Raw genomic sequence first — 60948 nt, forward strand, 5'->3', positions numbered from 1 at the left:
AATTATGAGCATTGCCACTTTCACCCCACCAGAGAAAAGCAGAACTTGACGTGGTACGATTAAGCTTGTTACATGGTGGAAATAAATTATTGCCAGCAAACATCATAAGCACTGCCATCAGATGTTAGTTTTTTATTTTAACCACAGTTATTGACATATTAACTGAAGTTATTGATATATTAGCTATTTACTTTATCTTTACTATGCATGTGAAGGTCTGGAGGTGTATAAACCAGACAATCCAAAATCTTAGCCTTAAAATATACATATCCTATTGTACTTTGAATGCATGTGAGCAGAGACTGAGACGGGGGTCAGAGCAGCAGCTGTGAGAGAACTGTATGCCGTAAGCTACAAAGTAAGGCCTGTTTATGTGGGAATTAGATGCTGTCCGGACAAAGCCTACTACTGCTGCTCATAGCCCAGACTCCCACTCTTCGGGACCGCTGCCTTTAGATCAAGCGGCTAGTACAAGCAGCAATAACATTATACTTCCCTTGCCCACGTCCCAACACAGCCCACAAAGTATGTCCACTGAGCCTTGTCTCGATCTGAATGATAAGGCACCATCTCAACCAATACTGAAGGCTTATCCTAAACGAATGTTCAGTCAGACATTTCGTTCATTTAAACCGTGCTGGTACCGATCACGGCCGTGGTTGGAATATTCAGTAAAACTGGATGCATGTTTTTGTTTCCCCTGTCGTCAGTTTGCTGGCGTGACTGACAGAGATGTGGTCTTCACCAGGACCGGCTATACTAATTGGAAAACGGCACTAGAAAAGGACAGGGGATTCCAAAAGCATGCGGCTAGCCACTGCCATTTAAATGTAGCAAAAAGATAGATTGAGATGAAACATAGAGAAGAAACAGGTGAAACAATTTCATCTTTGTTGGGACAAACGCAGGTCGAGAAAAATCGATACTATGTGAAAAGCGTATGGGAGGTAGTACAGTTTCTCTGTGTGAATGAGCTTGGTTTCTGTGGGAGCAATGAAAGCACTTGGTCTCGCACAAGTACTGAGGATGATATTTCTGCTGGTCTGTTCCTCAATCTGTTTGAGTATACTTTGTCCAAGGATCCCAAACTTGCTGATATAGCAAAAACTATTCCCCACAATGCAATGTACACATCAAAAAACATACAGAATTAAATCATTGACACTCTTGCCAGTCTAGTGTTGCATGAAGTGAGAAGGAGATATGAAAATGCAGATCATCTTGGCTTCTGCATAAAAAGTGATGGGACTAGAGACAGGTGTAAAATTGAGAATCTTTCTGTAGTGATAAGGTTTGTCTGCAACTCTGTTCCTGAGGAACATTTAATTGGCTTGCTGGACTTGTCTCAGCTGGATGTAGAATACATTACATCAGAAATAATCAGACATCTATCCACTGAGGGTTACAGTCCTGATAATATTATCAGTCAGTGGTATGATGGGGCCTCAGTCATGAGTGGCATCAGGGGTGGGGTGCAGGCACTGTTGCAGCAGAAGCTTGGTAGGCACATTCCATATGGCTATTTGCACAGAGGCAGCAGGGCTTCTGGTACAGTTGCAAAAGCACCACTTTTTTTGAGGTTGGACAATTCCTTGACAAAAATTCTGTTGCAAGGACAGTCTGTAGTCTTATGTCAGGCTAGGGGGGTCATCAGTGCTTGTCTGGAAGCACTGAAAGACATTCAGACATCATACTGATCGGCCTACTGATGCCTCAGACAGTAGTCTGCAACATAAAATTGCACTGGCAAAAGCCATGTTGCTAAAGAAATTCTCCTCAGACGGTGTGAACCTTTCAACTGTGTGCAAACATTAGCAGTTGTATAAGGAAGTATTTCCTAAGCTTCATGCAATGTATGTAACTGCACTGGTGATGGGTGTATCCTCAGCTGCATGTTCTTTCTCCACTCTGTCATGTGTTCTGACTCCTTTCCGTCGCACCATGCTACATGACAGGAAAAAGAATTTGGTGATTTTGGCACATGAAAAATCATTATTCCACAGAAACTGCCCAATTTTCCATTACAGAGGCTCTTCAAACAGCCAGAGCTTCCTCCTACTCCTCATTCTTGATTCTTCTGGACCTTTCTGCAGTGTTTGATACAGTGGACCACACTCTACTTTTATCTACCCTGGCTACATTGGGGATTGCTGACACCAATCTCCTTTGGGTTAAATCCTACCTCTCTACATGCTCCTTCAGGGTGTCCTGGAAAGGTGGGTTGTCTAGACCCCAGAGCTTGTCTACAGGTGTCCCTCAAGGCTCTGTACTCAGCTCCCTCATTTTCTCTCTTTACTTGCAATCCCTTGGCTCTGTCATCTCCTCCCGTGGCTTTTCATACTACTTCTGTGCTGATGACACACAGCTTTTCCTGTCTTTTCCGTCGTGTGACTGTAGCAAAGGGGTGACTGCTCTTGCCCTTCGCTACAGTGACACACAGGTTTCTTCACGCACCTCAGCTTGCCTGCAAGACATTTCACAGTGGATAATGGACCACCACCTAAAACTTAATCTGGCTTAGACTGAGATGCTTTTTATCCCACCCAGGTCCTCCCCATTTCAAGACCTTTCCTTCAGCCTAGACTCTACAAGGCAAGATCACTACACTCTGCAACCATGGGGCACCTGACTGTCCCATCCAGATGGGGTTGCTCCTCTCAGACACGCTCCCTGTCTGTGCTGGTCCCTCAGCAGTGGAATGAACTCCCCACGGTGGTCAGGACAGCAGAATCACTGGCCATCTTCCAATGCACACTGAAGACCCACCTTGTAGTGTCCCTTGGCTTGATAAAAGATTATGCAAAGAGTTCAACGGGTGCTTTAATTTTATTTATTGCCTTGACGACCGTGAGCACCTTGAAAACTACAACTAGAACATACACTCATAAAAACATACACTCATAAACACAAATAAAATTGATAATTGAAACTAACATAAAGATCACTATCATTGCTAGCGTGGGAGTGATTGTAATTGCAAAAGTTCAGTAAACAAAATGATACATATAATGCTGAAAATACAGTTCCAATGTATATACACTGCTGGCACAGAGCCAAGTTTGCCTACCTTGCTCCGCACTCTAAGGGCGCAATTTAGTTATTAACAGATGTTCACCTTATCCTCCTTAACCCCAAAACATTTGTGAACAGAACTGGTACAAGAAACAATTAAACAGTCCACAGCAGAAAGCCACAAGACATGCAGCATTAAAAAACAAAAGGAAAGGAAAATTTTGACACAAAGGGAGTGGGGTATGATTTTGGTGTGTTGTTTCTTCAGCCCATTTCTGGGTCTATGTAATTACAATGCACCAATCGCAAATCACAACATTACTAAAGAACTAAAATTGTGTTAGCGGTCATTTACACATCTCTTCAGATTACATTGTGGTTCCACCTCAGTCCCTGCCCTGTAACACCTGCTGCTTCTAGTACGTGCTGCTATGTGATATAATTTGGATTCTGTGACTGATGTATGGTAGTATACTTGGTTTCAGTTGCCTTGTCAGATCAACAGAAGTTAACTTGTACTAGGGCTTGAACAGTTTTATGCTCATAACCACTGGTTTGGGAGTGTTGTTAGCCTGGTCTGATACTGTAAGGGCTCAGGCAAGGACTCAGTCGCAGACCAAGAGAGCTTCAGGTTCCAGGCGGGTTTATTAATGACGGCAGGCAAGTTGCGCAACAAAAGCAGGCAGGGTCGAAAACTGGAAGGCAGTCCGTGGACAAAAGCAGGGTCGGTAACAGAAGCAGGCAGGGTCAGGAACCGGGCAGGCAAACGATCAGGCAACGGGACGAAACGGCAGGCAGAAAACGAAGACGAAGGGCAGGCAGAGTCAAACACTGAGAAATCAGACATCCAAAAAACTGCGGGAACGAAACAGGTACGAAACACACTGCAACGAACTGGCAAACAAGACAGGAACAAGCAGGGTAGAAATAGGGCTGGGCTGATGAGGAAATGGGATGCAGGTGAGCAGGCAGGCAGGTGAAGGTAATGGGGCAATCAGGTGGGCGGGGACCAGGCGGGGAGCGGGGCGGGGCTGGAACACAAGGAAAAACAAAAAGCACATGGACAGGGAAAAACAAAAACACCACAGCTAGGGGGGCAGAGCCCTGACAGATACTGTTACACATTCAACTTGAATGGATACATTTAAGTTATATTATGCTAGAAATTGCTCTGGATAAGAGTGTCTGCTAAATAATTGTAATATAATGTAATATAATATAATGACCCAGTTATAAACCACGATTGTCATTGCATCATACCTAGATGACAGGGTGTGTGTAAGATGATGGTCCTTCTTTATCTGGATCCTTGATTTTACAAACTGTACACCTCTGTGTAGATTCCAAGGCCAACAGCATGTTTTGTGATTCAAGCCATCTTTCACCTTCTTCATCAGCACCGTTATTGATCTGACACAGAGCGAACTCCCCCATTTATTCCCCCCTGGTGGCAGGTGGAAATGGTAATTATCCTTCGCTTCATTTCTGCTGTAATTCATGTGCCCACATGCCATTGGAGTGCACGTGGTTCCTCCAATCTCCCTGTGGCAGACACTGGGAAGATTTAAGACGTATGCTAAATGCAGGCAGCAATGATAAGACTCAGGATTTTTCAAGGTCATTTCTCCTAGCACAAAATGCAGATTAATAATATGATTGGGTTGGTGAATTCTGTTGTTAATTAACGTTAACTCCACTTTAGGTGTGTTTTCAGTTTCTGTATTGTAATGTTCAATTAGAGGCATAGCTTCTTGAGGAGGCTACCTCTCTGATATGAGTTTGGCAGAGAAATAATCACAGTATTCATGTACTTCATTTGGACAGAAAGGGTTCAGTGCTGTGAAAAAACTGTGGTGCTGTGCAGAGGAATTCAAGTTCTTCAGGTATGATATCATTGTTGAATTTATGAAAACAGGCTTAAGAAAAAATCTGTGAACAAATTCAAGGATATATTTGACTTATATTGTATATAGTTGACTGAAGTGATGTTGGGGTGTGGCCTATGCCTGTGGAGGACATACTATGTTGTTTGTGAGGTTGGCTGGCTTGTTTTTATGGTGCATTTTAGGGCAGGAGAGATGACAGGGGATGTGTGTCTGTCTATATTGTCATATTGATTTGTTGGTTTTCCAGGAATAAACCCTTTGGACTTGCAGTGATCACTAACTATGCTCTGTTTTTTTTTTTCAGCAATCTAATCAGTCTCCATAGGGTTCATCTTCCATGAGCCCTAGCTGTCTCTGACAAGAAACCATGGGCCTCAGAACATTTCCCATAATACATTATTATGTATAATTACATTACAGGAATTTAGTATATGCTCTTATCCAGAGCTACTTACATAGGTTACAATATTATATGCTATCCATTTATACAGTTGGATATATAAGGAGGCAATTGTGGGTTAAGTACCTTGCCCAAGGGTACAGCAGCAGTGCCCCAGCAGGGACCTGAACCAGCAACCTATCCCTGCTCCTTACCACTATGCTACACTACTACACTTCACTTCTTACCAACAAAAAAATGCTGTCGTGACTTTTTTCACAGGGCTTCGATCCCCGCGCAACCCATACAGTTTTTTTTAAGCCGCTGTAATTTGAAGACACCTTAATGGATGCCTGGCTCAATGCCGAAAAGCATCATTTTGGAATATTGTGCTTTTACCGCACAGAAAAAATGTGTGTCTGCATGTTTGAAAAGCTCATTACCTTAAGCAGTGATTATTATTCAGTCATTATTTTCCAGATTGAAGACATTTAATTGCATTTCAGGTAAATGCGTAATAACACAGCAGAAATGTTCTGACTGACCTTTTCAAGCACATTAACACGCACAGCTGATTCAACGCAGATACCCTGTGAGAAGCTTTGTCCATTGTAAAGCTCATCCTTTGCGAATGGGTGCTATTGTTGAGCAGATAACACCTCGTCTTGGATTTACAGACGGGGATGTTATCTCTTGGCTCGCCTGATGATGGTTTTATCAGGATGGCATGGCTCGCCTTGGCCGCGCTTCATTGTCTCTCAAAATTATTGCCCTATCTGTAGCTCTACACGTGACATGCTGATTCCGCAGTAAAGAGAATGACGATGCTCTGATCCACTCCGGTCTTCAGATGGCCACCTTGAAGAACCACGGAACACTCCTAACCTTGTGCTGTGTCTAAGGACATAACTGTAATCGTCCTCCACAAATATAAAAAGCACCCTGCCCTGTGTTTGGATTGGGCTCATGAATGGGATTGCAGGTTCACTTCCCCGATGGGCCTCTAATGTTTTGCCCTTGGCTAAGGGGTTTTTAATCAGAATTTCTTCTACAAAAAAATCAGTCTGTAAAAGGACACAAGGCACAGTGTAAGACACCCTGCATTAGGGTGTCAGAAGGATAATATGCAATAGAATACAGATCACAGCCTGATCGAGGGCAGGAAAGAATCTTGGTTGATGCATGGAGATTGTTTTCAGTTCTGTTCTCCATCTTAAGAAAGGATCATGCAGAAGATCTTTGGATACAATCGATTTATTCTTTTACATACAGCACTGGAAAATCATCAGTCACCATTTTGTTTATGTCACTTAAAACCAGAATGTATTTCATATGATACATGCGCACAAAAAAACGTGGTTGTAAACCATATAATATGGGAACATATAATTCTAGCAAATTATATCTTACAACTTAATAATATAAAAAATATAACAGATGAGATTATAACAGAGATTATAATGAATTCAAATTCCACACATCTCCAACCAAGACAGTTAGGAGCTTCATCTGTTGTGAAAAGGAGTAAAGCACTTACAGGCAGACACAGATGTCCACAGGAGAAACGGTTTTAGAACAGGTAGAAAAGGCCGGCTCTGGTTTCTGTGAAAGCTTTTACAAGGCAAGAGCTCGATCTGGTACTCTACATAATCACATTTTACCACAAAGCTCCAGTTTGTACCTTTAACCTTTTCTGTGGAAATCTTGTTACCTGCCCTCCAACAATTTGTCTTCCCAAATGGGAATGTTGAAAGAAGAGACATTTCGGCAAAGTGGCATCGATAATGCATTTCCATAAAACACAACCTGATGAAAGCAGCGCTTAGAGTGGATGCAGCAACGCTGCAAATATTGTTTCGATATTTGAAATGGAGTGCAAAATGCATCAAAGCCTGTCACCATGGGATGCTCATGATTTTCCTACTCTGTCTTGGTAATTCCTCACTCTCAGGAGGGCAGATATCATACACAAAGCTCCAGAACAGAAGCAAGTCGGAATATAAACAGGATGCTGCTGGTCAGCTCCCACATGAAGCACCCAGGTTCAGACTGCTTCAATAAATACCCAGGTGCATAAATGGATTATATATAAAATGTGAGCTTTGTAATTAGTCCTGTAGAAGGGTACTCACTAAGTAGATGAATAATACATCTGCTCTCGACAAAGTGGCATCTGTGAAAATTAAAAAGAAAAACAGACTAAAGTAATGCCTTGGAAAAATGGGCGAATACGTCTGCTCAAGAGGGAGTGCCGTAGAGCCGAGTGAATGTGGAGAAAAAACAAACTAACAATCCACCGTGAGATCTTTACAAAATCCCTATATGTTTATAACAAAGCCTTACGCTGTGAGAGGCAGGCATACTTCTCTAAGATTATCAGCAAAAGCAGGAACAACCCTAGAATCCTATTCTCTACCATCGATCGCCTTTTAAATCCCTCCCAACTTAGTGAGCAAATATGTTGTGCCTCACAGCCAAAATGTGAGGAGTTTGCATCATATTTTGATAATAAGATCATTAATATCAGAGCTAGTATTGCGAAAAATGTTGACAATCAAAACAATCTGACCGTTAGTGGCTCTCTGGGAAATCTGAGTTCTTTTTGTAAAATTAGTATAGAGAAACTCCGTAAAATTATTTTGCAGTTGAACTCATCCACTTGCTCCCTGGATGCAATTCCCACGACTTTCTTTAAGGAGGTCTTAGATTTCCAACCTGCCTTTTCTGAGTAAGATATTAGGCAGTGTTTAAACAGTTGGATGCGTTCTTACATGTCAATAAGATTCATGAAAAATTTCAGTCTGGTTTGAGAAGGGGACACAGTACTGAAACAGCGCTTGTAAAAGTAATCAATGATCTTAGAGTGAGCGCAGATAATAACAAAGTTTCCATTCTTGTACTTCTTGATCTGAGTGCTGCCTTTGACACTGTCGACCATCGGATACTTCTGAACTGATTGGAAAATTGGATTGGTGTCTCAGGCGCAGCCCTGAACTGGTTTAATACTTACCTCACTGGCAGAAGATATTTTGTTAGTCTCAGTGACCATGTTTCAGACAAGTATGACATTCTTTCTGGTATTCCACAGGGTTCTATCCTTGGTCCTTTACTGTTTTGCCTATATATGCAGCCACTTGGAAAAATTATTTAATAAAATTAAATTATTATTATATTACTCAGTTATATTTATCTGTAGCGCCAGATGATACTGCTGCCCTAAATTGCCTATCCAGCATTGTACAGAGGATGACTAAAAATTTCCTCAAACTTAATGAAGATAAAACAGAAATTCTTATAATTGGTACAATTGCACAGAGAGAAAAGAATTTTTTTATTTTTTTTATTTTTGAAAATATATATTTTTGCATGGATACTGCAAATGCTAGACAAATCAAAGAGTTAAATTATTAAATCCTTTCCATAATTACAGTGGTAAATACCCATTGGGGCTATTTTGCCTGGAGGCAATCTATTTTTTTTTTTTTTTTTTTTTTTTTTTTAATTAAGATTCAGCTCAAGGCCATTTAACATCACAGCCATCAGCTTGTAACAAATACCATAGAAACAGAGTTGTGAAACAAAGACCTGACATAGTTATCATTCTGAAAGTTGCATTTTGCATCTTAATAATGTCAGATAAAGCTTCTATCTAGTGTACACAGCTAATTCTTTACTCTCATTTTCTTTTTTTTTTTTTTTTTTTTCTGTGGCTTACGCATTTTTTTATTCGTGTTTGCATTTACAATTATTATTATTTTTTTTTTTTTTTTTTTTTTTTTTATGTTCATTGGTTTACAAACAGCTCACGTGAGAAAATGGTATAGCAAAGGCTTTTTTTTTTTTTTTGTAGTGATAGTAATGAAGCAGGAAGATAACATTTAGATACCATTAAAGGAAAAGGGGAGAAGAAGGAAGAAGGGGGAGAGAGAGGAAGAAAGAAAAAAAAAAAAAAGAGAGAAAAAAAAAAAAAAAAAAGAAAAAAAAAAGGGGGGGGGGGGTCAATTTGTTGGAAAGTTCAGAGCTACAAGGATGGGTTCCCAGGTGTTACTGAATAATTTGGTCTGTTTATTGTTTTTAGCTGTGATTCGTTCCATTGAGAGGTAGTCTGTTAACAGATTAAGCCATTGTGATATTGAAAGTTTGTGCCTGTATTTCCAGTTTAGGAGTATTGTTTTTTTGGCTATTGTTAAGGTGACAAGTATGATCTTGTGGTATTTGTGAATATGACTGATGGGTGTGAGATCTCCTAGAAGGCAAAGGGACGGGGACAGTGGAATGCTGTGACCCAGAAATTTGGAGAGTTCAAATATTATGGCTTGCCAGAAATTTTTGGTTGGTGTGCATTGCCAGAAAGAGTGATAATAACAATCTATTGTGTTGAGGGTGCATTGTGGACAGATATCTGTATTGGTGAAGCCCATGAGGCGCATTCTACGGGTGGTGATGTGTGTTCTGTGCATGACCTTATACTGGATTAGCTGTAGTTGGGAGTTGTTTGTCATGGAGAAGATGTTGCTACATATTTGTTTCCAGAAACTGAGATCAGTCTTAATTTTTAAATCTTTTTCCCAGTTTGTTATTGGTATAGGTAGTGCTTCTTCTTTTGGTGATGATATGTGTTTGTATATTTTAGATAAAGGTTTCTCAGATGTTGAAATGGATGCTATCTTTTCTATTAATGGTGGTGGTTGTAAATCAATGTTGGAAAGTTGTATTTTATTTTTTAGTGCATTTTTAAGCTGGAGGTACTGTAAAAAGTTTGGTTGGGTCATGTTATATTTCTGTGTTAGTTCATGGATGGTTAAGAATTTATCATTTGCAAACAGGTGTTGTAAGTGGGTGATTCCCTTACTTTTCCAGGTATTAAATGTGAAGGCGGTCTTATTGATTAAGAAATCGGGGTTGTTCCAAATTGGTGTGAGTTTACATGGTTTAAGTGGGTGATTTGTGATCTTATTGGTTTTCCACCAAGCTTCCAGGGTTGTTGAAATGGTGATGACCTTATAGCAGTTATGTTTTTTGATTGATTGGGGTAAGAATGGCAAGTCTTTAAAAGAGAATTCTTCACAAGCTGACTGTTCAGTTTCAAGCCAAGGATCTTGTTGCATGTCTGAATATGTCCATTTCATTATGTACTGTAACTGATGAGCTAAGAAGTAATGAAGAAAGTTTGGGGCATTTAAGCCACCAAGCTGTTTGCTTTCCTGGAGTGTTGAGAGTTTAATTCTTGGTTGTTTATTTTTCCAGTAAAATTTTGTGATTATTGAGTTTAGAGTAGAAAACCAGTTGGGTGTTGGGAAGACGGGAGTCATTGAAAAGAGATAGTTGATTCTTGGTAGGATTGACATTTTCACTGCAGCTATGCGGCCAGCAAGTGAGAGTGGTAAGTTATTCCAACAACTTAAACACTTTTCAGTGGTTTTAAGAATTGGTGTGAAGTTCAATTCAAACAAATCTGAAAGGTTGGAGGAAATATCAATGCCAAGATATCGAATGTTACCTGTAGGGATGTTTAGTGAGAGCCTGGGTGTCACAGCATTCCACTGGTCCTGGTTAACTGGGAGAATAATGGATTTTGACCAGTTGATTGAATATTCTGAGATGGCAGAAAATGTCCCAATCAGATTGAAAATGGCTGGGAGTGATGCAAGAGGGTTTTGTGCATATAGTAATAGGTCATCTGCATATAGACTGACTTTGTGGGTTGTGTTCAGAGTGGTGATACCAGTGATTTGGGTGTTTTGGCGGATGGCAGCTGCTAGGGGTTCAATAAACAGGGCAAATAGTAGGGGTGAGAGTGGGCATCCTTGTCTTGTACCTCTGTGAAGTGTGAAACGTTGTGAAATTATGCCATTTGTGATTACTGATGCTGTGGGTGAGTTGTACAAAATTTTAATCCATTGGATAAATGAATCCCCAAAACCAAATCTTTCTAATGTGGAGAATAAGAATGTCCAGTTAACACGGTCAAATGCTTTTTCTGCATCTAATGACAGGATGACTGTATTGTTTGTTTGGGTTTTGGCTATACTGATTAGATTGAATAGACGGCGCATGTTATTTGATGAATGCCTACCTTTAATGAAGCCTGTTTGATCAGGGTGTATTATAGAAGAGATGACTGTTTCTAATCTCATAGCTAGTGCTTTACTGATGATTTTAATGTCTGTGTTAATGAGAGATAATGGGCGATAGCTTGAGCAGAGAGTTGGGTCTTTATTAGGCTTAAGGAGGAGTGATATAAGTGCTGTATTCATATGGGGTGGAATGACAGAGGAATGTTGAATTTCAGCGGTCATTTTTATGAATAATGGTGATATTGTTGGCCAGAAATGTTTGTAAAATTCTGCTGGGAAACCATCGGCTCCAGGTGCTTTGTTATTTGGCATTGAAAACAGTGCTTTTTTAAAATCGTCTGATGAAAGTGGTCGATCTAGATTTATTACTTGAGTTTTATTTAGCCTGGGGAGTTTGATATTGTCAAGAAAAGTTTGAATTGCAGAGGGATCACATGTACAGTTGGATTTGTAAAGGTTGTAATAAAAGGACTGAAAGGTTGCTGAGATATCATTTGGAGTGGACACGGTTTTCCCTTCAGAGTTTTTAATGACTGGTATGATTGTTTTTTCTTGTTGTCTTTTTAGTTGATTTGCCAGATACTGTCCAGATTTGTCATTTTGTTCAAAATGGTTATGCCGGAGTCTCTGTATAAGGAATTGGGTTTTCTTATTTATGATGGTATCAAGTTCGTATTTTGTTTCAATGAGTTCTTTACGAAGGTCATCAGATGGATTTTCAGCTACTGACAGAGTAAGCTCACCAATTCTCTGCTCAAGCTTTTTTTCCAAGTCTTGTTCTTTCTTTTTTCTGTGAGTGGAGTATGAAATGATTTTTCCTCTTAATACTGCCTTAGCTGTTTCCCATAATAATGTAGATGAGGTGAATGGGGAGTCATTCAGTTCAATAAAGGATGTCCACTCTTGTATCAGGTATGTGTTGAATTCTGAATCTTGCAGTAATGATGTGTTGAAGCGCCATTTTGTCTGTGGTTTTATGGAGATTTTGTTTATGAGATTGAAGCTAACTGGGGCATGGTCAGAAATGATAATTGGGTGAATCTTTGCATTTCCTGTTTTAGATATAATAGAATTACTTATTAAGAAGTAATCGATCCGGGAAAGTGAATTGTGGTGTGGAGAGTAATAAGTATATTCTCTGCTGGTGGGGTTATGTAGTCGCCAATTGTCACTGAGACCAAAGTCATTTATGTATTGTTGCAGTGTTTCTGATGATTTCATTGGTCTGGAGAATTTTGTAGTGTTTGAGCGGTCGAGGTTAAAGTCCATAATTGTATTGAAGTCACCTCCAAGAATGATGGTCGTGTCAGAGAAGTTCATAAGCTGAGCAAAGAAGTTGTGAAAAAATGTGGGGTTGTCCTCATTGGGTGCATATATGTTTGCTACTGTTAATTTGATATTGCCAATGGAACCACTGATTATTAGGTAACGTCCCTCAGGATCTGCTGTGACTGAATTGCTGGTGTAAGGTGTATTTTTGCTGATTAATATTGCCACTCCTCTTTTTTTAGAGGTGTAAGATGCTGCAAAAACTTGGTTAACCCATTGATTTTTTAATTTTTCATGGTCTGAATTAATGAGGTGTGTTTCTTGTAATAGACAGATGTCTCCTTTAAGGTTTTGCAGGTGAGTGAGTATTTTGACTCTCTTTGCCAACAAGTTAAGACCCCTGACATTCCAACTTATAAATTTTGTTGAAGACATTACATGTGTTTACTGTGTGTCATTGGTAGTAGAATCAATTGGAGTCAACAAAGAAAAAGTAAAAGTAAAATAAGATAAATAATAATAAAATAAAATTGGGGAGGGAAAAAAAAAAAAAAAAAAAAAAAAAAAGGGGATAGATAGGAGAAAATAGAATAGAATAAAAATGGTGGGAGGTGAACTCCACATGAACTCCAAATATGTGTGATGTTACCATATAACAAAGAAAAGAGACACTCAGTTTATATACAGACACAGAGTCAGACAGAAGGACATTTGAACACAGACCACAGAAACAGACAGTGCAGAAGGGTATTACAGAAACATAAGTCTGGATAAGATGTGACAGTGTATTAGAAGGAGAGCAGGTAGGGAAAACAGAGTGAGGAAAGGGGTGAATGGTTGGAGTCATTGGAATAGGAAAAAATAAGGTGAGAGATAGAGTAAAGAATCAAACAAATAAATTTAAATAAACAAAACAGAAAAAACAGGGGGTATGTGGGTAATGTTTAAGTTAAGGAAAAAAGAGAGATGGAGAGAGAACACTGGTTTGAACAGATAAATCGCATTTGGGGTGTGATTTTTTTTTTCCCATTTAGAAAAGCCACGGTGTAATCTTGAGATCGCGAAATAGTTGGCCGTCGATGTACAGTTTGTCTACGGTGATTGAAGCTCTTTTTCCTTCTGCTCGATGTTGTTTAAGAATGGGGTAGAGCTTCTTGCGGCGTTCATTTATTTCACGAGGGAACTGATCATTGAGGCCGTAGTGAGTTCCTTTTAGTTCTCTGCCTCTGCTTTTCACTAGCTCCTTTTGTTGGAAGTGTTCAAACTTTGCAATGATGGGCCGAGGCCCCCTCTTTGCTGTGATTCCAAGGCGATGAACCCGGTGGAAAGTTATATTGTCAACAATGTCGGAGGGCAGTTTTAGTTCGGTTCGTATGAAATCTTTAATCGTGTTTATTGGGTTTTCGGTTTTATTTTCTGGAATCCCGGAGAAAATTAAGTTATCGCGCATGCTGCGTGATTGTATATCCAATATGTTTTCTTTTATGGTCTTGTTTTCTTTGACAATGTTGTCCAGTTCCTTGGTCAATGTTTCAACAGTAATTTTCAAGCACTCGTTGTCTCTTTTTAGATCCTCGATTTCCTTGTGATTAAATTCAAGGCTCGCTCGCATTTCTTTCAGTTCAGCAGACAGTGATTCTAAAATGCTGAGTCTTGCATTAATTGAGTGAAGCACACTAACCTCTTGTGTCGGCGTGTTTAAGTCCTCGGTGTCGGTGGAGGATTCCCGGTAGCGTTTCTTTGCTGAGCCCTCTGTGCGCTGGTTGGGCCTTTGAGCCGGCATTTCGCACAGATTACTGTGGAACTCGTCGATGAATTTTTCTATTTCCTCCACGGTTGATTTCAGTGAGGAGAAGACCGCCGTTGTTTGTAAGTGTGACAAAAGCAGGGGTTTGTATCCGCTGTATTTTTGAAATTGAAAAACAAAAAAACGCGCCTCAGTGAGCGACCGGGAACACCGTCATGACTGATCTCACCCGCGCCTGCACGTGACTCTCAGAGTTTGCGCATTCCTCAAACTCTGAGAGTCACGAGAGAAAAGAATTTAAGCAAATTTGGAAATCTGGCTCTACAGAATAAGCCTGAAGTAAAAAACCTGGGTGTTATTCTTGCCTCTGGACTTTAAATCACATATCAACACTGTTACAAAGATTGCTTTTTTTCATTTAAGAAATATTGCAAGAGTTAGACCCTACCTCTCACTGGAAGATGCCAAAAAGTTGACTAATGCCTTTGTATTCTCTCGCCTAGATTATTGCAATGCACTCTTTACTGGATTACCTAAAAAAACTATTGATAGGCTGCAAAATGCAGCAGCCAAAATTTTAACAAAAACCAGGAAGAGAACATATTACACCAATTCTAGCCTCATTGCACTGGCTCCCTGTAACATTGAGGATAGATTTTAAAATTCTTTTACTTGTTTATAAGGCCCTAAATGGTTTAAGACCTCTATTATTGCTTATGTAAGTATGTTCCAAACCGTTCCCTTAGGTCGTCTAGTGCTGGCTTGCTCAATGTCCCAAAAATGAATTATAAAATGTATGGTGAAGCAGCTTTCTGTTTTTATGCACCAAAGGTTTGGAACAAACTCCCATTACAAATAAGACAAGCAACCTCTGTTGATAGTTTTAAGAAACAGCTCAAAACCCATTTTTATGATCTTGCTTTCAATTAATTCCACTTTTATTATTGTACACCATATTCATTATTTCATGTTTCTTTTATATTTCTTATACTTGTTTTATATTTCTTGTACTTGTCTTATGCTCTTTACATCTTAGGATCTTAGGATTTTATCATTATCAATTTATTTTATTACTATTATTGTCTTATTTATTTTTTTATTTTAAAATTTTTAAAATTTTATTGTTTTACTGTTTGTTTTATTTATTTATTTATTTTTGTCTTTGTACAGTGTGATTTTTATTTTTTCTCTTGTAAAGCACTTTGAGCTGCATTCCATGATATGAAAGGTGCTACATAAATAAAGTTTATTATTATTATTACAATGTATGCAAATAGTGCACAGAGACCTTTTTTGATGAAAGCATTAACTGTTGTATACACTTAGAAACAATGGTTCTGGGTTTTACTTATTGCTCCCTATGTGTGAATGTGAATGTGAGCATAACATAAATAAACAAAAGTCCATTCATGGACTTGAGATTCACATTACAGTACAGTTGCTTAGCAGACACTGTTATTCAGAGCAACTTACAAAGCTTACCATTTTCACACATTAGCCATCCATATAGCTTAAGGACTGTGGGAATTCAGGTCAGGGACTTTGCACAAGGTTACAATTCCAATACCCCACTGAGGACTGGCAATCTCTGTGTTACGCACCCTCTCCCTTACCACTAGGCGATACTGCTGCCCTTTGGTGTCCGCAGCCTGAGACACTGCGTGACCACCTGTTGAATGCTGAGACTGCAGCTGGTAATGTAGATGATTAGATCTACAAAAGATGAAGTTATCATGAGTGATGAGGGCTCGCCAATCCCCAAGTGATCTGTTCTGAACCAGTAACTCTGCAATAATGCAATGAAAGCATTACAGCACTCTCCCATGAGTCTGCCATTTCTTTCCTTCAGATTAATTGCCCATGGAATACTGAAATTCTCATGCGCAATAATGCCAAACTGGCAGCTTAATGTATTAGCCCCCGTAATGCCTCTATTTTTATGCCCTAGGTTTAGTGAGTTTTGCTGGTGGATTGTGAATCTATTCCATGGGTTTTGCGATCCATGGCAAATGAAATTAGGCAAATGTTAATGTGACGGGAAGCAAGTTAACAGTACAGTTTAATCAGATCACTTCCTGTTCCATGTTTGCCGGCAGAATAGCTTCCCTGATTGTATACTACAGATACCTGGCTGTTCCTGGCCATTAGCTTTCTCCAATTTACGTATTATTTTATTTCTCAGGTATTGACTGAATCTGCATCAATTCCATTTCAATTCAGTCGGTCCAGGGGATGAGATCTTAAATTTAAATAAATAAATAAATAAATAACATTTCAAAAAACTGAAAATTGCCCCTCATTCTCCATGAAGATTTTCAATTTCAATTCATTTTTTGACTGAAGTGAAATGGAACTGACCCCAGTTCTGGCAAGTCTGACAGCACAGTGTATGTTATTCTTATAGGTCATTGTTGGGAGCCATGTGAAATTTGTGATACAGGGTAGTGTACTCCAAATCATTAACAAGCTCTACATGCACATTAGCAAGATGCTGGGATAATATTCTTTAGGATAACAGTGAAACAGTCACTGCAGTCCCTGATATAGGCCTTTACCATGAAACAATGATATTTTGATATTATAGCTCAATAAATATATTTTAAAGTAAAATAAAAATATGTAAATTATTGCTGTTTAGGTATGTTATAATATAGTTTTGTTTTGAATTCATGTTTCAAATGTATTTACAGTATATTCTTCAGCTGAATAACATATTTCTCAGTATATTACCATATTTTTAATTTTTGTATGTGCTGTGTGACTTTGTATCCTCCTACAGTTGTCCTACTGTTATCATCATTTGCATTCCTCCTGTGACATGCATGAGACATATCTGGCCACGCCACCCCTATAAGTCTCATTGAACAAGAGCACCTGCCAAATAAATAGATATAAAATAGTCTAGAGGCAGATACACAAGCAGAGATTATGGCAGCCAAGAGTGAAACCCACAAACAATGGGGAACATTGCAAGTGTGATGACTCAAACAATTCTCAAAACTCAAACACGTAGAGGTTTTTCTAAACTTTTGTAAAAAATAAAATGCATGCAAAAAATTACAATGTACAAAGTCATCACTGATTTTTGATAAACCTTATTTGTAACTTATCTGATCTTATTTGTAACTTAATGCAAATTTTCAAAATCTGCTATTTTGTTAATGGCAGACATATTCCTTCACCTGCAAACTGTAGTCGAATTATTTTACTGACACATGTCTAACTGACAGCCGCTATCAAGAGCTGGCCAGGGACCATGCACTGAATTACATGTATTTCACTGCCCTGGTTCATGTGAAGAGATTTTTTTGTGTGTTTATTCTGATATAGAAAATAAATGCAAAATAAAGTCTATTTTGTATTTCCATTCAATCTTCTTTTGTTCCTGGTGGCCAACAAAGTGCACCCAGATTTAGTAGACTGGTAAGCTATGGTCCACAATATCTTCACACCAGATTTAACACATGTCCTCCCAGGGGTGAATCAGATTTATTCATGTATATAATGCCTGCACATTCTGAAGTTGTTCTGGGCTTCAGTGGCCACCATCCTTCATTGAAAAATTCTAATTTAAAGAACATAAGTACATAAGAACATATGATGACGAGAACAGGCCATTCGGCCCAACTAAGCTTGCCATTTCTTAATTACAGAGTATCCAAAACTGCATCAAGTCTAGACTTGAACACAGCAAGGGTCTCTGTCTCAACTACGTGACCTGGCAACCTATTCCATGTATTGGTAATTCTTTGTGTAAAATAATATTTCCTAATATCAGTGTGGAACTTACTCTTAACTAGTTTCCATTTAAAATGTCCTCTTGTTTTACAGACTGAACTCACCCTAAAGAATCTATTATAGTTAACCTTATTGATTCCTTTTATAAATTTAAATACCTCAATTAAATCACCCCTCCTCCTCTCGCTTAGTCTAAATAGGTTAAGTAACTTGACTCTCTCCTCAATCTCTCCTCAGCTTTTATATTTCATGCCAGGAACTAATTTAGTTACCCTTCTTTGAACCTTTTCTAGAGCTTTGATATCTTTTTTATAGTGCGTTACCCAGAACTGCACACAGTAGTCCAGGTGCGGTCTGACTAAGGCATTGTGTAATTTCAATATAACCTCTTTAGATTTATACTCAATACTATTGGCTATATATCCCAGCATCCTTTTGGCCTTTTTTACTGCTACAGCACACTGCCTAGATCCTGTTAATCTTGGGTCTTATTTCCCACATGCTTTACATTTAAGACTTTACATTTATCTAAATTGACTGTCATCTGCCAGGTATCTGCCCGCTTTTGGATGTTGTTTAGGTCTTCCTGTATTACCTTGGTTGATTCTGTACTGTTGGCTAGACCCCCTAGTTTTGTGTCATCTGCAAATTTTACTGTTTTACTACTAACCTCTACATCAAGATCACTTATGTATATAAGAAATAGCAAAGGCCCCAACACCAATCCCTGCGGGACTCCACTTCGTACAGGACCCTGCTCTGATACAATTCCTCCCACAGTTACAGTCTGCTTTCTATTAGACGACCAACTTCAAACCCACTCAGTGATAGCTCCTGTAATTCCTGCAGATTTCATTTTCAATATGAGCCTCTTGTGCGGAACTTTGTCAAATGCCTTTTGAAAGTCCAAATAGATAATATAAGCTTGGTTTGAGTCCAGACATGCTGTAGCTTCCTCAAAGAAGTCCAGGAGGTTTGTTAAGCACAACCTCCCTCTGGCTATCATTTAAAACACCATTTCGTTCCAGGAATAATTCCAAATTATCCCTAATGATGGATTCCAATATTTTGCATGCGATACAAGTTAAGCAGACAGGCCTATAATTTCCTGGTTCAGTCCGGTTTCCTTTCTTGTAGATAGGTACTACACTGCCATGTTTCCAGTCATCTGACATTTCTCCAGTTTTAAGGGATTGCTTAAAAATAACTGTCAGATGCTTGTAAACCACCTCTGCTAGTTCTCTGAGAACTCTTGGATATATTCCATCAGGGCCTGCTGCCTTATTTGTTTTAAGTTTTTGAAGTTTATCTAGTACTTCTGCATCATTTAAATCAATTTCCTCTATAAGTCTCTGAGAACTGACTGCACCTGAAGGCATATGCGAAAACACTTCACTAGTGAAACTCTCCACAAAGTAACCGTTTAGTGTATCAGCAATAGCTTTGTTATCGTAAACCATAACCCCATCCTTATTTTTTATATACCTCTTATTTCATCTTTAACTATCCTTTCTTGACCATAATATTGAAAAAAACGTTTAGAGTTGCTCTTTGCATCTAGTGCAATCTGTCTTTCAAAACACCTTTTAGCTTCCCTTATTTTTTTCTTAACTTGAGCTTGCATATTTCTGTATTCAATCTTATTACTATCTGAGCTCTCCAACTTGTATTTTCTAAATAATTTCCTGTTCTGTAGCGACTTATTCATCCACTGTGGATGCTTCTTTTTCAGCTTCCCTCTTCTCACTTGCAGAATGAATTTACGCTGTACATCCAGAATAATCGTTTTAAATATGCACCACATTTCTTTCACAGTTTTACCACCTAGAAGAGGTACCCAGTTTATATTCCTTGTATAATCACGCATCTTAATAAAGTCAGCTTGTCTAAAGTTGAATACTATAGCATTGGAGAATGCAGACTTAACTTGCCAAAAAACTTCAAATGTAATTGAACTATGGTCACTTGTACCAAGTGGTTCCCCCTACCTCAATACTCCCGATTCTCTCAGGATTATTACAGAGAACCAGATCTAGGATTGTGTTCTCTCTCGTGGGTTGAGTAACAGACTGTATCAAAAAACAGTCATTTACAACATCCAAAAACTCTTCCTCACATTTACCTTAACCTGACACAGCTTCCCAATTAATTGAAGGGTAATTGAAGTCCCCCATTACTATTGTCTCACCCTCCTGACATGCTAGTTTAATGTTATCAAAAAGCATACTACTGACATTGCTGTCTGAGGCTGGTGGCCTATAGCATACTCCAACATTCAGACCTTTTTCATTTTCCCCCAATATCTTAATCCATATGTCTTCACTAACACCAAGGGGCTCCATTCCTGGTATTTCCTGAATATTAAGATTATCCTTTACATAGAGAGCTACGCCTCCTCCTCTTCTATTGATTCCATCTTTCCTTAGCAGTTTGTATCCCTCTACGTTGTACCCATCCCCATCCCCTGCACCAAGCCACGTCTCTGTAATCCCAACAACATCATAGTTACTATTACTCATAATGGTTTCTAGATCGATAATTTTATTTTTTACGCTTCTAGCATTTAAACAGAGGAATTTCAGGGTACCACGTATGCCTCTCCTGCCCTTCACCCCCGCCCCCAACTGCTCAGAACCACCTCTATTACAGCGCTGCTCTGACTGATTTACAAGCATCGTTTCCTCTCTACTAATAAAATATTTAGCCATGGTGTGTTCTATTCCGGCAGTCTGTCTATCCCTACCCATCTGACTGTATAAACTCCCTGCCCCCCCAGACCCTAGTTTAAATAACCCTCTGTTACCCTAAGCATACGCTGGCCCAGTGCAGCTGTACCCCTCCGGTTCAGGTGCAACCTGTCCCGCTTGTACAGGTCACCCCTGTTCCCAAAGGAGTCCCAGTGCCGCATAAACCTGTACCCCTCTTTCCTACACTAAGTTTGTAGCCACGTGTTAAGCCTCCATATAAAGGCTCGCTTCCCTTTGCTTGCACGTGGTACTGGTAGAATTCCAGAGAAGACTACCGTGGAGGTTCTGCTCCTAATCTTCCCCGCTAGTTCAATAAATTTTTCTTGCAGAACCCCGAACCTACCCTTTCCTATGTCAACACACTATGTTATCTACCCCTCTAATGATTGAATCCCCCACTATCACCAACTCCCTTTTCTTGGAGGATGACCCTGGGGTTCTTCAGTCCTCCCACTCTCAGGATCGTGGGCCAACTCGTCCTGCAGTGGCACGAAACGGTTGATCACCGCAATCTCTGGAGATGCCGTCCCTCTTGGAATTTTGTGCCCCTTTCTACGCCTACGCCCTACTGTAACCCAGCTCTCTCGCCCTATCTGGTCTGTATCTTCCCCCCTACCCGGCTTGGGTGAGCACACTATCTCTCTATAGGCCGTACTAATCAGTTCCTGGAACTCTAACAATTCAGGATTAATGTGGAGTCCAGCTAGTTGGGCCTCGAGATCAAGAATCTTGTTTTCCAAGTGCTCAACAAGTCGGCAACGGTCGCAGATGAACTCATCCGGAGGTCTCCCTCCAGAAATCCGATCATCCGGCAACTCTCGCACAGTTTTGGCCACATTTTTTCCCCTAACTGAAACGCTTTCCCTAAATAAGGATTTACTGCCGAGACAGAATTACCAGCTAAAAGAGTGCTAAAAGCACCGAGGTGGCTCAGAACAGTCAAAGGCAGAAATCAAGCACAAGAAATGCCACTTAGCCTAAATACAATAAAACTACATTTACAGTTCAGCAGATGCGCTAACACAACCAGAATCAGAATATCCTAAAATCAGCTAGGTAAATCGCACCAATTTTTATTTTTATCCTATTGAATGTAATAGCACAGAAACCACTCCACAAACACAACACAAACAAACACAGCACAAACACAGCAGGAACTCGTCCAAGCTAGAGCAATCGAGCAAGAATCTAATTTATACAAATCTGATGTCTAAGTCCATGAATGGTTTTTTTTACAAAGATCTGCAAATCTGATTGTGGTGTGAAATGTGAAGATGTGATTTTTGCTAATATGCAATTTTTTTCAAAATGGTGGAAATCCAGTGTGAACCAGCTGATGTGCACTATAACAATATCATGCTGTGCACCATAGACTTTTAGGCCCTAATCATAATCATTATTTTTATTAGAAACAACATTATCTGGTACACCTGGATCTAGCACACATACAAATCAGTTCAACATGCTACAGGCTAATATGATTCATTCACAGAAGTTATCTCTCTGTGTTTATAATTGAAATCAGTCAATATATTACTCATACCTGGCTAACCTGCCCCCCAAACCCCACCACCACCATTTTTGAAAGCAAATGTGACAATTACATATTTAATTACTTACCAATATCTTACTTTATTGAGTTGTGACACTTTGTGTCTGTTCTATCTTTTCCAATAATATTATCAGAACAAATGACTTCTTGGGGGCAAGCTGGCATTTTGTCTACCCAAGTTTTTCATTACCAGCAGAGTTCTATGTGTATTCCGCAGAGAGATGCACATTTAAGCAAAGAGAACCAGAGAGAACTCTACAAAATCATTTAAATTCACTCTGTATCGATGGAAGTCTTCAAGGCATAGTTCTGACTAGCTGTACCTTCTGTCATAGTTTCAGCTGCAGCTATGGAAAGCAAGAAGCCAAATGAACATATGGCAAATTATCATATATTGGTAACTGTCCTGATTTCATTGTCCCAAGCGGAGTCATTGGCCAACTATACTTTCTCATATATGGCCATATCACAAAAGTCACACAACTCCCCAAAGCTCACTTTGGCAGGAATTAATGCTTATGTTTTAGCAGGTTCTCTTACTTAAAATTCTCAGTGTGTACAATTCACTTTACCATTAGCACTTTAATCAAATGCAAAGGATTTGTTTTAAGAGTGGTTTTCCATTATGGCCTGTTGTAAACCGAAGCACATAAAATTATGTCTTGTACTAGTAAACATAAAGACATGATCTGCATACACTGCAGGGTTATTCTCATGTGGTCAGCACAAAGGGACACGGAAGAGTAGCATTGTACTGTAATGATTATGATCACAAAACTTTGTTCACTGTTTAAACAAAAAAATTCTCTTCTGAAATTGAAATCTTCTTTGTCCTGTAAAGGCCTTTTATTTGGAAAATCATCTGAGATTTTAGTTGGTGTGGGAAGAAATTGGCCCTAAGACCATCTCAGAATTTTAGTACCTTAGGTGAAAGCATGCCAGCTGCGTGCACTATCTCTTTAAAAAAAGCGTCTGGGAATTGCAGTGATTGTGTTTGCTCAGTCCTGTCCCACTGGGGGTCTCCACTGCTTACCAATGAGGGACCGTGTCAGCAGCTGGCCCCTCCTACCCCCACTCCCCCTCCCCATGCGGAGTGGTAGGAGCTCAGCGCACTCTTACCCAGTGCGCAGTTGGACAGCCGAAAGTTTAGAGGGGCGAGCACAGACATCCCTCTTGCAACGCAATGAGTGCCGTCAGCGAGCCGCTGGCCATCACCAGACCCCTGCACTCCTCCAGACGGCACAAGAGTGCACGGAAGACCTCCCGGAGGATCTACTCACCCTATCAGGACCAGCAGCCCGGGTGAGTGCCTCCTCTTTCTCTCCCTCTCTCTCCCTCTCTGCCCTGCAATTACAGAGCACTCGCTCTCAACAAGTCTCTGGTTACAGCTGCATGCAGGCCATCCACAGGGGAAGTGGAGCTTTCAGCTTCAGCTTGTGTATGGCTCTGATTTACACCAGCATTGAGATCAAACTTTGGGACAACACAATTCTGTTGAAAGATACACATATACAGAAAAAATATTTTACCTACAAAATAGAAATGTTCACTGATGCTCTGCCAGTAGTATGTATTGAAAAACAGTTTTTTGTTGTTTTTCTTTCTTTTTCATTGAATAATTTAAAAAAGCATTTCAGATAGTTAAAGCAGAAGAGCAGTCTGAGAAGAAATAACTTTATTTAGCAGGCTAATTTATGTTATGTTATTGGATTTATGGTATCATCCCATTTTGTTAATAAACAAATGATTTCCTTGTTCATCTCCATGAATCAAAAGAGTCCCATTCAAAAATGTTTCTCATACTGTACTTGCTTGTGGAATCTGGTGTGAATATCAGTGTTTCTGTCATAGATGTGAATTTCCAGTTGAGCCGGGTGCATAAACTAATTAATGCCTTTATTTTTGCATGTGGTTCCTGAACAGGTTAACTGCATGTTGATAAATTAGATAAAGAAAACTGTTGAATTGAATGTGTCTCTTTGAAGTTTTTTTTTCAAGTAATGGATATGAATGAAATTGAAGTTAGCTGTATATTAATAATAACTCACCTATTACCTTTTAACAAAGCAAAATGAAATATTTGCATACCTTTATCTGAGCAGTGGTCTACTTGCAGTGTGTGTCTGTGTATGTGACTGTGTGTGTGTGTGTGTGTGTGTGTGTGTGTGTGTGTGAGAGAGATAGTGTCACCCAGCTGTAAAGTGACAGCACAGTCATGCGTTGCATCTCACACCTGTTTCAGCCAATCAGATGAGGAGGACAAAGAAGATGAGAGGGTGGACAGCAATGACCCCGAGGAGATGTTCCAGAATATTCAGATCCAGAAGGAGATCATTGCTAACATTCGAACCCGACCCTGGCCCATGAGACACAAGCTCAAAGCTCTCAAGTGAGATCCAACAGATTCGAAATGTTGCCTATACGGGGGGAGTTGGGGGTGGAGCAGGAGCTGGCTTTGCTACTTAATCACACTGAGTAAAAGCATGCTCGATGCTGAGCCAACACGCAGTGCAGTGCCATTCAGACAGAGAAGAGCATGATTATTCACATTTAGCACAGAGTGCGAGAATGCGCCAATTGCCATGACATATGGTCATCAGTCATTAGCTGCAATTGCATTAGTCTGAGCAGCATGCATCCGAAGTGCCTTGTGAAAGATGAAATATCACATCTGAGCCAGAAGTTTCCATGCTCCTGCATTCCCTCCATTACCTGTGCCATTACCTTTTGCCTTTTCATGACTGTAAAAGACACAAATGATAGCTCTTCATTACACGGAGAGCTCAAAAATGGTGAAATTAGTGAACCCAGTGACATTAATGGAGAGGAAAAATTATTTGCAGAATAAACAGCTGAGTTAAATAATGATTACAGTCCACACTTGAGAGCTTTTCACTCTAATGGCATGTAATCTGAAAAGCAAACCAAATCAGAGAGAGAGGCAATTATTTTAATTATGTCCTCTCCCAGAGCATCTCATTGTACTGGGGTCAGAGCCTTGAACCCACTGCTGACATCCAAGGGAGGTAGCGAGGTGAGAAGCAGGCTGGCACCAGAGGCGTTCCCATCCTCAGCTCATTCCCTATGCCCTCTCCACCCTGCCAACCCCTACTAGTGGGTGGTCGGCCCCCCCAAAATTGCAGATCTGCCTTCTGATGCCAAGGTTTATGTGAAAGATTTGTTATTCCTTCAGAAGGGTTTATTGCCACCCAGTAGACTGAGATGCAAGCCTGCATTTTTGTACTTGCTGTAATCTTTGGATGAATGCCCACAGCTTCTTGACAAAAAAAAAAGACCAAAAAATGATTTGGCATAGTGCAAATGAAAGATAACCACATGTATTACAGCTTGTATATCTATCTCACAATTTGCTCTCATTGCAAAACACCCCCCCCCCAACACATATAATGTACAGTATATCAACTGTGGGTGTGTAAAAGATGAATTTTCTGAAGAACACATTGCTGGTAGAAGCTCCTTTCTCATGACCTCCAGTCTCTGTGATGGCCCACGCCATCACCCAGCAGTCTGGCACAGCAGTGAGGTTCACACAGTAACAGCTTCATTTCAGTGTTTCCCTGTCAGAAATATGCACCAGCACTTTGGTGCTGTAGTTCTTTTGTCTATGACTCTTCTTGCAAGAATGAAACTTGAGGAATGCTATGTTTCGTTGAAGCCTATGATGGTTCTGTGTGTGTCCTTTCAGGCAAGCCCGAGAGATTGTTCTGAAGTATGAGGGCAGGCTGACCCGGACCCGGGGGTACCAGGCGGCTGGAGCCGACGTGAGTTTGTCACTTGTTATTTTTTAAATGGAACATATTGAACAAAACTGACACTGTTTTAGGCTTCAACAATAACTTTGTGTGCAATTCAAAGGAATAGATCTGGGTAGGAATAATTAAAGCAGTCATTAGCATCTATACAGAAAATTGTATACCCCATGCTGTGATATTCTGCTATGAGAAAGTTCTCTCCACTGATCATTCATCTAATGCTATGTATAAATCTGGGACACATAAAACAAAAGTGATTTTTTCAGTTCTTCAGGTTGTTTTCTAGTAAAAACCATGGTCTGCAAGTGCTGATTTGAGACTGTTAAGTAGCATTGCTTGAGGCAAATCTTGTGTATTCCTGTGTAATACAAATACTTAGAGGTGCTCAGCACTCTGGGAGTTGTAGTGTTGGGCTATGCTGTGAGGCATACTGATTAGACCATACCTGAGGCTACCCATCTTCCAGGTTCTCCAATGAAAGTTTTCAGTTTGCACAATGAGTCAACTCTTCAGATTACAAGGTTTAACATAACACTTCTGAGTTTTACTGAGCTGTAAAGACATCTGACATGTCTTCCCAGTGTGGGATTGATGTCTGGTCCTTGCAGACACACTCCCCATCTCCTTTGTAAGTTGGGCTGGAGATTCAGTGTGTTCTGCCTGTTTCTTCAGCCACATAAGCACTCTACTTGCTGCATCCGTTTTCAGACACACTGCTGAAATTTATGGCTGGTTGTTATTGCTGAGTTTAATTAAAATGTTCCGATGACATTCAGTAAAGCTTTCCAAACACCATTAAAATTAATTGACTCTTAGCAAACAAATTGATGATGGTTTATTAATTACATAGATTGCCTCTTGTGCTTTTTGCTTTGGGTATATTGGAATTTGAAATCACATTTATCAATAGAACCTATTTAGATATTAATTTCTTCAATTATTTACTTATCTATCTTCACTGACAGTAATTATCTTCATTTAAAACTGAAGATACAGTGCATCGGATCTCTTTATCTCCTGGAACCTGAGGGAAAGTGATTTTATGAGACTTGTATTCTAGAGCAATGCTGAAGGGAATCCATTTGAATTGAAAAAGACCTTTTCTCTCCTCATTACATTTAAAATTGTTTGCAGTTGCTGAAAAAACTGTCCCGCTTACTGTACAACATTGTTGTCCTGTTTATTCCATGGGAGATGAGGATCAAGAAGATTGAGAGTAAGAACCTTTAAATTCTCACTTTCTCAGGATTAATGCCTACTCATGAATGGAACTGTCTCTTCTGTTGTAATATTCTGTAATATTTCAATGTCAGATTACCCATTTATATGTTAGTCATAATTGATGTGCCCTTGGTCTAGACTGCACTTACTGAAAAAAATCATTTACAACACTCTATATTTCAGAACTGCTGTAATGCTATTAGATGCTCTGCTCAGGAATACAAGAAATTATGTGAGGGCATTTCACTTGTAATGTGTTTCTTTAATGTGCCTCCGTGATGTGGTTTTACAGGTCATTTCGGGTCTGGTGTGGCCTCGTACTTCATCTTCTTGCGCTGGCTTTTCGGAATCAACATTGTCCTTACCATCATGACTGGAGCATTCATTGTGCTACCTGAAGTGAGGAAATCCACTTCTTTGCATAAAAAATACAAAACAACCTCCTCAGTAATTCAAACCATACTCAGTGTCAAACTTGCAGTGTCAAAATTGGACATTTCCTTTTGCTAGTACATGCAAGTCATGCATTTTGGTCTGTTCAAGCAACATTCACTAGAGCAAGATAGAATGTTATGTATTAAGTTGTAGATATTACATAAAGGTTTATAGTAAAGGGTAATAGTAAAAAGGGACAAGGGTATTTAAGGACTCTGAGAAAACTTACACACTGAAAACCTATCATAAAAGTGGTTATAAAAGGCACTGGTAAGAGCACAAAAACAGTAGTAAAGATCAGGGAAATCGCAGTGGCAGGTGGATGCTTCTCCACATAGAGGGTCTGATTTATATTCCCCCTTGTCGCACGGGTGAAGGCAATTTCCATCCCCATCACCTCTCTGCTCTCTCTCCCCTGCCTCCACTTCCTATTAGCTGCTGGCCGGAGCCCCTTTTGGCACCACCAGGAGCAAGACCATTCCCAAGGAGCACCTGGACTCTGCACAGGACCTGGACACCATCTGGTCTCTTGGGGCAAGGCTAAGAATGATTTTAACATTCTGCCAATATCACACACTGCCTGCCTGAATGGAGCAAGCATTTCATTAATCTGGTATCTGTCTCTCTCACTCACTTTGTCCAACCCATGATCTGTTCCCTTACCTCTCAATGTTGCTGGTTTCCTCCTCTGACAGGGCTACCTTCAGTATTCTGTCCTCTTCTACGGTTACTATGGTCGTGTCCGAAAGATTGGGAGTGCTGGGTACCGCCTCCCTCTGGCCTACTTTCTGGTTGGGATGGCTGTTTTTGCCTACAGTTTCATCATTCTGTTAAGAAAGTAATCTCTAGAGACTTCAACTTCTCAACATTGTTTTTCTTGATTTGTTAGACTGTGGAAGTTAAACAGTTTTATCTGAGGAAAATACCTCATATTAAAAAGTGCCAAAAAAAGGTACCATCTAAAACACTCAACTCTTACTTTGTAGAAGCAGTAATATTCATTGTCAATATCTTGCAAATATCTGTGAGTAAAATATTTTATTCTATAGTATGCATGTTTAAATTCTCTGCTGTGTGACACTGTAAGTATAATGCTGGGTAAAATTTTTGACTCCTTGTGTTTTTCTTTCTTTGATTTAGAATGGCCAAAAACTCCAGGCTCAGCCTGGCCAGCGCATCAAATGAGAACTATACCTTCTGCTGGCGTGTGTTCTGTGCCTGGGACTACCTCATAGGGAACCCCGAAGCAGCTGAGAGCAAAGGTGCTGCCATCGTCAACAACATACGAGTGAGTGCCGTGGTCATGTCAAAACACCAGACACAGGACATGCCCCCCTCTCATTCCCAGCTACTTCTCAGCTTTAAATCAGCACAACATCATTATCTCATAAGAAAGGTTTATGTACCAGCACATCCATGTTAATTTCCCACGGGGCTGGCCTTCAGTTTTATCCTGTTTCTATAATCTGAACAGCAAGGGTCCCCTGTCAACAGAAAAGCCAGGTGCAGGGTAATGTGTCAACATGCACTCCGCTGGTGATAGCACTGATTCTGCCCTCAGCGTCTGACTTTGCTCAAACCGATTTCTACCTGACATGTTTTCCATTTGGAATTTGTGTGCTGATTGTTGAAGTCCGTGTGCTGATTTTTGTAATTAGCCTTCTGATTGTTGAATTTGAAGTCTTTATGCTGATTGTTTGCCCTGTCTATGATAGGAAGCCATTGTGGAAGAACAAGAGAAGAAGAAGGACACCAGTCTGTAGGTGGACATTCAGTTATTCAATTTCAGCATGGCATAAGAACATTGCAGGGTAGTGTAGTGGCTAAGGCGCCCAAGTTGTAGCCAAAAAATTGCAGGTTTTATTCCCAGGTGGTGCACTTAAGCATGGTGCTTAACTTCAGCTGTTTCACTGCATCATAAGCGGTGTAGTAATTAAAATGCATACAAATCATAATATCCAGAATAATTCATGATCTAAGATAAGTAAATTAGCTGAGATTACAGTGGAAAAGTACTATAGGAATTAGGTTGCTCTGCATCTAAAAGTATAAAAGATGTACCTGAACTTTTAGATGTTGAAAAACGTGATTCCTGTAGTACCTTTGACAGACAGCTCTGCTCTATAATAGAGTGGACCCTTACTAAAACTGGCATGCTTGTTGATCATGGCTCTCACAGCTCATGGCCTGCCATTAAACTTCCCTTAGGGTTAAATTGTGGCATCACTTAACTCCTGGATTCTGCATTTCCTTCTTTGCTCCGTGTGTCTTGTGAGCCCCTAGGGGAACTGTGACTGACCTGGGCTGATTTATAGACACCAGCCCAGTCCTTTGTGGTCCCTGAGGAAGGCAAACTGCAGAAAACAGGGTACCATATTTCATATAAACTGCCCTTTACTGCAAGGGATTTCTCCCCATAAATCAGAGAGTTGCATCCCTAAATCTTCAGTCCCACGCACACATTAAACCATGGCCAACAACTTCTGCAGTAATGCCAGAGGCAAATTCACCACTGACAAATCCACTTGCTCCACAAGGTGTGACAGAGGTTCCCCACAACCTCTGTCTGTCTCTGCTCTGTATTTATGATTGTGATTATTTACAGGCAGAACTCAGAACACTTGTATTAGTGGAAGTGAAATTTAATATTTTTTGATGTGGCATGTCATGCGAGTGATTCCATTCTGCCTTTGTTTAAAAGGTAGAGCATGAAGTCCCATAACAATGGAAATATTTTACGCAGTTTATGATGTCTGAAAATACAGGAAGCTATTTCTTTCTATCTAATTTCCTGGTTAGTTTTTTGGAAAATATATTATTAAACTTCATCTAAATCAGACACACAACCAAAACAGATACATAAGGAAATACTGGCCAATCTAATAAATATGCAATTTTTATTTTAAAAACATTCACATGCACTAGGTGTGTTGGGCTTTTCCTACAATGTGTTTCCCTTAAGAAAAAATAAGCAGAAACACCAAATACAGTATTTAGTGGAAATGAGTGTGTGGTTCTTCTGTGAAATGATCTGTATAAATCCCACCTACAAACCGGGATCAGAGTAAACATGTTAAATACTTTTGGTTGATCATAATCCAATGTAAGGAGTTGTTGTTTTCAAATTTACAACTGCTGTAACTCCATTATTTAACAATGTTGAGAGGTTACTTTTTAGTTCTATGAACTGCTATGGTTTACTGATAATTAATTAATTTAATTGCTTCTGAATTTTGCTGTTGCTGTTCATGCTGTACTCTTGTCCTATTGTCAGAGCGGTTCTGGTAAGTCTGAGGATCCTGGCGAACATCCTGGTACTTCTGTCTCTGGCTGGCAGTATCTACATCATCTACTTTGTGGTGGATCGATCCCAGAAGCTGGAGCAGGAGAAGCCAGAGCTCACCCTCTGGGAGAAGAATGAGGTGAGTTATCTCTGCAGTGCACTCTGCTGCACTGCTCTGGGCTGACATGGCCATGTTTCCTTTCACCCCCCCCCCCCCCCCCCAATCCATGATCCACCAGCTCTGGCCAGAGGATTCCAAATGGGCAAAATGGTTCTCATCATCTGCCAGGTCTGCTTTGTTATCTGCTAACTTTAATTTCACTGGTGCTTTCTGTTTCCCCATCCCAGTGCAGAACTGTTGTCAAAGCAACCAAGCTAAAAGATTCTTAGTGCATTAGTCATCCCCTAAGTCCTAATTAGGGCTACCCCCTAATAGTCGACTAAACGTTAGTCGATGAGAAGAGTCTTAGTCGACCAAGTTTTCAGTAGTCAGTAGCCCCTCAAACTCACCTGCATGAAGTTGGCACCCCAAGTATTTAAAAAGTTTGAAATGGTATTACTGTTTGTTTGTGCTATGTTTGTGCCGGTTTGTGCCGTAAAATTTTTTGTTTGTGCTGCTATGGTTTTTTAGATATAACAAATTATATTGTATGTGTTGTGATGTCACCCAGCACCCCAACCTTCTCCGAATTGCTCCAAAATGGTCTCGTTCGTTTGTGCTACGTTTGTGCCGTAAAAATTTTTGTTTGTGCTGCTATGGATTTGTAGATATAAACATATTTTTAGGCGATGACATCACCCAGCACCCCAACCTCCTCCGAATTGCTCCAAAATGGTCTCATTCGTTTGTGCTACATTTGTGCCGTAAAAATTTTCGGCACAACGGCGAAAATATGTCGGCTACTATGTAACTAACGTTAACCAGCTAATTAGCAAATGCAACTCAGACCTTGTAAGTAATTAAATGGCTTAAAAAAATAGCTACAAGTGCTTGTCATTTTTAAGTGTTGGATATTTCCAAATAGCGCTGCAATGTAAGTTTACTGGGATCCCATGTAATGTTATTGCTCTTGGCATTGAAGCGCTCTGTGTAGGCCTATCAGGAAATAATGTAATTCCAAAGTTTTTTTCAGGGCACCAACCAGCAAAACGTTGCACAATAGAACCCACTTTCTTCGTTATGGAGAAAGCAGCATTCTGAAAAATTATCACGGCACAAACCAGCACAAACGTAGCACAAGCGAACAAGACCATTTTGGAGCAATTCGGAGAAGGTTGGGGTGTTGGGTGACGTCATCGCCTAAAAATATAATGTTTATATCTACAAATCCATAGCAGCACAAACGAAATTTTTTACGGCACAAACTGGCACAAATGTAGCACAAACGAACGAGACCCTTTTGGAGCAATTCGGAGGAGGTTGGGGTGCTGGGTGACGTCACAGAACATACAATATAATTTGCTATATCTAAAAAACCATAGCAACACAAACGAACATTTTTACGGCACAAACGTAGCACAAACGGACAGTAATACCATTTTTAACTTTTTAAATACTTGGGGTGCCAAATTCACGCAGGTCTCAAACTCCATTTGGGAGCTGCGCCTTGTTAAAAAGTTATTAGACTATGTCGGGCAGGAAATCATCCAAAGTGTGGGATCATTTCAAGCATGTAAAGGATGACCCCAAGAAGGTGACATACAAACTCTGCATGCAAAGATTCGCCTATCATTCGTCGACCTCAAACATGACTTATCATCTGAAACATGTAGGGGAGAGCCGGTACAAAACTAACACGGGACGAAAGTAACATGGCGATTTTCTCAGAGCCCATACACGTGCGATATGCCTGACTGCATCAGCATGTACAGCATGCAACACTTACCAGAACCCCGAAACATTGCGTGGATACATCATACTTTCGCGGAGTTATACCCAAGAAGCTTTTTTCGATCACGGAAAGTAAATTCACTCAAGCGGTAATTTTTTTTTTTGAATTTCACAAGTTGTGTCTATAGTTTCATGTCTCATAGTCATGATCGTTTGACAGATTAATTAGTACTTTAACACATCCTGAAGTTTGCCACGTCATAGTTTCTCAGTTTAGAAGCCAGGTCAGGTTTAACTGTTAGGAGTCATTGTCGGGACAATTGTAACAGTTGTTTTTTCATCCCTCTACAATAACAACTATACTTATTATATTATTATACCGAAGTCGTTCCGCATTTGTACAAAATAGCACCTTGGCATTGATAGAACACACACGTGAGTTGTTGATCACAATGAAAATTAGTTTCTGTCTGTAACGTTATCTTTTAAGATGATGTTTATCTGAAAAGTGTTACTTCCATCCCGGCTCTCCCCTAAGTAGCCTAACGTTATTATCCCTTTCGTATGTAACATTTTTATTCAATGTAGCGCACTGTTACCATGGTTCGTTATGTTTTCATTAGCGTTAAGGTTCTCATAGTTCACAGTTAGCATTTGCTATATTTTTAACGTTAAATCACTGTTTCTTCAAAGCTAAAATTAGCAAGAATTTTTTTCCCGTCTAGTGTTCTAATCGCACTGGTTTTAGCATATGCGCTAAACGGCCAATCACACTGGTGTGACCGTACGCGCGAAAGAGTTAATCCATTATGCGAAATAATTAATAGCCTAATTAACAGTAACGAATTGCAAAGTATGGCTATATGCAGCTAAATAAATATATTGTCCTATGCGCTATTAGCTTATCCAAGTATTTGTGGGGACTGGGGAAGCTAAATTACCTCTCTTACTGCGTGTTTAACTTCATGTTCTGTTTTTTATTTGGGCTATCATTTGTTTTATAAGTCATTGTGTTGGTGTTACAAGTTCATAAGCTGTATTATGTTATACTGTGTTGAAATAAATTAACAAAATGTTCAGTCTCCTTGCTGGTTGTTCCTACACATTCAGAATCATTAGCGCTTTTGCAGTTAGCATTGTCATTAACAGACGGCTGGCTTCTTGCATGCACTTGTAAAATTGATATTTTAAAGGCAAAATCATTATTACGGTTTTGTATTTCTCTGTAAAGTAGCACAGTGTTAACGTTACTTATAACATTCTTCCTCAGCCCCGGAACTCAAACTATTTTCTGATGTCTCAAAAAAATTTTTTTTTTAAATAATTAAATTAATGTCATAGTGTCAAGTGCGACGACTAGTCGACTAGTGGCTTGAACTAACGATTACTAGTCGACTAGGAAAGTCTTCTGAACCCTGTGTTCTTTGATCTACTTCCTTCTCTTCCTGTTTCGTGACACTGCCTCACGTGTGCAGGTGAGCGTGGTGGTGTCCCTTATCACCATGATCGCTCCATCAGCGTTTGAGCTGGTGGCCCAGCTGGAGATGTACCACCCAAGAACCAGCTTGCGCTTTCAGTTGGCCAGGTGGGGATGTACTTTCCTGTGAAACACACACAACTATGAGTGTCAACATGGGGATGGGTTATAATCAATGGTTATGGCGATGATGATTAATACTATTTATTACTTAGCTGAATTAATTCACATTTTACCAAGTGTGAAAAAGAAAGGCTGCATATTTGTTTATATGACTATGGGATCCCAGATTATTATTATTATTATTTCAGTATCCAAATATTAATTACCAAAATAGAGCAGAAAATCTAGAAATGTGTTATTAGCAGTCATCATATGAGATCCTTGGAATCCTGCATAAAAGATGATATTTCACTGATATTCATTTCCATCCACAAAGTATGATTTAACTCAGATCTATTTGAAGATACTCATTTTTTTACACATAAAATATCTGGAGCATTGTAGTCTCCCTTTTGAGCACAAGAAACATTTAAGTATTCAAACATTCTATATTGGGAGTCAAAGAATATTCAGATCAGGGGTCAGTTTAGCCAATTAGAAGTGAGGATGAATGTGGGTTTGCTATTGGTCATGTGCTTATTTCTGAAGCTGTGTTTTGCTTCCTCAGGGTGCTGGTGTTATACCTGGGAAACCTGTACAGTCTAATCATTGCCCTGCTGGACAAGGTCAACAGCATGAGCTCAGCTGTGAGTGCTACCTTTCCACTCCATTTTCAGAGATGGTGGTCAAGCACCATGTTGTTGTCACCTTCTCTTTCCTACAATCACAGCACAGCACACCACTAATGCAATGTATCGCACAGCTATTTTAGCCCAATAACAGCTATCCCCGGTATGTGGTGTTAGGTTTTTTTCCCCGTATGTTTTTCAGTGGCTGTGGGTGAGCTGGAAACAGGGGAAGCGGAAACACTACCTTTAAATCTATCATTACTTTCAACCTGTTCCCCTTTATCCTCCTTGATTAACAATAAAACAAATAATTCACAGAATAATTGACACCAATCGTAAATAAATGATTATGCTCGCAAAACAGCTCAGATTTCGTTTGTGTGCTTGCGAAAGTGACGTTAGATTGTATAATTAACAAGGATAGCATTTATCGATATTTTAAATTCTCAAAATAACAAGAATGGCAAGTAATCCCAAAACCTTCTCTTAAAAGTTTCAAATTATAGCTTTCTTGTATTACAAAATTCAAATTACAAAACTGAGCTAAATTTAGTTAAATCGATTTAAATTAAACTTTCAGGTTAGGTTGAGTGCAATGAACGATAACGTTTAGAACACAGACCTCACAAAAGCTGTGATGTGTCATGAGCATTTAACGTAATTTACATCGATAAATGGATGGCCCTTGTTAATTAAACAATTTCACGTTGTAGCTTTCGCAAGCACACAAACTACATCTGCGCTGTTTCGCAAGCATAATCATTTACTCTATTTACAATTGGTGTCAATTATTCTGTGAATTATTTGTTTTCTTGTTAATCAAGGAGGATAAAGGGGAACAGGTTGAAAGTAATGATAGATTTAAAGGTAATGTTTCCGCTTCCCCTGTTTCCAGCTCACCCGCCTCCACTGAAAAACATAAGGGGAAAAAACCTAAGGCCACATACCGGGAATAGCTGTTATTGCGCTAAAAATAGCTGTACGATACATCGCGATGACTATATCGTGCAGCCCTATTACATGGTCGACCCATGGCCGATGAAATCCTCCGTTGTTGTTTACTAGTTCATCAACCTATCTCTGCTGTGTTGCGTTCTTCGCATGCTTTTATGATGTCACGCTACTCACCTATCTGACGCAGCAATCGCCATCCAGCATACACCCCGCCTATTAAGTAGGGTACGGTTGGCAGTGGAGACACAAACCGTACCAGGGTTTACCGTACCAAACCGTTACGTAACGAACCGAACTCTACTGTAGTGCTTGGTGGAAATGCACCATAAGTGGCAGATGTGTTTCTGGAGAAGTTACATTTCCCTTTGCCTTTCCCCTGATTTATATAGAGTTCCTTTTCAGTAAGTGTATTTTGGACTTATATTTCTTTTATAGGATGTACTATTGTATAGGCGATAGAATAGTGTCAAGTGAAAATTAAAACCCAGAGTTTGTGTTGGCATTTAACACTTGGTTAGTGTGTTTTTTCGTGGCTTAACTTGTAGATAGTGCAGTAGGCAGTAATATGGCCTTTCAGTTTGGATATGCAACTTTGTATCATCGGTGGCAGTATGATGAGGGACCCCAAAGCTTTTGTTTTCTGTAACCTTTATGTAAAGGACTCACCGTGGTATTTAATTCCATAGCAGGAGCCCTTATTCAGGGCTACACGTATCGCTCACTTAATCCATCCATGCGACTGTATTTTCATTTGCTCAAATGGCTTTGCTTCTGGGTCGCACGGGGATTAGACCCCGAGACTCTCCAGCGCATGTGTTTGCACCAGGTCCCCGGCGCCGTGGGGAACTGGTCGGACTCGTCCTCCTTCCAGGCCACCATCGCGTTGCCCGAGGAGGACAGCCTGGCGACCGTTGCACCTGAGATCCCAGAGTCGCCAAGCAGCACTGTTGGCGTGGCTCTTCAGCTCAACAAGAGCGCACCGCCCGTCGTCCTCAACCAGACCGCGCTGTATGAATACAACATGCGGTCGCAGCAGGACCAGTGCTGGGAGACGTACGTTGGGCAGGTAGAACGGTGTTATTTTCTTTTACTTATTTTAATAACTCAATCATTTCTTTACATTTGTAATTGTATCCTGTTTTTGGATTTACCGATTGTGCATTAGGCTCGTATAACTGCGACAATCCCTGCACTCCCGCAGGAGCACTGAGGCGAGACGAGCGCAGCGCAATCTTCTGATATACACTCACATACCCACACAGCCAACAGCAGTTTTATGTACTATAGGCACTCCACTACATGCGCTACAACAGACTATAGTGGGTGCTCTGGAGTGAGCGAATGGGCATTACCCCACTGACACCTGACGAATTACAGGATTACTGACATGGAAACTCTGGCCTTCCCACCCAACTCCTAGCAGAATTAAGCAAATTTATTTAGCTGATGTAGCTTCCGATCACGGTGTTCTCTCCCTCATGTCCTCCAGCTCTTCCCAATGATCCCTGTTTTTCAAAGCATTACGTCGTTAAGCGGAATGAAAACGTATCGCCTTTCTGCCACTGTTTTCCCTCTCGTAGCAATATTTGCAGATTGGGTATTGATCAAAATGTACAGCATTACATTTATTTAATGAAATTGTCAAGGGGGGTTAGATGTAGTATGCATCACGTTTTAGTTGAGATCTCAACGACCAATTCAATTTCCTTGACAATGCAGACGGGTGTTAATGTAATGGGCCATTGCCCAGTGGGGCTTTTTATTGGAATATAATGATAACAGAAACAAAAAAAATCTATTCTCACTCTGTGTGTGTGTGTGTGTGTGTGTGTGTGTGTTTTGTTACTCTTTTGCAGGAAATGTTGAAACTTTCGATCATTGATATGATCTTTACAGTGGCCAGCATCTTGCTGATAGATTTCATCCGCGGGCTTTTCGTCCGATACCTAAGTGACTGTTGGTGTTGGGATCTGGAGAGCAAATTTGTAAGTAACCACATCACCTTGCTTTTTTCGAGAGCAGAGGCTCCCTGGCTGAAATGGAGCGTAGAATAGAATAGAAATGAAATACTTCATTCTTACAGGAAGTAGTAATTTTTTTTTGCAGTGTATAGAAAAGCAAGACCATCCAAGATATGCTTAGACTCCGATTCAGTATCATAATGTAATATTACAGCTAAATTGTAGGCTACAATACAATAACAGTGTCATTTGCATGTATACTCAAATCCTTGCGCCGAAGTGTGCATAGCAGCATCCTCTGTATGTAAGAAATGGGTTTCAAGAAAATGGGGGGACGCATGTTTTACCAAAATGAGGGAGTGTTGATCTAAATATGGGTGTTTCATTATTTTCCAAGATACGCGTATTTTGAATTGACACCTTAGTCCCTTTTCTTTCCTAAACCCTTCCGCGCAGGAGAAAGTTCAACGAGTCGTACACCCGCTGTGGCCATCGTACGTTAAGAACATTGTTGTTGACTAGACAGGAAAATTGCAGTGAAAATTAACATAGAAACCAAGTTTGCATTTGACATATATTGAATTTTACATTTGAGTCAATTAACCCCATTTAATAGCCCTGCATAATTAGTCTTCCAATTAAATGTTGAACGTTTACTTTTTTAAAACGCAATGCAGCATAATATTAACTGTGTTGTCTGAAACTTGAAAGCACAGACTGCAAGACACATTCATTGATGAACAATTGACTCAAATGGATTCATTTGGCAGACGTAATGTGCTCATTGGTCATGCGTGTATGCACACATGTAGCTACATAAATAGGCCTGCCTACAAACAATGTCCCCTGTCATATGGTGTTTTATAATAACAAATTGCTGAATGCCCTGTAGTTAGGCTACTGTGTGTTGCAGAGGTTATTAAATCCGTGGTAAGAGCTCAGGTTGCCTCTGAAAACAATAACTAGCAAACACAAAAGGAAATAATATTATTGCATTGCACCACAGCACTATCATTTGAAAAGGGAGCTTGGTATGACAATTCGGACGTCCACTTGGCAGCCGGATTCCCTAGGCTACAGTTCAAGCTGCACCTAGCTCCAGCCAGTGTAAAATACTGTGAAACAGCTCACGCCATAGGAGCAGAGAGACTCTGACCACTTTGCCAGTTACCTACCTAGCTAGCTGAAGATCTGGAGAGCAAAATACTGCAAGCCTTTATATGGAGGTTTAACACGTAGCTACAAACTTGGTGTAGGAAAGAGGGGTACAGGTTTATGGGGCACTGGGACTCCTTTTGGAAACAGGGGTGACCTGTACAAGCGGGATGGGTTGCACCTGAACCGGAGGGGTTACAGCTGCACTGGGCCAGCGTATGCTTAGGGTAACAGAGGGTTATTTAAACTAGGGTCTGGGGGGGCAGGGAGTTTATACAGTCAGATGGGTAGGGATAGACAGACTGCCAGAATAGAACACACCATGGCTAAATATTTTATTAGTAGAGAGGAAACGATGCTTGTAGATCAGTCAGAGCAGCACTGTAATAGAGGTGGTTCTGAGCAGTTGGGGGCGGGGGTGAAGGGCAAGAGAGGCACACGTGGTACCCTGAAATTCCTCTGTTTAAATGCTAGAAGCATAAAAAATAAAATTCTCAATCTGGAAACCATTATGAGTAATAGTAACTTTGATGTTGTTGGGATTACAGAGACGTGGCTTGGTGCAGGGGATGGGGTACAACGTAGAGGGATATTGTTTACTATTGTTTAAAACTAATCATTATGTTTGTTTGTGTGTGTGTGTGTGTGTGTGTGCGGTGTGTGTGCGTTTGTTTATTTACAGCCCGAATACGGAGAATTTAAAATAGCCGAAAATGTCCTCCATTTGATATACAACCAAGGGATGATATGGTATGTGAGAAATTGCTATGTGTATTATTGATGAAATATAAGACTGTGGCCTGCAGCTGTGAAATGTTCTACAGAGCATAATTAAAAACTCTTTCTGGTGTTCATTCCTAGCCAAGTTTAGTCTCATAGATTTGCCTGTATTTGGTATCTAGTGTACAATCTGACTTTAACCAAGTGATTAACTTATTATCAAGAAACCAGGACAACCATTATTTTGTTTGAATGTGTTTTAATTAATTCTATCCTTGTGATTTAAAAAACATCTCTAGTTGTGTTATACACATAGTACTTAGGTACTTCAAGGATGAGCCTATTCATTGCTTTGAATGTCCTTTTATTAAGTGGAAAATGAACAGGCTCCGAGAGTTATTAACCTCGTTGACCTCTGACCCCTAGGATGGGTGCTTTCTTCTCCCCTTGCCTGCCAGCATTTAATGTGCTGAAACTGATTGGACTGATGTATCTGCGCAGTTGGGCTGTCCTGACCTGCAACGTCCCACATCAGCAGGTTTTCCGTGCGTCCAGGTCAGTGCAGGCAGTGGGGGTAAGGAGGTGCCTCTTGACCTTTGGTGGAGACATTAGATCTTTCCTCCTGCCCTTCCAAGCCACTGACCCCACACCCCACAGTAGGAACAGGGCCAGGTGGAATACAGGGTTGTGGTTTATTTTCTGTTCTTTGATGGACTGGCAGGCCAACAATCCTTTTTATTGTCATAGCCTCCACACAGGGAGAGTATGGGTGTTTGTGTCTCTTTTGTGTGTATGTATGTACATATATATATATATATATATATATATATAGTAGTGTGCACGGTCTCTGAGCCTGGTTTCAGCTCAGACAGGGAAGGAGGAGTGAGGGACAGGATATCGTAGACAGAACATTTATTGCCTGATCTGACAGACTAGGGTGGGTTGTGCGTGTCGCCGAAAGCAATAAACTTCTATGACTTCCAAAGGGAAGAAACAACTCGTTTGCGTGAAAGAAAAGCAATGCTGCTACAGACTCGCCTAGCAGACCTACTCTCATCAGACACAAGGCGCCAGCTGGCGCAATCTCGACCTGTCACTACACTTCAATTAACTTTCCCCGTGCTAAAACCCAGAACTAGCTTCTGGCCACCACACACACCTTCAAATTTAGAGAAGAAACCCCATAACCCTTGTGCTGCTCTGCCCCTCCCAGTCCTTATTGGCATCCTCACAGCAGGGGGGGTGGAGGGACAATAAACCGCTAAACTGCACCAACCGGTTCATAACAGAACCTGGCTTGGAGCATTAACCCCCCATCCCCGCTGATTTCCTCATCCCCGAGGAAGGCTGTCTTGCCCTTCGAGTACTGGAGCTCAGCGCTGTTGCCCAGAATGGCGCAATTCTGGCATTGCCTCAGCCAGTGGGGGCCCTGTACTGGGTATGCTTTCACTAATGGGGCAAGAAGACTCCTGAGTTGGAGGCCACTGAGCGGTGAACGTTGGGTGGCTCTGACTACAATAGGGGGCCATATAATCCCAATGGATCACTGCTACTTGACCGCGGGGTGCTAATCTCACGCGATAGGTGACTGCAATCATCTGTTACATTACACTGCAGGGGACTACCAAGTTAGGGTCTTACTCTCTTGGGCCCACACCAGCTCCCCAGGGTTGTAGGCCTGCCCTTTGATGTACTGGTCAGGCAGGCACTTATGTCTGGCTCCAGCCATCACAGCCTGTCGCTGGGCGTTCTCATGGGCTGTGTCCAGTTGGTCCTGCAACTGTGGGGCATACTCAGGACCTGCAGGAGCTTCAGATGCATCTGACTGGCCCCTCCAGGCAGCACAGACATCACACCCTCGTCAGAAATCATCTTCATCTTGCCAAATGTTGACCTAATAGAAAGCCTGTTGCAAGCTCCACAGGGTCTTCCTGATTCCAAAGTGGCCAGCACCTCTCTGGTCATGGTTAGCAGCCAGCACCATTTCATGGAGCATCTTCCTGCCACTTTGCCTCACCCATAGTAGTTTCACGCCAGCACCAATGAAGGACGCCTTCTTTCAGTTCCAGCTCTCACCACTGTGACCACAAACCCTGTACCTCTGCAGACTGCTGTACCACTTCAGGCCAAGCAGACTGCTGATCACTTTCCAGCCAGTGCATTACCATGTTCAGGTTGCTATGGGCTACCTGTTGTTCCCGCCAGGTGGGATGACGTCACATCCAATACCAGCTCTGACAACTTCTGGTTCACTCCTAAGGTATGGCATTAGCTGTGTTACATGCATAGCTATGCTCTGTCTCGCTGTGAACTATGCCCGCCAATCGCTCTCTTTTTCAAAAACACACACTTGCCCTCACGGAGGTCAGCACCACACTCACGTCGGAGTATCTTTCCCTGGCTCCTATTTTCCCCAGCTAGGTTAGCACTCACTACATTCCTCACAGTTTCAGGTAGAATTCTCTTCATCTCCCGAGTTACTAGCTCTGTCAGCACTCTGCCATGTCTACTGTCACAGTCCTCCAAAGCACCGCCCTCAAGCTGCTTCCTAGCGATGCCAGGGTTCGCATCGTCTCCTGCCACGACTATCATCCACTTCGTTTTGCATCTCCCTCCTCCTGCATTGCCATTTTGCTCGACTAGCTTCGCCCGTAACCATATGTTCAGCATTTCCTCTTCAGTCAGACAAGCAACAGGTGTAAGCAGCACAATACTGATTTTGATTTTGCAATAAATCATTACTGAACTGATTTTAAACTGAGAGACAGAAAGACAGAAATATTGAAATGATCTCATATTCATGAAAAACTTCAACTTGGGGAAGGACCAACAGCCTGACTAGCCACACAATACATTTCAGCTTGCCATAGCCTGAAGAACAGCAAGTAGCCACCTGAATAACAAAATATAAAGGATTAGACATTTACTCTTACTCTGTACTCTTATGGTTTACAGAACTGATGCACATAAAAGAGCTGTAATTTTAAAAATTCACTCTTTAATCTCCATATGTACCCACTATTTTAGAGGTATAACTGTTATTTCTTTATCCTTAATTTCTCTTTCTTCTTTTGAATTATGTAACATGCCTTTATGAATATTTACCAAATGTGTTTCATGTCAGCACAGAGGGCTGAATTGAACTGAACTGAGAAAGGGAGAGAGGGAGTGAGAGAGGTAAGGAGAGCGAGAGAGTGAGAGAGGGAAGAGGAGGGAAAAGGACAGGCAGAGAGGTGAAGGAGCAATGCTGGAAGAGGCTCTTCCTAACCCTCTCACAGCTGCATGCTCTGTGCTGATTTATCTAATGGCTGTGCCTCTACAGCTCCTTATCGTCTGCTCCCAGACGTGAAAGGAAAAAATCTCTTCATTTTGCACGTACTTCATCTCCTGTTTCAAGAGAGTCATTCACATGAACCAGAAATGTGTCTTTGCAAGCTGCCCCAAAACTCCCTTGCGTCCCTTAAATCTAAAACTTCCTCTGTCCAGCTCAATGTATCCACTTCAGCATGTGCATCTTTGACTTTTTTTTGGTTTATATTTTATTTTTTTATTTGCCACAGGGTGAGGCATGTCCAATCCTCCAATACACACGCATGCCTATTGCAACTACTTCCACCTATCTTCAAGACTCAAGGCTTTTGTTCCTTATGAGGATAGGCATATCCTCCTGACGTTCTCTGTGTGACTCATAGGTACCAACTCAGGTCAAAGAGTATTGAGAGCAGAGTGATGAGGGGACCTACCCATCTCTGTGCCCAATGAAATATAGCCCATTAGTTCATCTGATGAAGGCTCCCCCTCACAACCGCCAGATGGCACAGTCAGTTTCAAACTGCGGCCTTAACGCTCAGCCTGATCGTCAAGATTATAGAACTGTCACAGGCACTTGTAATGTCCTCAACTCCTTTAAAGAGTTTTATTTGTTTTTGAAAAAAATAACGTCACTGGAATCACTAAAATCATCCACTCAGAAATATTTTGCTGCTGTGACAAGGTGAGCTGCTCCCAGCAGTGTACGGGCCCCTTTTTTAATATTTTCTTCATTTTGTTGTTTCATTTGTTTTGCAGATCAAACAACTTTTACCTGGCCATGCTGCTGTTCATGTTGTTTCTCTGTATGCTGCCCACCATTTTTGCCATAGTGAGGTATAGGCCATCTCAACACTGCGGGCCTTTCAGGTAAATGTCCACATCCCCATCAGGGCATATATTTCTCTGTCCACCAAAGCACTGTAACATACAACATTTGTGCTTCTTTTGCAGACTCACACCTTTATTAGTGTCTGAATACAGCATCCACATTGCTGTGGCAATAAAAGTGCAGAGCTTGCAAAGAGTAGGGGGTTCCCCAGTATCCTGCTGAGTTCCCAGTCAGGCTCTTTCAATCTGGACATCTAATACTCCCCTTGTGTAATTGGCTAAGTAACTCTCTCCCTCTCTACCTCAGCTGATGTGAGGTGAGCATTTGTGTCCAATGCTATGCATCACCCAGGTGGGCACTACACATTAGTGATGGTTGAGGTTTCCCCTTTGCCGTAAAGCACTTTGAGTACTTTGAGACGCAGAGGGGCATTATATATATATATATATATATATATATATATATATATATATATATATATATATATATATATATATATTTATATAATCCATTATTATTATTAGAGCCGGTGGAGAACCCTAAATTGGACAGAAGCCTGTGGTGTGTTGCTTTACCTCTGTCCCTTTGCCATGACAACAGTGGCCAGGAGAAGATCTATGACATAATCTCTGAGACCATTGCCTCAGACTTCCCACTGTGGTTCAGTAAGGTGATGAGCTACGCCACCAGCCCGGTTGTCGTCCTGCCCGCCCTCCTCCTGCTGTTGTAAGTGCACAAGCATCAATGCCCACTCATGTTTGCGTCAGGAAGTAGCACGGTCACATGACTGTCAGTTGGCAAACACGATTGACTCTGTTTGTACAAAAAAAAAATGGCAGAAGTAGTGTGCCATAACTGCATAACTGGACTTAGAGAATAGGGTTTGAGGGTTCAAATCTAATTTGGGGCACTGTCACACCATTGATCAAATTCCTCAGTAAGTAAATTGATTATAAAATATGCATATTGAGTGAATCATGGAGGATGGGGTAGTCTTTTGGGCAGAGATTATTCTAGTATTTTTTTAACATAGTGGTCTTCAACATATTTTATCCAAAGGCATAATTGTAGTGGGCAGTAAGCTACTGATTGTCATTAATAGCTTGATTCTCATTGGCAGACATATGTAAATTTATCTGATTTATATACAACTTTAATTCCTACATGTCAATGGGCAGTTGAGCCTTGTCTATTTTAGAACAGTTTCCATGGGCTCTGTGATGTCAGGTAAGTTTGTTTTAGTCATTCTGCACTGCCAGAATGTGTCACTCATGTGACCCCTGCCCTTTCTCTCATCTTCCAGCATGCTGATCTATTACCTACAGGCAATTGCACGGTCACTAAAATTCACCAACAACCAGCTGAGGATGCAGCTCCAGACCGTAAGTGTAGTGCCCCTTGGCAGCCCCTCATGGAACAGTCATGGGCAGAGATGGGCAGCTAATGTTTTTTGTTGAGTGAAGGGCTGCTTATATATGCTGCTCAGCCATCACTTCAAACCCCAGTCACAACATTAACACATCACTGTACACATTGCTACCCTCAGCCTTTAATGCAAAACAAACCGTAAAGCTGTGTTCTGCACTGGAGCCAGACTCGACCTTTAAAACATACCAATTTACGCATTTCTTTTAGGAGAGAACAGAAGATAAGAAGAAAGTTTTCCAGTTAGCAGCAGGTAACCGTAATCATATTTTTTTGACACACTCGAAAATATTGGGCTTGTAACCCCTGCTGTGTACAGAGATACATGTAGCTTCTTTGGGTCATGAGTCGAAAAGCTTTGACATGTTTATGAGCCTAGTAAAGCAGCACAGAATCAGAATCAGTCTTTATTGGCTATAAGTATGTTTTTACACATACAAGGAATTTGACTCCAGTGTTTTTGACTTTGGTTCCAGTGTTTCTTGTAGTGCGTTGACACAATGATTTACAAGGTGACAACAACAAATGCCATGAAACAATGGTGGAACAACAAACAACAAGAGTAGTGCAGGGCACAAACATAGAATGGTGTAAGGATGGAATGAATGATGTATATAAAAAAAGAATAAATATGAACAGATACTGTACAATAAGGTAACAGCTACTGCACAGTAAGCTGAAGTGTACAGGAGTGTAAGCTGTGGGTCTGTACAACAATTTGTTTTCGACAGCTATTGCACTGTGTTATATACAGCTGTTGCACAATCAGCATAAGGTAAAGTGTACCTGATTGCAGGCTATGGATATGTACAACTATAGTTGTAAACCTATTGCACAGTAAGTCATTAGTTTAACAGTTCAGGAATGTGATGGTGTGTGGGAAGAAGCTATTCCGGTGTCAGCTTGTTTTGGTTGGTAGTGATCTGAAGGGAAGGAGTTCAGATATGTGGTGGCCAGGATGTGAGGGGTCAGCAATTATTTTGCCTGCCCATTTTCTGGCTCTGGTATTGAAAAGATCTCGGAGTGTGGGCAGGTTAACTCCAATGATCTTTTCTGCTGGCCTGATGGTGCTCTTTAGTTTGTTGATGTCTTGTTTGATGGCAGAGCCAAACCAGACTGCTATGAAGGTGGTGAGGACAGACTCGATGATTTCTGTGTTGAACTGTACCAGCAATTCTTGTGGCAGGTTGAACTTCTTCAGCTGGTGCAGGAAGTATATCCTCTGCTGGGCCTTTCTTGCCAAGGAGACGGTGGTGGTCTTCTACTTCAGGTCTTTGGAGGTTGTAGTTCCCAGAAACCTGATGGTCTCCACAGCTGAGACAGCGCTGCCTAGTATGGTGAGGGGGGTCATGGGTGTGGAATTCCTCCTAAAGCCCACCATCCTTTCCACTGTTTTGAGCATGTTCAACTCTAAGTTGTTGTAACTGTACCAGAGGGCCAGCTGTACAACCTCCCATCTATATGCAGACTCATCACCATCTCGAATGAGACCGATGACTGTTGTGTCGTCCGCAAACTTCAGGAGCTGGACTGTGGGGTCCTTGGAGGTGCAGTCATTTGTGTACAGCCAAAGGAGCAGTGGGGACAGCACACAACCCTGTGGGGTGCCAGTGCTGATTGTCCGAGTGGTGGATGTGAGTTTCCCCAGCCTCACTTGCTGCTTCCTGTCTGTGAGGAAGTTGGAAATCCATTGACAGATGGGAGCAGGCACAATGAGTTGGGAAGGTTTGGAGTGGAGTAGCTGGTTTAATGGTGTTGAATGCCAAGCTGAAGTTCACAAGCAAGATCCTTGCATAGGTCCCTGGGTAGTCAAGATGTTGGAGGATGTGGTGTAAACCCATGTTGAATGCATCATCTACGGACCTGTTGGCCCAGTACGCAAAATGTAGGGGGTCCAGCAGGGGGTCTGTGATGTTATTCAAGTGGGCCAGCACCAGCCTCTCAAAGGACTTTATGACTACAGAGGTAAGTGCAACAAGTCTGTAGTCATTAAGTCCTGTGATGGGGACTGGTAAAATTATGGAGCATTTGAAGCAGGAGAGAACTTCACATAGCTCCAATGATCTGTTGAAGATCTTTTTGAAGACAGGAGCCAGTAGATCAACACAGGCTTTCAGACAGGAGGGTGAAACTCCATCTGGGCCTGTTGCTTTCCTGATCTTTTGTTCCTGAAAGAGCAAACATGCTTTTTGCAGATTCTCAGTGTAGTCTGAGGGAAGGGGGTATTGTTGTATGGACAAGGTGAGAACTGGTGCAGATGGGGGGGGCAGATGGTGGTTACAGATGGTGGGGGCATAGTTGTTGGTCCCAAGTGTGAATTGGAGTGGATGGGGTGTGGTCATTGTCTCCTCGAACCACCAGTAGAACAAATTTAGCTCTTCAGCCAGTTGACGATTCTCCACGGTGTGGGGGGATGACTTCCTGTAGCTGGTGATGTCCTGCAGGCCTTTCCACACTGATGCTGGGTCATTGGCTGAAAACCTGTTTTCTAGTTTTTCAGAGTAGACTTGTCTGGCTGCCCTGATTTCCTTTGTCAGTGTGTAAAATAAAAAAGGCTTCAGTGTATTTGAAGGTTTGCTAACCAGGTTAACCTGCTGGGTGATGGTGTAGCATAGTGGTTAAGGAGCAGGCCTTTTAACCGAAAGGTTGTCGGTTTGATTTCCCACTGGGGCACTGCTGCTGTACCCTTGTGCAAGGTCCTTAACCCATAAATAGATATGTAGATGTATAACTGGCTTTGAAGAAAAAAACACAGACGCACTTTTCATAATCCTTGGGGACTTTAACAGAGCAAAATTAAACCATGAACTACCAAAATATAGACAGCATAGTAGCAGGGATAATAACACACTGGACCACTGCTACACAATTCTTAAGGATGCATATCGCTTAGTTCCCCGGGCAGCTTTGAGGCACTCTGATCACTGCTTGGTCCATCTTGTTCCAACATACAGGCAGAAATTAAAATCTGCAAAGCCTGTGGTCAAAACAGTGAAGAAATGGACCAGCGAGGCAAAGCAGGAACTGCAAGTGGAGTGTTTTTGAAGCTGCAACTGGCAACCTGGACGAACTGACTGACACTGTGACATCTTACATCAGCTTTTGTGAAGACGTGTGTGCCAACCAAGATCTTCTACACATACAACGACAACAACAAGCCATGGTTCACAGCCAGACTAAAACAACTCTGTCTGGAAAAAAGTGGTTAGTGGATGATAAGAATGGCAGGGATGTAGAACAGAGAGGCAGGAGAGGAGGGGCAGAGAAAAAGGTGTGCAACAAGGAAAGACCCCGGCAGGCTAACATTATGGCAGCATACCTAGGGGACGGGAGGCAAGGGGCCGGCATAGTCATGAGGGCGACCGTAAGACAGTCAACACCAGATCACAGCACAGGGTCCATGAAAGCAATGACCACTTAGTCCACTAGAGACTCTATGATCCACACCAGCACCAGGCCATGTCCCTCAGCTGAAGGATTTACTATATAGATTTGTTTTGAGCCTAGACTTAAAGGTGGAGAGAGAGTCTGTTCCCTGAATCTCGGAGGGTAAGCTGTTCCACAGGAGAGGGGCTTGATAGGAAAAGGCTCTACCGCCTACCGTAGTTTTGCCCACTCTCGGAATGGTAAGAAGCCCGGCATTTTGGGAGCGAAGGGCTCTCTGCGGAAGATATGGGTGAAGAAGGTCCTTAAGATGGGGGGGGGGGGGGGGGGGCAAGCCCATTTAAAGCCTTAAATGTGAGTAAGAGTATTTTAAAAACAATCCGGTATTTAATAGGTAGCCAATGGAGAGAAGCCAGAACTGGGGTGATGTGTTCAAAGCACTTAGTTTTAGTTAAGATTCGAGCAGCTGCATTTTGCACCAGCTGAAGGGGTTTTAATGAGACGTTTGCACATCCTGACAAGAGGGCATTACAGTAGTCTAATCTGGATGTTACAAAGGCGTGGATTAGTTTTTCAGCGTCGTTAATTGATACGATTTTCCTGATTTTAGCAATATTTCTCAGATGGAAGAAGGCAGTCCTAGAGGTGTTAGTTATGTGAGTTTCAAAGGAGAGCTTGGGATCAATAACAACACCAAGGTCTTTGATGGCTGCACTCGGGGCAAGGGAGACACCATCAAGGTCCAGTGTAAAATGAGTGAGTTTGCTCCTGATTGAATTTTGGCCTATGACCAATATTTCGGTTTTGTCTCGGTTGAGGAGGAGAAAGTTTCGGGCCATCCAATTCTTTACATCTGTTAGGCAGGCCTCCATGTTTGAAATATTCAGAGGGACATCGGGTTTGACTGATATGCATAACTGAGTGTCATCCGCGTAACAGTGGAAATTAATGTCATGTTTACGGATGATATCGCCAAGAGGCAACATGTATAACGAGAAGAGCAGAGGTCCAAGCACAGATCCTTGAGGTATACCATATTTTACTCTGGAACGAGCGGAGGATTCGTTGTTGATGGAGACAAACTGATATCGTTCTGATAGATAAGACCTAAACCAAGATAGGGCCTGTGCACTTATGCCAACCAGGTTTTCGAGGCGGTCAAGGAGGATACAATGATCGATGGTATCAAAGGCTGCACTTAGGTCTAGCAGCACAAGAAGAGAGATACAGCCATTGTCACAGGAGAGTAGAAGGTCGTTGAGCACTTTCAGGAGAGCGGTTTTCGTACTGTGGTGAGGCCTAAATCCGGACTGAAAAACTTTCAAAATGTTGTTAGAGTGTAAAAAGGCACAGATTTGCTTTGATACTGCTTTTTCCAGAATTTTCGAGCGGAATGGAAGGTTCGAGATGGGCCTATAATTTGACAGGTCATTGGGATCAAGATTAGGCTTTTTTAGAATAGGCTTGATAACTGCTACTTTGAAGGGCTGAGGTACGTGTCCAGACATAAGGGAGGCGTTGATAAGATTTAATAGCGGTGTGCCAATTGCAGGCAGTAGCTGTTTTAGGAAGCCAGTTGGTATGGGGTCAAGTTGGTTGGTAGAGTTATTAGGTGAATTGATAAAAGAAGAAAAGTCGCTAAATTCAATGGGTATAAAAGAGTCAAAGCGTGAGGCGGGCCTAATAGACATGCCTACATAATCTGGAACAGGACTGGCCAGGCAGGAGGCAGAAATTGATGAGAATTTTTGTATTGTGTCTCTTATCTTTAAGATTTTACTATCAAAGAAGTTCATGAAATCATTGCTACTATAAATTGCTGGTATGGTAGGGTTAACTGATGCAGGACTCTTGGTTAATCTGGCGATAGTGCTAAACAGGTACCTAGGATTGTCCTTGTTTCTCTCAATAAGGGTAGAGAAATATTTGGATCTGGTAGCTGTGAGGGCATGCTTGTAAGTTAGGAGACTTTCCTTCCACGCCAGGAGAAAAACCTATAATTTGGTGGAGCGCCATTTTCTTTTGAGTTTTCGCGTAGCTTGTTTGAGATCATGACTATAACACATGAAACAATAGATACAACTTGTCATAAAAAAAAATTACCGCTTGAGTGAATTTACTTTCCATGATTGAAAACAGCTTCTTGGGTATAACTCCGCGAAAGTATGATGTATCCACGCAATTTTTCGGGGTTCTGGTAAGTGTTGCATGCTGTACACGCTGACGCAGTCAGGCATATCAGACTTGTATGGGCTCGGAGAAAATCGCCATTTTACTTTCGTCCCGTGTTAGTTTTGTACCGGCTCTCAGCTACATGTTTCATGATAAGTCATGTTTGAGGTCGACGAATGATAGGCGAATCTTTGCATGCAGAGTTTGCATGTTACCTTCTTGGGGTCGTCCTTTACATGCTTGAAATGATCCCACACTTTGGATGACTTCCTGCCCGACATAGTCTAATAACTTTTTAACAACAAGGTGCAGCTCCCAAATGGAGTTTGAGGGTTTTTTTCCTTTTTCAGCTCCTCCCCTACGGCAGGCGTTACAGAACCCTGTACACCAAAACCACCAGACACAGGAGCAGTTTCTTTCCTCATGCAATCACCCGCATAAATAGCTAAGCAGTATCATCTGCTATGCCATTATTGTTGCTTGCACCACCACACTTGCACTTTATGTATATTTTTTTTGTCTTTTATATTATCTCTATATTGCTTGTATATTGTGTATTTTGTCTGTAAATAAGATGTACATTATCTCTGTATATTGTCTTTGAATATTCTGTATATTGTCTGTTCTGCTGAGAGACACCAATGGCCGGAACCAAATTCCTTGTGTGTGCTAACATACTTGGCCAATAAATCTGATTCTGATAAATAGATAACATTGTAGAAAAAACTGTAAGTGATGTAAGTCGCTCAGGATAAGAGCGTCTGCTAAATGCCAGTAATGTAATGACCTTGCCCTATCCCCCCCTCCCCGCCACAGCCAGGCTGCAGGGATCAGAGAGTGACAAAAAGGTTGAGCAGGAGAGTGACATCACCAGTCAGGAGTCTTCCATCCGCTCCTCCTCCCCCCGGCGCAATGGCAGCATCGCCAACTTTGAGTCACCAGCGAGGCGGGGCAACAGCATCTGCACCATCACCCAGTCGGCCTCGCGCTTGAATGTTGGCAGACCTGGGGGTGCTGCTCGGAGCCCCTCTATCTCTGACCCTCAGAAGCACAGGATAGAGCAGATCCCCACCAGGTAAGACAGGGTCAGATGTGAGAGAATAAAATCAGTGAAAGATTGAAGTGTCCTTGTGAGCCATTGAGGATTGTAGGAGCAGAAAAATGATCAGATTTGACCCTATTGAGTCAGTGTTGGTGCTGACCTAACCAGTGAATGGCAGAGATGTGTAGATGCTGAGCAGCTCCGACCCAGAATGTTGCAGGTTCAAACCGTGTATGGGGAACAGGTATTGTAGCTATGAGCAAGGTGCTCAGATCAGACTCACTTGCAGATGAGTCAGATATATGCAGATATATGACATTATATGTGAAAAATATGCACCCTAGAAAAGGACATCTGCAATGTACAACAAGCAAACCAACAGACAGACAAATAAGTAGCCCCAGATAGAGTTATAATATTCTGAAGTGTGTGATTTTGGTGGCCGTATTTTGATCTGTTCTCACCTTGGCTCTGTTTGACAAGGCTTTTAGCACTACATTAATTTTTCTTCCACGTATTCAAAGACATCCAGGATACCTAGGAGGCACCACTGGGTGCAGGTCCAAGTCTTACCACCATGTGGCATACAACCCATGCGGCCGCTACACGGAGAATGTTCACTCGGACCCGCTGTTTAGGAAGAGTGTTTGGCCCGGGCACCCAGACTCCCTGGGACTGGCCACAGCCCAGAGTTTCTGCGGCCGGCGCTCACACACCACACGCTATGTCATTGTGAATGAGCATGAGGCACACCGAAAGCTCCTCCGTTCTTCTGCTCGTATCCCGCGGCACTACCGCCCGGGTGACCTGGGTGATGTCGTGGAGCTGTACCCACGCAGTGTCAAGAAGTTTGCCCCCCGCGGCCCCCACCGTGCTCACCAGCCTCACCTCAGTGAGGAGGAGGAGGAAGAGGAGGAGGAGGGTGCGCAGAGTAGCCGCAGGGGCTCCCTAGGGCACTCATGCCGCCCCCGCTCATTGTTGGACATCTGCCAGCCAGCCCCCACATCGGCCCACTTCTACATTGGAGACAAGGTGGACAGCCAGCTGTCCATTGCACAGGATGAGCCCTATGAGATGCTAGGGGATGAGGGGCGAAAGGTGGACTGGGAGGACACAGCGTCACATTCACTCTCCCAGACCAACATCCCGGGTGTCCCAAGCCGGCACTGTGAGCCACAGGTCAAGCAGAAAACCAAGCACAAGGTGGCCCCATCACTCACTGAGTCCGACTCGGCCTCTGTTGCATCCAGCAGTGACCCTCAGAACAGCAGCACAGACCAGTACATTCAGGTCATCCACAGCAAGGAGAAATACCTGAAGCCCAGCACCAAACTCACCAAGAAGAAGTCCAAAGCCAGCATTGATTTCAACATGTCTGGATCAAATGAGCTGGTCTGCTCGAATGTTTAAGTGTACTTTTTGTCTCTTTGTTTGAATCTACATGTATGTCCAGTTGTTCAGCACTTGAATGTTTTGCTGTTATGTGCTGCCATTTCATTGTAGTTTATCTTATGGCTGCTTTTATTCCCAGATTGTACTTGCCACACAAAGCAATTAAAAGAGAAACGGTCACTGTTACCAGGAGCTATAGTGTCCATGCGCATGCTTTGTGTTCTCTTAAACTGAATGATGTGTGCATTCCGTGTACATGATGCAAAACCACAGACTCTTCTGTACCTGTGACATAAATAAAGCACACTGCTTAGTTTCAAAGTGAATGCTGTCTTGGTGTCAACGTCTGTTACATCATACAGCATTCAGCCTCTGTCGAGGATAACAGCCTGTTCTCTGTCAAAATGTAGCAGGTAAGACAAGGCAGGCCTCCCTTCAGTACTAGCCATGCCCTGTTCAGTACTAGCCATTATTTTTCACCAAAGTACATGCTGTCCTCTTCAAATTTAACACAATACACAGGGTTTTTGCATACTGTACACTGCCCTGAACATAACCCTGTTGTTTTATTAATGGTAAATGTTTCCAAAATGTTTCACAATGCTGCAGAGGGAGAGTCATAAATGTTTATGACTATTAACATTGACTCCCCCTCAAAAGGGATTAACTGTGAAACGCTCCTGGAATCAACAACTGCCAGCAAGTCAGCAAGATATCTGAATAGGCTATATACGTCATGCTTTTTTTAATATGCTTGCTCTGCACCAATAATGTTGTATTTGATATACAGAATTTCCCACATTTTAAATATTACATGCAAATTGAAACAGAGTATCCTGCTATTTATATATGTGTTAATATATCCTCACAAGCTGTAAATTGTAAACGTATATAAATGCGGGATGGGAAGTGTAGTTTTGTATACATTCGGTTCACGGTGTGGGTAAGTTAACTACTACTCCCAGTGTCCAATGCTGCAAATGTTGGGAAGTTTGAGGACGCGTTCATTTTAACTCATAAATATATAACATTCGTTTTCATTATAATTCGATGTTCAACTAAATTATTATTATCAATTTTGTTTTTTTAGCCTCGTGAGTCCTTCTCTGTGTTTATTGTCCATAATTTTTATTTGCTCGCTTGGCAATTCCCATGTAGCTTGACACCTACACGGGAATTAAAAAAAAAAAAGTCGAAGGATTTTGTGCTTCAGCAGAAATTTATCTGTTTATCCCCTGCCAGTTAGCTAGCATATTTATACTTTGACTAGATTATCATCCAAGTGCTAAACATTCTACGTCGGAGCAAACGATGTTCTGGTGAATGACCGTACAATGACAAGTAGGTATCGTTTAGGTTTTTAGCTAGCCAGCCTGCTAGCTATCTGGGATTGCAGTAGGCTAAGATACTGCCGAATCGTGTCTGGTCGCTTTAGCAAGCAGGTAACTAGCAAGACAGCTTTCATCTAAATTATTGAGGTTATCGTGCCATAAATATGGACTATCAGCATAGTGCAAACACAGTTGCTGAAACTCTTCTCGGCTACACAAAGGACGAGACTGGCTGGAAAGCTTGTAAGAAAACAGTAAGTAAATTTACATTTTCCTCTATATACTGTGTAATTTGAAAATGTAAACCAGTGACTCGGTCACGCATAGTGCCACTGACGTTGGTTGAAGACGAGAGGTTGCATGTTGCGTCATTTCTTTCCGGTATTTCATTATTTGCGTGTATTGTAGTGGTAAATCTGTAGTGCGAGGTATAAAATTTCTATTTTGTTCAATTTTAGAGTGAAGTAACTGTGTACTGGCGGCCATCAACTGAATTCCCTGGGAATCTGTAAGCCTTTCTTACCTTGTGTTACAGTGGGGACAATGAAATATGTTTCATAGCTTTTGATTAACCTTCATATTTAATATGAAAGTAAGGTGGACTAATACCACGAGCACTTGGAGCAAAGTTAGCCAGCTATTTCCAAACTGATAGCATTGATTCGGTCAACTGTAAATGTAACTATGGATTGCCATAGCCATTGGTATAGGCATGAGTGGTTTTATGTGTACATGTATATATTTTATATATATGTAAGTTATTTTTCTGTTTAGGTTGTAGTAGCACCGCATGGATATAAGATTTACCACGAGTGACGCCAATTTTCTGAAGCCTATAATTGATTTGTGTTCCGCCTCCATTGATGTGTGATAATCGTGCAAGATTACGATGTTTTAATCTTCTAGGTACAAGGGGGAAGGTGTTATAAACGGAAGTCAGGAAAAGGTGTGGGAGTGTCTGAACCCGGTAGCGAACGGATTCCGAGTGAAATGGGACAACAATGTGAAGAAATTCGAGCTCATTGAAAGGATCAGTGATGTAAGTTTACCAATTTGCGTAGGCTAGCTAGTCTGCCATATCGCCTGTCATTCTTCCATTCGGCTTGTTTGTTTAGTGTTTTTATCCAACATGCTTAGTCGTTTTCCTGATTTGGATTTTCGTTTAACTTCTGTTTGAGAAGTAAGAAAACATTGCTCAAATTTTTGGTGTAGCCCCGCCTGTACACACGTCTACGCCAACCATCTTCCGGGAAGAAAGTTGCGTTTTTAATTAAAACCATTTTGCAAAATACATCTTAAGCCCCGTACATAAATGAAGTGACTGAGCGACGAGAGAACATGGAATTCGGCGACTTGCAGCGATGTCAAACGAAATGACAGTTGGCGACGCGAAGTGGGAGGGTTCCGACCCTGCGCTCACACCGGCAGCGACTCTATCGCTGGATATCGCCAAGTCGCTGTGTCGCTGTCGCTTGCTGCAGCCAGCTTGTGGGCGTTGCTAACGTAGTTTTGAGGAAGTGGGCTACAAATGGAGCCCATGAGATGCATCAGTTTTCTAAAAAAAAAAAATGTATATACTAATAAATATTTTAAATATATATAATATTTTATATTTATTTATATGTTATATTTACATTGTCTTTGGTATATTCATCGTGGAGTTATATGTTCGTATTTTCTTAAAGGCAGGCCTATTAATATATCCCCCAATATATGCGTAAACCGACAAATCAGGTGCATTCCCGCTGAAAAATATGTTTTGGAAGGAATTTATCTTCCTATCCACCTTATTCCTAGCTCCCTTGACACCTTGCGTGAATTATGGACTTCCGCTTTGTTACACTACTGAAACGGAACCGGCGTTTGTGAGCGATAACAAAATGACAAATCATAGGGATGCAGCGATTGTGAAATTCTGGGCCTATATCAATTTTGCCGATAGCCAATGCCGATACCAATGTTAAGAAAGACCTGGCGCACTTGGCTAACTAGCTAGTTAAAACGCTCACCTACAAACTACTTAGCTAGCTAGATAGCTAACTATAATGATAATTTGGTAGCTAGCTAACAGTACTAAAGTTGTCAGAACAGGTTGCTTGCAATGTCTGTGGTAAATTAACTATTTGGTCAGAAGAGACGTGATGAGGCTTTATTAGTCTGATAGACAGTTAGCTCTTAGTAATATGACAGCTGAGCAAATTGCGTGAAAGCCAAATTAGCTAGCAGCTATCTAGCTTTCTACGTTGTTTTTATTGTAGCTAGCTAGCTATGTGTTTGTTTGCAAGGTGATATTTGTATTTGTGGGATAGTAACTAGCTAGTTACATGTATTGTTTTGTTTGTATTGTAGCTAGCTATCAGGGTTTCCGCTAGGATTTTTTCTTGCCAGTCTGGTGTCCGTAAAGAATTTATTTTACTGGACAAATTTGAAACTTACCGGTCACGTTTCAATAAGTCTATGTTACAAACACAAATATAACACCTAGGTTGACGAAAGAATGACAACAACCTCAAATCAGTTTGACTGTTTAACGATTGATCTTGAACAGTAACGATTGAGCAAACCCTCAACACTAGCTGCTAAAATATAGGCCATTATGAAACATCTGTAACCTGTAACATCTGTAGCCTTTTTTAAAAAAGCCTAGGCCTACATGGCATCAAATGCATAAAGTTTGCATAAAGTTGAACTTTGCTTAACTTTTTTTAGGTGCCATGTCGCTCAGTGTCGGCCAGCGACCATTGGAAATGAATGACTTCCGGCCGCTTTGTCGCTCGTAGTCGCTGCCCGTGTGAGCGCAGGGTTAAACTAATCTCAGTTTTGAGGCGACACGATTGAGGCGACTACCAATGGGAACGAAGGATACCGTTGACTGACAGATGACGCCCCACACTAAGTTTAACACAAGGAGACACCGTCTACGATTTTGGTTCCTACCACCAGAAAAAGTTATGGCTTTGATCCATAAACTGTAATATCTGTAAACTATAAGAAATTAAACGTGGGTGAATTGTCACTGTTGAAACATAGCTCTGTCCATATGCATAAACTAGTGATATATTTATGGTCTTGTAGAACTAACGATCGACTGCTTGTTTCACTCGAAAATATTTGGGGTGGGAAATATACAAGAGGGATACCTAGGCAACCAGAGCCTGGAATGTCCACTAGTGACAGCAACTGTCAGCGACAAAGCGATGGGCGACGAGCGAATCACTTTATATGTGGACGGGACTTTATAGTTTACACTTGGCTAGTTTCCCATGTGTCGAATAATTTTTCCTGCAGTGTGTTCATCAGTGATTTGGAGCATGTCTGTCTTGTCCCCACTATCGCGCAGGATGTATCGATCTGCAGGACGGTTACGCCCTCGGCAGCTATGGGTTTAATATCTCCTCGAGACTTTGTAGATGTTGTTATAGTTAAACAATACGAAGATGGCACCATTGCATCAAATGGTGCGTAGTACACATCATTTATTTGTCTTTATTTTTTCTTTAAACCAAGTGCTTTTGATGTCATGTGGTTCACTGTTTTCCAGCAATATAAAATTCCTCCTACTGTTTGTTTTGATCGTCAAGATCCAGTTTGCATTTTGGGGTCTGCAATAACTAATTTTTTATATTAAGAAGTTATATGATTTCAAATCTCAGTATATTTTCCAAATGGTAAGTCACTTAATAAGTCACCAAAGTTTTATTTTTAACATAACTGTGACTTGAATGACGTACAAGTTTCCAAACAGTACATCTTAGAAACTACTTCTTCCTTACTTCTGTCAGTTTATTGCATTGACTGCCAGACAGTAGGAGGCTTGGTAATCAATCAAACTGTTTACTGTGTAAACCAAACTGGACTGTCCTCTAAAAAATTTCTTGCAGAAATTCAGTGGAAATCCACAGTATAGACAGTATGAAGTGATAATGGGGTTTGTGCTGTGTTGCATTATGCTCTAGTGCTCATGGGATCTCCTTTGTTTGGTAGCTATCCACGTAGGTCACCCTGGCTGTCCTCCACAGGCTGGCTATGTTCGGGGGTTTAACCATCCCTGTGGCTGTTTCTGTGTCCCCATTCCTTGGTAAGTTATGATCCAACTGGTCAGAATGAAGTCTTTGCCAAGCCAGAAGGCTTTGCTGTAGCAAGTACAAGTGCTGTGGCAAGTGGACACATGAGGGCAGCAAAGAGCTGAAATGACATTACAACTGTTACTTTATGTAAGAGCCTTTCCTCTTTTTCCATCAACAGATTACATTTTGCTTAGCAGATGTTCTTATCCAAAGTCATTTAAAAGGGCTTACATTATTTGCCTTTTATCTATTTATACAGATTGATATTTGGTTAAGCATACTTAATACTTATACTTTAATACAAATACTTTGCCCAAGGATGCTATGGCTGTGGCCCACCTGGGACCTACACCACACTTGTCCTTTTTAATGGTACTGGCAACAATGCTAATTCTTGTTAAACTGGCTTAGTTTTTTGCATGAATAACAGATATTATTTTGTCACTTCTGCTTGTAGTGGTTGCAAGGTGTCTTGTCGGTTCCTGCTAGTTTTGAGGGCCCATTGAACAGTGGCTCTCTCAGAAGCTCTTAGGTTTCATTTATAAGGTAATAGAAGCCTCTTGTCCCCACCCAGGCCTGTCCCATCTCCCCAACAGCTATAAAATCAAAAAGCAACCAGATAGGAGGGAAGCTGTCAGATATGACTGTAGAACTTGTGGCCTTGTCAAAACACAAGAAAAAACACCACAGAGATGATGACAGGTAACATTTTAGTGCCATTTCAGATCTATTATTCAAGGCTCTGGGCTTTCTGCAGGTTGAAACCCCTTAATACAGCTACTGCAGGACAGTAAAGACTGTCTTAAAGCCACCATGGGACAGTAGAGCATTGGCTTTGTAGTGCTGAGCCCTTAACTCATCACTTCATTCACCGCAGGGACCCATCCAAGACTCAGGTCCTGAGCTTCTTCCAGACCGACCTTGGGGGGTTCTTGCCTCGCTCTGTTGTTGACTCCTTCTTCCCATCCAGCATGGCAGAGTTCTACAGCAACCTTGCCAAAACCGTCAGATCACTCAAGGACTTCTGATGAATACCTTCAAGAATACATGCAAGAATGAAATTTGACGTGATTGGACTTTATCCCTGTGCACTTGATGCAATTAGACTGCATTGAGACTTCTATCAAAAATAAATCCCTAAACCTCTAATGAAGATGCAGCCAAAGTGCACACACACACACATATACACAAAAGCACAATCAGACTTTCCGTACTGCTAAATTATGGCGGAATACTCAGTAAATATGTGGACCATGAAAAAATCACTGGGCTGTTTTAAACAGTAATATATTTTATGTATATTCTTTACTTTTTGAACATTCTAATTATATGTAGTGTAATCATTGTTATTGTCATATGTTACTATATACAGTCCCCTCCAAAAGTATTGGAACAGCAAGGCAAATTCCCTTGTTTTTGTTGTTCACTGAAGACATTTGGGTTTAAGATCAAAAGATGAGTATGAGACGAGTTCAGAATGTCAGCTTTTATTTCCTGGTATTTACATTTAGATGTGTTAAACAACTTAGGATATATCACCATTTGTATTACACCACAGAATTTTTAGGTGAGCAAAAGTAAAGGAACAAATAATCTTAAAGTAAATAACATTTAATATTTGGTGGCATAACCCTTGCTTGCAATAACTGCCTCAAGCCTGCGACCCATCGACATCACCAAACTGTTGCATTCTTCATTTGTGGTGCTATTCCAGGCTTTTACCGCAGCTTCTTTTAGTTCTTGTTTGTTTCGGGGGGTTTCTCCCTTCAGTTTCCTCTTCAGGAGGTGAAATGCATGCTCTATTGGGTTAAGGTCAGGTGATTGACTTGGCCAGTCTAAAACCTTCCACTTTTTTCCCCTGATGAAGTCCTTTGTTTTGTTGGCAGTGTGCTTTGGGTCATTGTCCTGCTGCATGATAAAATTCCTCCCGATTAGTTTGGATGCATTTCTCCGTAAATTGGCAGATAAAATGTTTCTGTACACTTCGGAATTCATTCTGCTGCTACCATCATCAGTTACATCATCAATAAATATTAATGAGCCTGT

At 41.3% G+C, this 60948-nt stretch overlaps 2 protein-coding genes across 4 annotated transcripts; both read left to right on the forward strand.

Moving 5' to 3' along the window:
- Positions 1–23547: 23547 nt before the first annotated feature.
- Positions 23548–53704, forward strand: LOC118781976 (transmembrane channel-like protein 3). The gene is made up of 22 exons (XM_036535157.1): positions 23548–23709; positions 24650–24796; positions 26114–26189; positions 27315–27396; positions 27694–27800; positions 28272–28370; positions 28532–28674; positions 28977–29124; positions 29552–29595; positions 31111–31258; positions 34426–34535; positions 35098–35176; positions 36939–37178; positions 37969–38097; positions 39911–39978; positions 40375–40503; positions 44017–44127; positions 44690–44815; positions 45393–45471; positions 45725–45767; positions 51887–52145; positions 52637–53704. Exons 1-22 carry the CDS (start codon positions 23591–23593, stop codon positions 53520–53522), a joined length of 3372 nt encoding a protein of 1123 aa, XP_036391050.1. The 5' UTR covers positions 23548–23590; the 3' UTR covers positions 53523–53704.
- Positions 53705–54496: 792 nt separating this feature from the next.
- stard5 (StAR-related lipid transfer (START) domain containing 5) lies at positions 54497–60274 on the forward strand. Of its 3 annotated transcripts, XR_005005126.1 has the most exons (7): positions 54497–55089; positions 55294–55343; positions 55742–55874; positions 58176–58293; positions 58820–58913; positions 59477–59604; positions 59780–59854. XR_005005126.1 is itself a non-coding variant. In XM_036535186.1 (6 exons), exons 1-6 carry the CDS (start codon positions 55000–55002, stop codon positions 59928–59930), a joined length of 636 nt encoding a protein of 211 aa, XP_036391079.1. In that variant the 5' UTR covers positions 54497–54999; the 3' UTR covers positions 59931–60274. The 3 variants fall into 3 exon arrangements, 2 of the variants coding, with proteins under 2 accessions (XP_036391079.1, XP_036391080.1); XM_036535186.1 differs by lacking the exon at positions 59477–59604 and having other exon boundaries at positions 59780–60274; XM_036535187.1 differs by having other exon boundaries at positions 59477–59862.
- Positions 60275–60948: the final 674 nt, after the last annotated feature.

The sequence above is a fragment of the Megalops cyprinoides genome, chromosome 8, assembly GCF_013368585.1.
Source record: "Megalops cyprinoides isolate fMegCyp1 chromosome 8, fMegCyp1.pri, whole genome shotgun sequence".
Lineage (NCBI taxonomy): Eukaryota > Metazoa > Chordata > Actinopteri > Elopiformes > Megalopidae > Megalops > Megalops cyprinoides.

Coding starts and splice junctions, on each gene's coding strand:
- LOC118781976 (XM_036535157.1), top strand. CDS start 23,591: ATGAGTGCCGTCAGCGAGCCGCTGGCCATCACCAGACCCCTGCACTCC. Junction 29,125..29,551: donor CCATCGTCAACAACATACGA/GTGAGTGCCGTG, acceptor TGTCTATGATAG/GAAGCCATTGTGGAAGAACA. Junction 45,472..45,724: donor TGAGGATGCAGCTCCAGACC/GTAAGTGTAGTG, acceptor CATTTCTTTTAG/GAGAGAACAGAAGATAAGAA.
- stard5 (XM_036535186.1), top strand. CDS start 55,000: ATGGACTATCAGCATAGTGCAAACACAGTTGCTGAAACTCTTCTCGGC. Junction 55,090..55,293: donor GGAAAGCTTGTAAGAAAACA/GTAAGTAAATTT, acceptor GTTCAATTTTAG/AGTGAAGTAACTGTGTACTG. Junction 55,875..58,175: donor TCATTGAAAGGATCAGTGAT/GTAAGTTTACCA, acceptor ACTATCGCGCAG/GATGTATCGATCTGCAGGAC.